At 44.1% G+C, this 72,089-nt stretch overlaps 1 long non-coding RNA gene and 1 pseudogene across 3 annotated transcripts; one reads left to right on the top strand and one right to left on the bottom strand.

Moving 5' to 3' along the window:
• Positions 1–17,752: 17,752 nt before the first annotated feature.
• Positions 17,753–19,290, bottom strand: LOC123397253 (annotated as a pseudogene).
• Positions 19,291–34,347: 15,057 nt separating this feature from the next.
• On the top strand, positions 34,348–36,964 carry LOC123426342. 3 transcript variants are annotated; one of them, XR_006622172.1, is made up of 3 exons: positions 34,348–35,507; positions 35,646–35,763; positions 35,961–36,964. It is a non-coding gene; the product is annotated as an uncharacterized LOC123426342 (long non-coding RNA). The 3 variants fall into 3 exon arrangements; XR_006622171.1 differs by having other exon boundaries at positions 34,348–35,763; positions 35,986–36,964; XR_006622169.1 differs by having other exon boundaries at positions 34,348–35,763.
• The last annotated feature ends 35,125 nt before the right edge of the window (positions 36,965–72,089 follow it).

Genomic DNA, 72,089 nt, shown 5'->3' with positions numbered 1-72,089 from the left:
ATATATCTGAAAGACATGCTATATAATCGAAACTCTTACCACATGCATTTTCTACAAATTTTGCCTTTGTTTAAGGTATGGACTAGTGGCATGTATCGTGCATCCATAAGATTTGGTCAATCCTTTCCAAGTAACACAACCAACATATGTGTGGTTGACCAAAATATGAAAAATATCGACATGAATGTTGACAAAAATGGACATATTGAGTTCCAGAAATTTGATGAAACGGAATTGAATCCACGTTTCGCCTGAACATTGGCAACTCTTTCAACATTCACTGCATAAACAAATGTTGCGAGACAATTCGCAAGAACAAACGATGCAATATATAACACATTTCATCAAGAGGAAGTTTTGTACCGTCCGGATCGTGAGGCGCGAGGGGGTGGGGCGCCCATGAAAACTGCATGATGGTGTGGGGGTGTGGGGCGGACGGGCCGACCGAACAAGCCGACGGAGGGAGAGAGTGGGCAGATAGGACGACTTTGGGAGAGGCTCTTCGATGAGCGGGTGGTCCAGGGAAAGGCTGGGGAGGCGTGGCGCGCGGCATGGCTAGCGCAGGGTGGGGACGCGGATGGGCGGGCAATGGTGGAGAACAGTGTCCAACGGCGGGGGGCGAAGGTGAAAATGAGTTGTTCTCACTACATAGTGTAGCTCAAGTGCTGGTTGGTTGTTAGTGCTGGCGCCAGTCACGTGGTCAATGCCAGCAGTTATTGGTGTTGTGATGTTAGGGCAGCTCCAATTAATAGATGGCATGTGATAGTCATCTTGCCCATGAGGCATGGTTCGCACGTGTCAAGTGAATCAAAGTCAAGTGACTCCAAAAGTCCATCGGAATGGAGTTTCTTCATGCGCTTTACACCAATATGACCTAAGCGGCAGTGCCACAAAAACATGGCGCTATCATTGTTAACTCTAACTCTTTTGGCCTCAATGTTATGTATATGTGTATCATCGCTATCAAGATTCAATATGAACAATCATCTCACATTGGGTGCATGACCATAAAATATATTACTCATAGAAATAGAACAACCATTATTCTCTAACTTAAACGAGTAACTGTCTCGCAATAAACAAGATCTAGATATAATGTTCATGCTTAACGCAGGCACTAAATAACAATTATTTAAGTTCATAACTAATCCTGATGGTAACTGAAGTGAAACTGTGCCGACGGCGATCGCATCAACCTTGGAACCATTTCCCACGCGCATCGTCACTTCATCCTTCGCTTATTCCGCAGTTCACGTTTTGAGTTGCAAATATGAGCAACAGAACCGGTATCGAATACCCAGGCACTACTACGAGAGTTGGTCAAGTACACATCAATAACATGTATATCGAATATACTTGATTTTTCCTTGGCCGCCTTCTTATCAGCCAAATACTTGGGGCAGTTGCGCTTCCTGTGACCTAGTCCCTTGCAATAATAACACTCTGTTTCAGGCTTAGGTCCAGCCTTGGGTTTCTTCGTCGGATTGGCAACAGGTTTTCCGCTCTTCTTGGAGTTACCCTTCTTGCATTTGCCATTTCTCTTGAAACTAGTGGTCTTATTCACCATCAACACTTGATGCTCTTTACGGAGTTCTGACCTTGCGACTTTCAGCATCGTGAATAACTCGCTGGGTGACTTGTTCAATCCTTGCATGTTATAGTTCAACACAAAGCTCTTGTAGCTTAGTGGCAGTGATTGAAGAATTCCGTCAGTGGTAGCCTCTTGCGGGAGTTCAATCCCCAGCTCAGCTAGATGGTTTGAGTACCCACACATTTTGAGCACATGTTCACTGACACATGAATTCTCCTCCATCTTGCAAGCATAGAATTTATGGGCGGTCTCATACCTCTCGATCTGGGCATTCTTCTGAAAGATAAACTTCAACTCCTGGAACATCTCAAATGCTCCATGACGCTCAATGCGACGTTGAAGTCCCGGTTCTAAGCCATACAAGACTGCACATTGAACTACTGAGTAGTCCTCCTTACGTGTTAACCAAGCGTTCTTAACATCTTGGTCAGCCGTAGCGGGTGGTTCATCTCCTAGCGTAGCATTAAGGACATAATCCTTCTTCCCAGCTTGCAGGAGCAACTTAAGATTATGAGCCCTTTCTACAAAGTTTCTTCCATCATCTTTCAACTTACCTTTCTCTAGGAACGTATTAAAATTCAGGGTGACAGTCGCGTGAGCCATTGATCTACAACACAAATATTTCAAAGTGGACTTAGACTATGTTCAAGATAATTATAGTTTAACTAATCAAATTACTTGCTAAACTCCCACTCAAAAAGTACACATCTCTAGTCATTTGAGTGCTACATGATCCAAATTCACTAACTCAAGTCCGATCATCACGTGAGTTGAGAATAGTTTCAGTGGTAAGCATCTCTATGCTAATCATATCAACTATACAATTCATGCTCGACCTTTCGGTCTCATGTGTTCCGAGGCCATGTCTGCACATGCTAGGCTCGTCAAGCTTAACCCGAATGTTCCGTGTCTGCAACTGTTTTGCATCCGTTGTATGTGAACGTTGAGTCTATCACACCCGATCAACACGTGGTGTCTCGAAACGACGAACTGTAGCAACGGTGCACACTCAGGGAGAACACAATTTCATATTGAAATTTTAGTGAGAGATCACCTCATAATGCTACCGTCGTTCTAAGCAAAATAAGGTGCATAAAAGGATTAACATCACATGCAATTCATAAGTGACATGATATGACCATCATCTTGTGCTTCTTGATCTCCATCACCAAAGCACCGACACGATCTCTTGTCACCAGCGCCACACCATGATCTCCATCATCATGATCTCCATCAACGTGTCGCCATCAAGGTTGTCGTGCTACTTATGCTATTACTACTAAAGCTACGTCCTAGCAATATAGTAAACGCATCTGCAAACACAAACGTTAGTTTAAAGACAACCCTATGGCTCCTCCCAGTTGCCGTAGCATCGATGTGCAAGTCGGTATTAACTATTACAACATGATCATCTCATACATCCAATATATCACATCACGTCATTGGCCATATCATATCACAAGCATACCCTGCAAAAACAAGTTAGACGTCCTCTAATTTGTTGTTGCATGTTTTACGTGGCTGTTATGGGTATCTAGTATGATCACATCTTACTTACGCAAAAACCACAACGGAGATGTGAAAATTGCTAATTAACCTCTCCAAGGACCGCCTCGGTCAAAACCAATTCAACTAAAGTTGAAGAAACCGACACCCGCCAGTCATCTTTATGCAACGAGGTTGCATGTCAATCGATGAAACCAGTCTCTCGTAAGCGTACGAGTTATGTCGGTCCGGGCAGCTTCAATCCAACAATACCGCCGAATCGAGAAAAGACTAAGGAGCGCTGCAAATCGAACATCACCATCCACAAAACCTTTTGTGTTCTACTCGAGATTACATCTACGCATGAACCTAGCTCATGATGCCACTGTTGGGAAACGTTGCATGGGAAACAAAAAATTTCCTATGCACACAAAGACCTATCATGGTGATGTCCATCTACGAGAGGAGATTTGGATCTACGTACCCTTGTAGATCGCACAGTAGGAAGCGTTAAGAAACACGGTTGATTTTAGTGGAACGTCTTCACTTCCCTCGAACCGTCCCACGAACCGTCCCTCGATCCGTCCCACGATCCGTTCCGATCTAGTGCTGAACGGACGACACCTCCGCGTTCAGCACACGTACAGCTCGACGATGATCTCGGCCTTCTCGATCCAACAAGCAAGACGGAGAAGTAGATGAGTTCTCTGGCAGCGTGACGGCGCTTCGGTGGTGGTGGTGATCTACTCCTGCAAGGCTCCCCCGAACTTCGCAGAAATCCGATCTAGAGGTAGAACTATGTGGTCTAGGGTTGAGTTGCACGTGACAAAAGTTGTCTCAAATCAGCCCTAAAACACCACTATATATGTAACGACCAAGATGCGGTCCTTTCCGATCTGGGGGTCGAGGCCCCCGAATAGGAAAGAAGCGCATCTAAGCATTTCGCAAGCAAGTAAACATAGCACATAATAATAATTACAGTAGACAATCTGGGATTCAACTGTCTTCTTATTAATAATACAGAGTACAACGCAGATACAAACAGGGTAGTTCCGGTACGGACTACAAAACAAGGAAAATGCTATGCTACCCGCTGCAGGCCCACGATCACGACCACGGCTCGGTCCTCTGGATAGTTCACGTAAAGGCGATCTGTCTCCTCGTCGTACTGCCACGCCAGCTGGGTGCCGTCGGGATCATCTGTCTCTGGGGTACCTGTACCTGCTGGGAGTTTCGGAGGAATCCGTGAGCCACGGGGACTCAGCAATCTAGGACCTTGGTACCAAATCTAGTCACGTTATTTGGGTAAGGAAGGGTTGAAGTGTTTCAGGCTGCTGCAACCTATGATTGAATAAGTGGCTAACTTACGCAAAAGTGAAGTGAAAGTGGTCTACGCTAACGATCGATAATACCTGATCAGAAAGTGATCCTGAACACCTACCTACGGCATTCATAACCCCACCGTGTTCCCAATCGAAGAGAGATCTTCGAAGGGACAGTCACGGTTACGCACACAGTTGGCATTTTTATTAGTTTATGTTTAAGTTCTCTAATACCGGATGTTAACAAAATATTCCAAGTTGCCACATAACCGCGGGCACGGCTTTCCGAAAGATTAAACCCTGCAGGGGTGCTCCAACTAGTCCATCACAAACGAACACAGGCCGCAAAGTCATCCTCTATCACGAATCTCGTGATCTCGTCGGATTCCTTACAGGAAAACCTCAACTCTGAGGAAAACCAAAGCTTCACCGGGATTCCTATACGCAAGATATACCGCTAAGGCAAGACAAGACTAGCAGGACCTCCCGACATGTCGACGACCCCGATAAGAGCCACGTATCTCAGTCTCAGGACACGCCGGATGGAACTAGCTACAGGTACCAAACCTCAAGTTTCCTTGTGGTGGCCCCGCAAGCAGACCAGTTTGGACCAACACTCATGAGGAGCACCGGCCCGGGTTGTTGATTAAGAAACCTCGGGGTAGCTACTCCCTATGCATATTATTATTAAGTGATTAGCAAATTAACACCAAAGTTGGGTCCTGCCGGGAAAGCCTTAACACTACGCGATTTATCAAGGGGGTCCCCATAACAACCCCGAACGTGTTAGGAGCGATCATTATGGAATCAAACACCGGTAACCGGTAACTAAGGCGGCAATAACGGAACAAGACACCCGGAAAAAGGCTAGGCCTCCCGTCATTTGCCAAGTTTATAGATACATTAATTAAATAACAGAATTTAATATAATTATATCAAGCTCATGTCATCACATGAGTTTAAAACACCTGCAACTAATAATGCTAACATTAGTAGCTGAGCAAGCCTACCTAGCCATACAAGTTTGCTAGGAAAGAGGGAGGTGTTTAGGCTCATGGCATATGAAGAGGCAATATAACTTCAATGGTAGGCAGCGAGCAATATGACATGGAATCGAAACTAACATAACAAGTCTAGAGATGGGATCAAGGTCATATCATCTTGCCTGTGATATCCTCAGCTTGGAATGGTTCTGGATCGTCCTGCACGTACTCTCCTGACTCCACGTATTCGTTCTCCGCTCCCGGTGCTACCCAACATAAGAATAACAGCCAATGAACAGCAACACCACAAAATGCAACAATCACATGATGCATGAGATGAAAGTTGAGCATGCACCACTATTTCTATCACTAGCACAAGCAAAATAAACTACAGCAAGTTTCTGGACAGAACTTTGCACTAACTATTTGGACATGCATGGGAATGACATGAACAGATGCAGCTCGTAAAAACGGTGCAAAACCATATAAAGTACATTGCAAACGGAGCTACGGATCAACGGGAATCAACGATACAAGATATGAAGCTCTACGTGAAAGATTCAACACCACACACACAATTGGCACAAATCTGGTATTCCTAGGTTTCCAAGACATATATTAACCCAACATGAATGAAATGGAGCAAGGTAGAACACCACAACAACAATTAAGCACAAACTTTGAGCAAAATGGCAAAACTACATAATCTGCCAGTTTCTGCATCTTAGCTGTTTGGGAGCAACATGCAACATAGCTACAGGTCTTCAAACATGGCAAATAATATATGTGGCTGTTGCCAACCAAGAACACTACAATCTCCAGCAAGAATCACAGCAAAAGGAATTAAACTCTAGAAGCTACAAGGCCACAAACTTTCCCAAAACCATAAGATCTCAGGGACTTAGTGAAAATTCCTGCACCTGAGTTTCTGTTTCTGTTCTGAAGCTTTTTTACAGCAATCAAAACACAATCTACTGGACTCCAAATGACTTGAAAATTTACAGGAAGCTTCACAAACATACCAGGTTCAAAATACTAGCACTGAACTAAGTCCAGTTCTCAACAGAATGACCATCACATCCTCATCTACAGGGGAAGAAAATGTTTCCAGCATTCCAGACTTAGTGAAATTTTCAGAGTTCAAAAATCTGGAATTTTCCAGCCACATGCCCACTTTGTCTAGGCATAGTTTGCACACACATGCCACCAAGAGGTGATTGACACCACTATGGTGTTGAGCACAAACCCCTACTACTAACACACAAAAATCCATGCCCTTGGGCTCCTCCTATTCCATGGTATCAAGGACCAAACTTCCAACAAAACATAAATGCAACTCCATAAGGTATGCTTCTAAGATGTCAATTACATAGGTGAGTTTCATGTGCACAATGACAAAGTTACATGGGGGTTTGAACCCCATGTTTGTGTCATGCACATCAACATCACGAGCACATCTACCAAACTATCCCCACACACAAACTCCATGCCCTCTCACATATAGACATGTGAAGGTGCTTAGTTTTGCAAAGGTGGGGAAGTACCACACACACACATATACTCTACATCATTCACATCAACATCATGCTCTATATCAACACACAAACCTACACATACTAAACATAGCTTGCACCACATGGCAAACATACACACACCATAGGATCTAGCAACTCTATACATACATGCACTCAATAAAAATGCACTTCTAAGCAGGATAAAGCTACAAGATCTCCTACACATGATTTTAGCTGCATATGCACCCCTAGTGCAAACACACACACACACTCTTATGCACATAAACACCCCTTGTGTGTGTGCCACCATGCACACACACCACACTCACATATCTTACCTACACCACTACAACTTCTGGACAGGAAAAGGAAAACAAGATGCACTCCTTTATGCCTATTATTTAGGCACAAGGTGTAACAGCAAATAGCAAAGGAAAATTAAAAGAAAGAAAGGGGGAAAATGACAAAAGGGGGCTGGAAGGGATTCGAACCCTGCACCACCTAGTGCACAACACTGTATTCTACCACTCTACTGCTAGCATAGTTTTGACAGAGAGAGAGGGACAGAACAGGTTAACCCCTCCCTGCTGCTGCTACTGCTATCAACCAAAGAAAAGAAAACCCAAAAAGGAAGGAGGTGCACCACTTGGGATTCGATCCCTGCACCTCTCGGTGAGTCATGGGGTTGTCTACCACTGCGCTACGTATGAGATAATTGACAAAGGAGGGCACGCGAACATGGTATACTACCCCCACCGCAGCTCGACACCAGCACACAAACACACGAGATAACTGACAGAGACGTGCCCGCGATAGGGAAGGGACACCAGCACCTCGCCGTGCTGCTGCTGCTGCTCCACTGAAGGAACCTACCGGTCCGGGACGGCGCTACGAGGGGGGGGAGGGAGCCCCTGCTACCTCTACTCTCCTGCAACCCGCACCTACAGGGAGACGACAAGCACACAAACATACCGAAGCTGCTGCTGCTTCGACAGAGGAGCACAGCGACAGGGAAGAACGCCGGCGTTCTCTGCTGAGCAACCACTACCACGCTACAAAGGAGGAAAAACCCCAGGCTTCGAGGGAGGGTAACCCTACTGCTTCACAACACATGCGCACATACAAAGCTTCAGACTGCACGTACACCTGCTGCTATTGCACGGCAGGGACTTCCTGCAGCCGGCTCGTCGGACCCAACGAGGGATGAGAGGGCCGGCTCACCTCGGGGAAAGAAGGAGGAGCCGCTCGGGAGGAAGTCGCCAGCGGTTCGCTGCTGTCGACGAAGTAGAGGAAGACGACGGGAACTCCGGGGCCGAGGCGATGGCGCGCTCCTGGTGGTCGTTGTGGTCGCCCCTCGTCCTCAACGCCGGTGGGAATGGGTCGCGGGGAGCCTCCCCGAGCCCGTGGACATGGCCACCGGTGCCGGAGACGACGGGAGGACGGCGTAGACGCGACGGAGCTCCTCTGCTTCCTCTGCTACTGTCTACAGGAGACTTACCAGAGACGAAAGAGGAGAAAGGAGGGAGGTGGCGGCGCTAGGGAGAAGGAGAGGGAACCCTAGGGGAGGAGGAGGGTTCCCTCCACCTTATATCACCTCGGGGAAGACGCTGGAGCCACAGGATCAACGTGAGGCGATCGGGAGGTGGAGCTGCGTTCGTACGTGCATGACGTCGGGAGGAAGAAGAGGTGTCTCGCGTGGGCTGCTACACTGCTCGAAGGGGTATGGGCCTAGGAGAGAAACTGGGCCTCTCTGGGTGGGAGGGAGCCCACTAGAGAAGGAAAAAAGGAAACAGCCTTGGCATTATTCCTAATTAGGTAAAAAAACAGAGAAAGAAAAGAAACCCTCAGGACTACTGGTGATAGTAAAAATCAAAACAAAAATGTCCCTCGGCCTAAAAATACCTAAGCTTTTAAAATAAAATGCTAAAGGAATTTTATGGGGCATTTAAATAAATACAAAACAGCAATTAATTATACTGTTTTGTGATTTATATACACCCTCAAGACCAAAATAAAACTCCACATCATCACATCATCATCCCCACAATAACCTCTAAAAACAAGACATTTTAAAACAGCTCTTGTGAAGAGGGAATTTGAACATGAGGAAAAATAGGAGAGGAAAAGGGTTTGAAAGTTGCAATGGGCTTTGAAAATCCCAAGCAACCACTCCTACACTCCACACACCATCATCACATGACATCACACATGAAATCACAAGGTAGCTAACCACAAGATCACCACCTACATTTATTACTAACACCACAAGAAATCATAGTGCAACAATGATATGCTATGCATGCATGCATGAGAAGGAAATAGAAGGAACACACATGAAATCATGGTATCAACTTTAACATCATAACCTCTCACAAGGTGGTCCCACATGAAGTAGGTCCAAAAAGGGTAGGTTCTACACTTGGGGCATTACAATATATAGGAGGGAGGGGGATGGGCTTGCCTTGAGGGACAAGGCCCTCAAGGGTGCGCCAGCGCTAGGAGGAGGAGGACTCCTCCTCCATTTCGGTTCGGGAAGGAGGAGCCCTCCTCTTCCTTCCCACCTCCCTCTTTCCCTTTTTCTTTTTCTTTTCTTTTGGTATTTCTTTATGTGGCGCCATGGGCCCCTTGGGCTGACTCCACCAGCCCACTAAGGACTTGTGGCGCCACCCTAGTGCCTTGGGCTCACTCCCGGGTGGGTGGTCCCCTCCCGGTGAACTCCCGGAACCCTCGTCACTCCCAGTACATTGCCGAAATTGCCCGAAACTTTCCGGTGAACAAATGAAACCATCCTATATATCAATTTTCGTTTCTGGACCATTCCGGAAACCCTAGTAACGCCCGTGATCTCATCCGGGACTCCGAACAACATTCGGTAACCACACATATAACTCAACTATACTAAATCATCATCGAACCTTAAGTGTGCAGACCCTGCGGGTTCAAGAACTATGTAGACATGCCCTGAGGCACTCCTCGGTCAATATCCAATAGCGGGACCTAGATGCCCATATTGGATCCTACATATTCTCCGAAGATCTTATCGGTTGAACCTCAGTGTCAAGGATTCATATAATCCTGTATGTCATTCCCTTTGTCCTTCGGTATGTTACTTGCCTCACATTTGATCGTCGGTATCCACATATCTATTTCAATCTCGTTACCGGCAAGTCTGTTTACTCATTCCGTAATAAAAAATCTCGTGACTTACACTTAGTCACATTGCTTGCAAGGCTTGTGTGTGATGTTGTATTACTGAGTGGGCCCCGAGATACCTCTCCGTCACACGGAGTGACAAATCCTAGTCTTGATCCATACTAACTCAAGGACACCTTCGGAGATACCTATAGAGCACCTTTACAGTCACCCAGTTACGTTGCGACGGTTGATGCACACAAGGTATTCCTCCGGTGTCAGTGAGTTATATGATCTCATCGTCATAGGAATAAATACTTGGCACACAGAAAACAATAGCAATAAAATGACACGATCAATATGCTACGTTAATAGTTTGGGTCTAGTCCATCACATGATTCTCCTAATGATGTGATCCAGTTATCAAGCAACAACACTTGCACATAGTCAGAAAACCTTGATTATCCTTGATCAACTGGCCAGCCAACCAGAGACTTGCTAGGGACATTGTTTTGTCTATGTATCCACACATGTATCTATGTTTTCATTCAATACAATTATGGCATGGATAATAAACGATTATCTTTAAACAGGAAATATAATAATAACTATTTATCATTGCCTCTAGGGCATATTTCCAACAAGAAGCTGGCCAGGCTTTAACTTGCTTGTATTGTCCGTTTGCACGGAATTCCAAAGACCATAGTGTCCAATAGAGGCACTCAGTTCACCTCAAGATTTTGGGACCATCTGCAACAAGTATTGGGAACACAGTTGTTGTTCAGTACAACATAGCACCCCCATTGAGGAGGTCATACCGAGCGGGTAAACCAAGTATTAGAAGACATGCTCAGGGCATGTGTTCTTACTTATGGAACCAGTTGGGAAGATAGCCTACCTTATGACGAGTTTTCATACAACAATAGTTATCAGGCAAGTATGCAAATCTCACCTTTTTAAGCCCTATATGGACGAAGATGTCGTACACCGCTAAATTGGTCAGAGACTGGAGATATCCGTCTCTTCGGCCCACAAATGCTTCAATAGTCCGAAGAAAAAGTGAAACTCATCAGTGACAAACTCAGAACAGCGCAAAGTCGTCAAAAGAGTTATTACGATCAGAAACATCGAGACGTCAGTTTTGAGCCAAATGAATATGTTTACCTCCGAGTATCTCCAATGAGAGGTGTGCAAATATTTGATGTCAAAGGAAAGTTAGCACCCCGATTTATCGAACCCTTCCAAATTATTTCACGGAGAGGCAAGGTATCCTACCAGATAGAGCTACCTGCTGAATTGTCAAACATCTATGACGTCTTTCACATATCACAATTGAGAAAGTGCGCGAGCAACCCGGACCAGCGAGTTCCTCACGAAAACATTGATGTTTAACCAGACCTTACTTACCGTGATCACCCCGTAAAAATCCTGGAAGAGTCTAAAAGGAGGGTACGCCAGGAAGTAACGTGATTCTATAGAGTTCAGTGGAGCAATCACACCGAAGATGAGGCAACATGGGAAAGAGAGGAATTCCTGTGGGAAGAATATCCACAATTGCTTGAAGGACACCTAAAATCTTGGGGACGTGGTTTTTCATAAGGGGGTAGGTGTTGTAACACCCACAAATTTTTATTTTGTTTTTTAAAGTTTTGCTTATGTTTAAGAGAGTTATTGGAATTTTTATGAAACCTCTTTTCAAAACTTTTGGGAAACTTGATTCTTGACAAAATCCTCTTATGAAATTTCTTGAGATGACTTCTGGTTTCACAAATATTTCTATCTCGTTCTTCCATAACAGAAAAATTTATTGTGGGATTTGTTTCTTATTTTCTAGAAAACCACAAAATTGGTTTATGCTTAAATCTTCTTTTACAAAATTCTCTACTCATTTCTTCCCTCACCTACTTTATAAGTTTTCATCCCAATAACCCTCCTTCGTCCCCAAGACATCATCTAAAACAGTTTCTCAAAGATTTGGGCCTGTTTCATATTTTCATTTTATTTAAAATAACTGAAAGCAATTTCTGTTATCACTTTTGACCCCTACAAATTTTTGAAGGAGCTCATAGTTCCCTTTAGCTTTTGACCCCAAATAAGCTATCCTTGGTAGACCTTGCTACCCTCAGCCTATTTCTCCAAAAACATTTTGTTCTCTAGTTCAAATAATTCAAATTTTGTTTGACTAAAATTTGGACCATATTTGATCTTTTTGATGAAAACCAATCTTTTTCAACCCCAAAAATTCTGAATAAATTTAGGCAGCCCCTGGATGCAATGAGAGACCACCCCACCAAGTTTCAGCTCCAACCACATTTTCCTCATGCCAAAATGATTCTGTGGAACACGTGGTGGATACTGATGCACTATTTGGTCAAATGAGTGAACAATCTCGCCAGTGTCGATCCTTGGCGTTTTCTCCTTGTTCCTGGAGCTTATCCTGAGCGTCACACGGTCGGCTTGCCACATCTGACCATCGATGGTGAGCTGGTTCACCGGTGCCAGCCTCACCCGTGACACAGTGGCGCCTGTTGCGGTCGCCATGGGGAATAACAGCTGGCCGACGCCGCCCAATGCCCTTGTGTTCTCCATGTGGCCCCTTTGCATTCTAAAGCTCGTCGCCATTCTCTGCGCGACCGTTGTTGTGGTCTGGATGCCCGAGAGTGCACCGACTGCCGCCATGGCGCCGTGAGGCTATTCTGCAGAAAGGAGCACATGCCCCAATGTTGACGACCAATTAGTGAAGAAATAGACTCCCCTGAACCTGTCAAAGCTTCCCCATCGCCGCAATCTCCTCCTAAGCTCTCTGCCCTGCCATGACCCGTACTGAAATTATCCTGTTGCGGCAACCTCCTCGACCCGGCTATAAATAGACCCCCGAGCCATGTTGCAACCTCTAGCCGCACCCCAGCTACCCCAGAGCCACACCCAACACCGCAGAGGACCTAGGGGAGGTCTTGTTCCCCGTCTCTGGCGGCCGAACCGCTTCGGTTCCCGGATAAATTCGCCCATGGTGGTGGATGCCCTCTGCCCATATCCCATATGTAGTCTCCTGGTGGTTCGTCTCAGCTGATTCGCACATCAATTTGACGGTTGTAGGTCGGTGTGGTGAGATCCATCCTAGCCCAAAGCCGACGATCGCTCGGGAGGAGGCTGTCGGTGTTGTGGTGCTCGCCGTCGAGCAAGTCCACCACCCCTGAACGCGGAATCATCCCCTGAGCATGCATGTGCCCTCCCCATCCCCTACCTCGCTGTCAATCAACGGCGGCAACCGCCGCAAGCCACTGTCGCCAGTGAGTATTTTTAAACCTGACAGGGTTGGCCCACTCGTATGATTTCTTTTCTTTTCGAACCGTTTTGTGAAAGCGTATTTCCGTGGAATACGTTTTCCCTTCTGGGTCAACGTAGTTTCTTTTAAGCGTTTTCTTTTTTCTCAGTCTAACCCTCGAAACTTTTCTGTTTATTACATGTTGGTCCCTCGAAGCAGTTTCTTCTTAACTTTTAAACAAAAAATGGTTTTGAATTGATTCTTTTTTTGACAGTTTCATTGTTTTCTAGTTTTTATGATATTTAACTAAAAATATTTTGGGGCAACTTTTTTTATTCATACGATATTTATGTAGACTAGCACAAATGCCCGTGCGTTGCACCGGGTTAGATTGTCGATATTTGGATCATGAATTTTGTATTTGTAAAGTCCCTCCCTCACCCTCCGTCGACATCTACTTCAGCCCCGCACCGCCATCGAAGTGCTAGTAGAGATGCAAACATATGAACTTTCATTCAAATGGAGTGAAACTTCACACAGATTGGTCATATACTTACCAGAAGACCATCATCAGAACTTTACTTATTTAATCTCTGCAAAGAACATGAAGCAATTGTGTATATCGACCAAAAAACACCATTATGATAATGATGACTGTCCAGTCGGCCTTGAAGAATATTTTTCAGTTCGTCCTATCCTCTGAAGAAACATATATATGGACTGAGTTATCCAGCAAATATTTAATAGCATGAAGCATGTGAACACCTATGTGTAGTAGGGTGTGTCCTAAAACATAGAACAAACCATTGTAGCTACTAATACCTAAAGAAATTCCCAAGCGAAAGAAAATGAAAGATAGTAATAGAAACGCTTTTTTCCTTACAGAAACTTCCCAAGCGGTGTTGCTGCCTAGGTATGCAACTCTTTGGTCTGATCTGGAACTTCATAAGGAAGTAAGTTCTGATAATGAAAGAAGATACAGAGTTTGTCCCCTCGTTCCCCTATCACACAGAAGTACCGAAAGTTTTATTGTTTGGACTATTGGGATTCACATGCTCTGTACTGGCACCCTTGATCTTACCTTTTCTGCTAGTCTACTTCTTCCTGGGTTATGTCATATACCGCAATCAGGTGAGCGAGAAACTATAGATGGTGTTATACTAAGATAAGAAGTCCACAACAGTTGTTATTTTGCATGTTGTTTTCTTAGAACAACTATGTTGCCATTACAGTGATATCTGCACATATCAAATACAATTATGTTGCCATTACAATGCTATTTGCAGATATCCAGTAGGAAAATTTAAGATGTTCTTGTTGACGCTTAACTACTTGATGATACAAAAATATTATTTATTTTGTTTGGCATTTGTATATGTTTTCAGCTGCTCAATGTGTACCACCGCACCTCCCGTCCGTTGGCTACGCCTGCAGCCATGGCCTCGCCTGCCGCCCAGCGCCTCGCCGACCCCGCCGCCTCCAGGAGCTCCGGTCGCCGCCCGCGACCTCCGGCAGGTCGGTGCCCCGCTGCCCCTCCCTCTCCTTCCCTTGCTCTCTCCCCTCTCCTCCTCCTCACCGCCCCATCTCTCTTTCTCTTTTCTTCAGGAGCTGCCCCATGGAGCCATGGCCGCGCCCCACGAGCTCGAGCTCGACGGACCTCAAGCTGCCGCCGAATTCAGCCGGGAAACGGAGGAAACCATCCATCCCTGACCTACGGTTGTCCCTGCCTCGCTGGAACGCCGCCCCATGACGCCACCGCGCCCCAGACCTCCACGGCGAGCCCACGATCGTGTTTGTCTGCTGCCTCTGATGGTGTCAGTCGAAGCCGAACCGCCAGCGCGCCAGAGACCCGCCGCCGACGGATCCGCGCCTCCCTCCTCCTGTGCCACCCCTCATGTCGCCGCCCCTCACCTCGCCGTGGCTGGAGAGGGAGCGCCTGGATAAGATGAAACAAAGGATCGCGATTGAAATTCTTACAAATGTAGGGGGCTTTTTGAAAACAATGAAGCATCTTCTCAGGTCCACTTAAGAAGGGACTGCGGGTTGATTTATCAAAAACAAAAGTTTTTTTTTGCAAAAACGCCATGACGGACGACAGAAGCCATCAGTCTTTTATTATTACTAGTACAAATGCCCATGGGTTGCACCGGCCTAGAAAAAAGTGCAAAACCTACTTGTTTTGTCATTATGCGGCATTAATTTTAATAAATGTCAATCACAATGTTAAATGTAAGACATCTATTTTTGGACGGAAGGAGTTTCTTTTAAAGTTTTAAAATCTCCCCTAATAATAAAATAACCTAATTATGCGGAAAAATCAAAAACAAAACATGTTTACAATATCCGTCTACTCTGAAAAATCAAGCACGTAATTTATCATATTTTTACCCTAGAATAACATACAAAAATTATAGTGCATGCAATGATTTCAAGTCCAATCTCTCCCTAATAATAAAGCAAATACAGCTTCTGATCGTCCGTTGTGGCAGTTTTGCAAAAACGCCCTCTGTTTTTTGGTAATCAACCCACGGTCCTTCATTAAGTGGAAAAACGTTTCTTTTTCCAAAAAAGCCTTTGCATCGGGGCGGGCCAAGGCAGCACGCAGCCACCGACTCCTCCCGAGCACCTGATCTGCTCACCGCGCCGCCGCCCCGCTCCTCCCGCCGGTCGTCGGCCCCGATCCACGTCGGATCCCGCCACCGGCGAGCTGCCTAAGCCGTCGCCCGTAGCCCTGCCTCCTCCGGAGCTCCGCCCAAATCCGGAGCGCCGCCCCCACGAGCAGTCGCGCCGCCCTGCCTCCTGCGCCTCCCTGCATCTCCGGGATGGTCGTGGCCTCCACGCAGATCCATCCACCGTTGACCCCGTATCCTCCCTCCCGATGGGATCCGACCTCCACCACTATGCATACATGCGACGGGACGTCGGATCCATCACTCTTCGGCCACCGCTCGACCTCCACGACAGTGCCTCGAGAATGCTTACTTCCCCACATCCAACCCTTCATCGATATGGACTCGTGCTCCTCGGCTTGGAGTCTCTGTCGGGAGAGCACCCCCCATCGTTGGAATCCCTTTTGCTCGATAAATGCAGAACCTTGGCATCACTGCCGAATGAGCAGCAAGCATACGGGTCTACAAGCATACGGGTCTCTAAAATGGCTTAGAGTTACAAGTTGTCCTATTTTAAAGTAGCTCCCAAGATGCCTGCTGCAGCAACTGGGCAGAATCGACGACAAAGAACTGGATGCCTGTTGTGAAGGTATGCACGTCTTTCTATCTTTGCCACATTTACCCAACAAATGCAGTCATCCATTCCAATCACATGTACAAGTTGGTTTTCCATTATTTGAATGTCATATGGTACTCCCTCCGTTTTTATAATTTTATTTACTCTGCATATTAGGGTTGACTAAAGTCAAACTTATTTTTTTCTTCGACCGACAAGCTCCTCCGGCACCCCGGTCATGCTCCTGCTGCTGCATCGAAGGTCCTGATCCTGCTGCTTTTGATGCTCTGCAAGTTGATGCTCCTCCACCCGGAATGACCTGTGTTGTTGCCTGCTGCCGGTGAGATGTAATGCCTCCCTTTGTAAATCTGCAACTTCAGAATTTGTCGCCTTGTATGAATTCCTGCAGACCAAATCAGTCAGTCGTGTGTTATGTTAATTTGGTAGTTGTGTTAGAAATGAAACAGGGTTGATGGGAGAATCTTGGAAATGAGGACATTGAGGCCGGCATGCTTGTTGTCCCAACCAAACACGTTGATGATGTCCTCTGTCTATAGGATCTGTCATACATAAGCTCTGAAATCTGTTTTTTAGAGAACCCTGCTATCTTGTAATCAGAAGTTCAGAGAAGAAATGCACTAAACCTTAAAGAGTACAGTACTGTATTTCTACTATGCAGTCGATTACGATTAAAGAAGTGCAATAACTCTGAATTGCAAACATGAACCAATGAGCTCAATGCTAGCTTCTGTTTGAAACTCTGAACTCTTATTTTCTAAGTCATGTGGCCCTATAAAATTTGCACATGATTTGGCAAATCAGAAGAGAAGTTTGATGGCCATGAATGTTGTCTAGGTTTCTTCAAGTTTGATACTGTTAGTAAACAATATAAATAAAGTCGGATCCGCCATGGCGCTGTACCGTTTGCTGCTCCGGCGACTGACCGGCCGGCCAAGAAGCCCACCGCCTACCCCTCAAGCCGGATCCGCCATGGCGTTGTACCGCCGCGCGGCCTCCGTGATCCGGCCGCGTGGGGCCCCGCCCATGCTCCCGGCGCGGGCCATGGCATCGCTCCTCGGCCACGTTGAGCCGACGCCCAAGGACCCCATCCTCGGCGTCACCGAGGCCTTCCTCGCCAACCCCATGGCCGGGAGAGACCCACCTCGATGCGTCCGACCGAAGGTGGAGGAGGTGGCTGGTGGCGATGTGGTGGTCGGCGGGGCTGTGGCCAGGTGCTAGGAGGAGCCGGTCGGTGGAGAGGAGGGGCACGGGGGGCAGAGGAGGCCGGGGGAGGCGCGGGGGTGGCTGGCGCGGGGCGGCCCTGGCAGCGGTGGGGCGGATCCGATCCGGGGGTGAGGGGCTTTCTTGCAAATCTGAAATGTTTTTCCACTCAATCACGGACTGCGGGTTGAATGCTCAAAAACGGAGGGAATGTAAAGGCCAGGCTTTCATATACATGTACTCAATGAAAGGACACAACACATTTTCTATTGCTAGCATTATTTGTTAAACGAATTGTAAGTTTAAGATTCAAGGTTGTAGCACATGAAGAGAAACTCAAACAAACACATCCAAAAACAATGTAAGATTTACTTCACGTCCGCGGAAATTCCAGCATCCACAGTACCACAACAACTACCTTACAATGCTTTCTGAATACTTGAAAGACATGCTTGTCACCAACAACAACCTTTGCGTGCTTTCTGATTAACATTACCCACTGAAATGAGATGGCAGATGGATTCAGAGTTAAGCTCTTAAACAAGTATGAAAAATCTACAACAAAAAGAAAGCCATGAAATCACAAGAACCTGTGATCCTTTCCTCCGTTTATCCTTTCTAATGACGGGAGACATGTTTGGATTATAGCGCTTCTCTGTCTTGTCAGTGAAACTGAAAACAAAAAAACTCATTTTAGAAACTTCAGGCTTAAACGCTGCAAACCCACATATTTCCTTGTCTGTGTCTCTGTCTTGTCATGATTATGACGGCGACCCGGTCCTGCGGGAACTTCGCGTACCACGCCTCCTGGTACACGTTCGCCAGCAGGCCGGACCACCAGTAGTTTCCCACCAGCGCGAGAATGGCCACGTCGGAGAGCCTGCGCTTGTCGATTTCATCCATGGCACGCGATGCAATATGGGTAAGAAAGACTGTCAACAGGTTGAGATGGGGGAAGAAGATGAGATTCCACCACTTATTGCCTGTGCGGGATGTACTTGAGGCAGCTCCACATGATCGCCCATGGAGAAGCCCATGAGGTGGAACCTGGGCCCCAGCTGCAGGTTGTCGGCGAGCTCGGCGATGTCGACGGCGATGCTCTCCTCCGTCCGTGTCGGGATGCGCGTCGCTTTCGCAGTACCCCGGCCGATCAAAGGACAGCAGGTAGATGCCAAGCTCTTGTAGCAGCCCCTGGAAACAGAGCCCAACTCACGCTATTCATCGCTCTGGTTGGTCTGCGTATGATGGATTGATTCTGAAATCCAAATCATCCGTGTACCTGGGAGACGTTGAGCACGTCGTGCCTGCAGCAGAAGAAGCCATGGACGAATATGATCTTGTACCTGGCCCGCTCCATTGGGACGCCGGATTCCAGGTAGGCGGCTCAGCCTGTGATTCCGCGAGACAAGGAAGAGATTTTGAGGGGGAGAGGATGGGTCGGGGGCGCTTACTGCCAGTAGGTGTCGAGGCTGTCGTCGCGGAGGGAGGCGACGCCGTTGCCGGGCTTGCAGAAGGTGACGCTCCAGGCGGCCGTCTTGGCCATCTCCCGCATGTCGCCCTCCACCGTCAGTTCCGGGCAGCCCTTCAGCCTCCCCGCCGCCGGCGCCGCCGCGGCCGTCCCCGGCGTCGGCGTCGCCACCGCCTCCTCCTCGTCGTCAGACTCCATCGATTCGGTGCTGAGTTGTCGGGCGGCGCGAGAGGTGTTGGGTGCGCCCAACGCCAGGCCTGCGGCGGCGGCGGCGGTGCGCTCGTGCGTGGGGAAGGGGATCTGGCGTGATGTGTTTGTTTAATGGACTGCAGGTTGAATTTCGAAAACTATAGGGACATTTCTATAAAAACGAAACATTTTTCTGTTTGCATGACTTAAAAACGTACCACGGGTTGAATATCGAAAAATCAAGGGGTGTTTTTGCAAAAATGCCACGACGGACAACAGAAACGCTACGCGCTTTATTATCTATACCTAATAATAAAGCGGCTATTGCTTCCATCGGAAAACCCACCACGGCATTTTTGTAATAAAGCCCCTGTAATTTTTGTTATTCAACCCGCGCTTCATCATTTACTGCAACGCAAAAGGAAAAAACGATTCGCTGCAAAAATTATACCCGTACGCATCGCCTCCTCCAGTCGACCCTCGGCCACCCTGGCCTGTGTCCAGGCCGCCGCAACACCACTCACCGCTCTGGCCGACCTCAACCACCACCGCTGCCGATCTCAACCCACCCGCCTCCGCGGTTGTACCTCTCCACGCTCACTGCCCCCGTTGCGGCGCTCGAGCGCATCGCGTCGACCCTGGTCCACCCCGGCCTGTGCCCAGACCGCTGCCACACCACTCGCCGCCGCGGCCGACCTCAACCACCACTGTTGTCGATCTCAACCCACCCACCTCCACGGTCGTACCTCTGCCCGCTTGTTGCCCCTGTTTCGGCGCTCGAGCACAACTTCTGGATCAAATCAACGCGACAGCTACATCGACTTGGGATGATGCGTCTGCTCGATGCAGAACGGCGTCGGCGCGCGGATAAGGCGCGGCAGAGCGAAGTACTTGCAGGTGGAGGCGGGCCTCCATGGCTCACACGGGGAACTCCGAGGTTATGGCGCGGCAACGACGACTCCTTATGGCCACATAGAGGCGCCTAACCCCTTGCTCCCCTCATCGTATCCCCTCCTCCGGTAGGAACTCATCATCTGGTGAGATGCCCTCCCCATGCCTCCAACCGTGTGCCAAGCACCGGCAAGAAATTTTGTTTTGTGGGAATTTGTTTTGTTGATGAATGAATGTATTGAATGTAAGATTGCATTGTTGTAGAGAGAGAGAATGGAACACCACCTTCAGTTTGTCATCTGATCCCACATTCTCTATCCCATGAGTGAAATAAGATAACAGTCCATTAATCAATTCAGGTAGCCTCTTTGTTTTGCTTTGCTTGTCCCGCTCAATTTCTCATCATGGTGGAATTAACAATGGACAGGTTGATTTCTCAACAAAATAGGATAGGACTGACTCGGAAATTGCTTTTGGTGGCCGAGCTCCATGGAGGCCTTTAAATTTGAAATTCATATTTTTACATTTCAAAAAATTCTGAAAAAAATACACGTATAAGTAAAGGCGTAACACACATGTGTGTAAATTTTCAGAAAAAAATACATTGAAATGAGGGCTGCGTAAAAAAGACAAATCTGAGGCTTTTTTTACACATGACACTATTCATCATTTCAGGTCATGAATTTGTCTTTTTTGTGCAGATCGTATTTCAAGGTATCTCATCCTAAATTTTTGCACACATATACATAACACCCTTCTTTACTTCCATATTTTTTTCAGATTTTTCTGAAACCGAAAAGTTTGAATTTTGAATTATTCAAAAATTTCGGCCTTCATGGAGGCCGAGCTCCAAACGTCCGCACCGAGGACTGACTACATTAGTTAGTTAGCTTATTATTTTAATAAATCAACATTATTATAAAAAGATTAAAAGCGTGTGGTATTTTTTTCTCCCGTTGCAACGCACGAGCCCTTTTGCTAGCAAAAGGGCTCATGCGTTGCAACGGGAGAAAGAAATTCCACACGACACACGCTCTTAATTTATAAAAAAGTCTATAATTTGAGAATTTATAGTTACGATACAAATAAAGATGGTCTTATCCTACAAAAATGCAGTTCAAAATTTCACGGGTCTTCTATTTTAACACGGCTTGCATGTAGATTTAATATGTACAAAGAATCAGTCAAGTGACCTTCAGTTTCATCTCTAATCCTGATTTTGTTGACGTGTTCATCCCCAACCCGGATGAGTACCGGTATGAAAGAAAGGCGAAACTTATTTATTAAGATTGCACCCTAGATAATATTTTTATTAAACGTTTAACAGATAAAATAATATCATATTTAAATTCTACATATTTTTCTAATCAAATTCCATGTATAATATGTTAATTTTGGAGTTACGGTTTAAAAGATATGAGTATTTAAAAAAATATTTAATATATACTACGAGTTTAATGTCATAAACGGTAAGGTTTTTTTTTTATAAAATCACCTCGGTGGATTTCTCGACGGAAGCGATAGCCTCTTTATTATTAGGTAAAGATTAAAGGAGAGGGAAGATTATTATTATTACTGTTATTATTATTATTATTACTCTTTTTGTTATTGTTATTGTTATTGTTATTCTTCTTCTTCTTTTTATTTTTATTACTTTTATTATTATTATTATTATTATTAGGGAGATATATGGTTATTCGTGTGACTTAGACACCGAAAGAGAACACGCCATCGTCCACCTTACCGAGCCTACTTCCGACTTCGGCCCTGTTTGGATCCTAGGGTTAGAGTTAGAGTTGGTTAGATTGAACTCATCTAACTCTCAAAAATTCAAACAGGGTGGGTTAGATGCATCTAATCCATCCCAAAAATCTAACCCACCCAAGAGGTGCTTTTTTGGGTTAGAGTTAGGTGAGGCCTAGAAAAAGTTACTTTTCTCTCTCCATCCACCACACAAAATCCTAGATAAAGAAGCCAAATGATTGAAAAAAGTGCATTTATTGGCAATCTAACCCTTCCATCCAAACACCTTTTTGTTTAGAGTTAGTTTAGGGTTAGTCTAGAGTTAGAATCTAACTCTAACCTCTAACCGAGTTAGAGTATCCAAACAGGGCCTTCGTCGACCTAGGCAAGCCTGTTTGAACCTTTGATAAGGGTCGCTCTCGCCTTCCTCCCCATCGCCTCCAGTGCTCCCTCCGCCACCGCCATCGCCGTCGCACAGCACTGACTGGAAAACACGCTCGCAGCTGGGCGCCAGCACTGCCGCCGCTTCCAGGTTCGGAGCGCCCCTTACCAGTCGCCGGCCTCCATTGCCCCGGTCAGGTCGCAGGTTAGTAAAAGATCTAAGTCTGCCTACAGTTCGGCGGGCACCACTTCTGCTATGTTGTTGCTATTCTGCTTTAGTTAACACTAGAATGTAGCAAATTGATATTCTGCCTGCAGACGCTCCTCCAATCAGAACCCTGAGATGTCTAGTTTGGTCAAAGCTGACATGTCAAATTGGGGAAAATATCATATGAAAACTGACATGTCATATTCTGTGTGAACTCCTGTTGTTTTTTATTACGAGCTAGCTAGTGTAAATTCTGTTTTCCTGTATGGTTTCCTACTCTAATTTCTTATACCGCACTGTATGATGCGCACTGAGGGACATATCAGTTGACCAATAGTTTGGTTGCACTGTATGATACATTCACCTTTTCCACCAACATCCTAAATTATGTAGGTTTAGATACTTTCACCTTTTGTTACCTGGTGTCTACAGCAGAATGATTCTCGAGCAACAGGTGTTTAATGAAGTTTGCCTTAGTGAAGAAAAAACAATTCTGTAAAATCTTGAGGGGAAGGGAAACATGCATGGTTATTTGCTCATGGTCAACCATGTCGCCTCTTGTTATAATGGAAAAAAATTTACAATGTCATCAGAGAGATTAGCTCATTTAGACGTTTATGATAGAAAATGTGTTAAATCCAAAGATGCTAGTTGCAAACCTGCAATGCAGATTTCAACCAAATTTTCTAAACTGCTTCTTTCCTTCAATTTTATGTAGGTGTAGCTCCAAGAACAGGTGTTTTGTGGCGTGTGTGTGAAGAGGGAGTTTGAGTTTGATTGTCACCTCCCGACCTCCAACTGGATCGTTGTCCGCATCGATTGCAGTCATTTCCACTGGTACTGTTTATCTCTTCCTTCAAAAAGGAAAAAAAAGGTGGTTAAGCAACTGCATCGACCATTTGGCCATGTCAAGTTCTTAATCTAATGCATGTACCAATGTCTTTTGCTTGATTGATTATAAATTGGCTTATCTTTGTTGTTTTGTCCAGTGTCCACTAATTTCACTCCTCTTTTTGTTGGATTTTTGAAGATACACGCCTTTGAGAAACCAAATGATCAGAGTGCCTTAAGATTGATGAATGCCTGTGCTAGTTCTATGCTTGAGGAATTCCTGACATAGTGTTTTCTTATGGTGTTAGCGATGAGTACAGCTATAACCCGTATAGCATCTTCTCATGATCGTTAAATTATAAAATGCATGCAAATTTTACGTTAAAAAAATCATATGCAAATACTGTTGTGAATGGAGACACTTCTGAATTATAAGTTAATGGTGTCAAGCATACAAAAGGAAATCATTACTAATGTTCCTACTCATTCCCGGTAACATATTTTTCATGTTTGTGTCACAAAATATCATTTCCATGATTTATACAAATGACTATCATAGCTTTGTGCAGAGATCAATCTAGCATTTCTGAATTCGCAGCTGATATCCAGATAGTTAAATGTAAAAAGTCTTGCTAAACTTTAGTTTTGAGTGATAATTTGAACTCCTTATTTGGCATTTCACGCCATTTCCTTGTCTGATATTGGTCGAATGTTATAATTTTTCTAATCAGTTGTGCAGATTACATAATGAATTTCTTTTGTGGGTCTGATTGTTGAATAATGTTATTTTGTGGGACATGTTTTTCTCAACTTTTAGTTAAGGTCAATTAACCCGGTAAGGTGCTCTTTTGAATACCGCTGAGGTGTTGTTGTACATATTGTTGCAGGTAGAAACAATGATGAAAATCGATGACTATGGGAATCCCATTAAAAGAACCCGGCTGGCAATTACAGTGTCAAATTTTGATATCATAGGACCAGAGTTTTGGGGAAAACATGAAAACATTCTCCGAGAAGGTTAGTTGAATCATTATAGTTTTTTTTTTGGGGGGGAAGGAAAGGGAGCTCTTTCATTCATTCATAGACAGTTCACAGTCATTCTCAATTCCATGAAAGATATTCGGTGGCGCATTTTGCAGTATATAAAAATCTCCATGATCTCTAGCATGAGCTGCTATCTCATGTGCAGCCACTATAGCGTAGTATTAGGTAAAGATTAGAGGCTTAGCGTAGTTTATCAGATTGGTTAGCGTTAGGGAGATTATATATACTCATTTAAGGACTCAGTTTTGATTAAGCAGAAGCAATCATATTTGCTCGGCTCCCAAGAGGAGCCGGCGCCCTAAACCCTAGCCGCCTCGAGTCCCTCTCTCGCGCGCGATCACGGCGCCCTGCCGCGCGCCTCGCCCCGCCAACCTCTCTTCCACCCATATAACCTAAGACCTGGACCTGGTAGGGATCCTATTCCTATCAACTTGGTATCAGCTAGCTCCGGTTCGATCATGTCCTCGCCTCCGCCCACCCCCAGCCTCCCGCTGCCTACCACCACCACGCCGCTGGCCAACACGGCAGCCGCGCCGACCTTGACCGGGCCGCCTCCCGTACCCACCTGCCCTCCACCACCCTCATCTTCACCCCGGCGGAGATGACGAGTGCGCTGCTGGAGCTAGGGCAGGCCGTTGCGGGCATCTGCTCGTTCCTCGCGGGGCCCTATGTGCCGCCGCAGCCGGCCGCCGCCTTCTTCCCCAATGTGGTGCCACCACCGCCCCTCTCGGTTGCGCCGCACCAGGGGGCGACCTCGATGTAGAGCGGGCCGCCGCGGACTTCGGGGGCGCCCATCCAGGAGGTGCGGTTCCCCCCTCGGTCTACACGGCAGGCCCGGGTCAGCCATCCTTCCCGCCACCATCCGTGGCGCACCCGGCCAGGCCGCTCGCCGGACCCTCCGGGACTGCGGGTCCCTACGCCAGTGTGGACGGGCCCTTGTTCCACGGCGGTAACCTGCAGCCCGCCTTCCCGGCTCCGTCGTCTTCGCTGCTCCACGCACATGAGTCACCGACGGCCGTGGGCTACGGCCATCCACCGTCGCGCTTCTCCAAGATAGAGTTCGCAACCTTCGACGGCGCCGAGGACCCCTTGAATTGGCTCAATCAACGTGACCAATTTTTCAGGGGGCAGCGCACCCTCGCGTCCGACCGCATCTGGATCGCTTCATACCATCTTCGCGGCGCCGCGCAGACGTGGTACTACGCCCTCGAGCAGGACGAGGGCGGGATGCCCTCATGGGAACGATTCCGCGATCTGTACCTCTTGCGCTTTGGCCCCCCATATGCGGGAGCCGACTCGTGGAGCTTGGGCACCTCCCGTTCCTGTCGACGGTGCAAGACTTTGCCGATCGCTTCCAGGCGCTGGCATGCCATGCTCCCAGCATCTCCGCCCGCCAGCGGGCCGAGCTCTTCGTAAGGGGCCTACCGGACCACATCCGCGTGGACGTGGAGATGCGCGGGCCACAGGACCTCCAGACAGCCATGTATTATGCCCGCGCGTTCGAGCGCCGTGCCCTGGCCATGCAGCAGGCGCCGACATCCCGGGCCCCTCGGCTGCCCCCTTGGGCAACAGCCTCAACACCGGGCCGGCCTCCCCAGGCTCACCCCGGCCAAGCAACTTGAGCGCCGTCGCCAAGGGCTATGCTATAACTACGATGAGCCCTACGTGTCGGGTCACGTTTGCCCGCGCCTATTCTACTTGGAAGCTACGGACTACATCGAGGAGGATCTTGCCGTAGCTAGGGTTGGCGACCTGCCTGACCCTGTCGATGCGGCGGTCGTGCCGGCACCTGCTCCTGCCATCGCCCTCGTGGTTTCCGTCCATGCTCTCGCGGGTATACGGGCGGAAAAGACTATGCTGCTGCCGGTGACGATCAACGGGGAGTGGCTCCTAGCGCTCCTGGATGCAGGCTCCACTCGTAACTTCCTGCCCGAGTCGACCATGCGTCGGTTCGCGCTTCAGCCGATAGGCAGGGAGCAGCTTCGGGTTACCATGGCAAATGGTGATTGCCTCCACTGCCACGGGATTGCGCGACAGGTCCCCATCGTCATCGGCGACGAGCACTTCGCCATCACGTGCGTCGACTTCTTGCGGACCCTAGGTCCCATCCTTTGGGACTTCGACGCCCCGTCGATGACTTTCTGGCGCCTAGGTCGCCGCGTTCAGTGGAAGGGCGAGGGGGCGCTGCACCGGCGGCACCCCAACCACAGCTGACGGCGGCCATCGCTGAGCCTGAGCCGCCCCTGCTGGCTCATCTCTTGTAGCAGCGGAGCAACCTCTTCGATGAGTCGCAGGGCCTGCCGCCCGCCCGAGCCTACGACCACCACATTCATCTTCTCCCGGGCACAGCTCTAGTCGCCGTGCGGCCGTACCGCTATCCACAGCTTCAGAAGGATGAACTGGAGCGGCAGTATGCGCTCATGCTTGCGTTGGGGATCATATGGATTTCGACCTCCCCGTTCTGGGCGCCAGTGCTCCTTGTTCGCAAGCCGTACGGCACGTGGCGTTTCTGCATTGACTATCGTGCTCTTAACGCCAAGACATCCAAGGACAAATTTCCTATACCTGTGGACGATGAACTCCTGGACGAGCTACGTGGGGCCCGCTTCTTCACTAAGCTCGACCTTCGTTTCGTCTACCACCAGGTTCGGATGCACCTGGACGACGTCGCGAAGACGACCTTTCCTACCCATCACGGCCACTTCGAGTTCTTGGTGATGCCTTTCGGCCTCTCCAATGCCCCGGCGACATTTCAGGCCTTGATGAACGACGTCCTCCGCCCTTACTTGCGGCGGTTTGTGCTTGTGTTCTTCGACGACATCCTCATCTACAGCTCCTCATGGGCAGAGCACGTGCAGCACGTTGCCATCATCTTCAACGAGCTTCGGGCGCACCGGCTTCTGTGTTGTAATTGGATTGTTTTTCGTATCAGCGCCTGCTAAATCGATAAGTGAGGACCCGTAGTTTCCTATTTATGAAACGTATACTCCAATGCCATTCTCATAGTTGTATTGTCTTATCATTCAAACTTTTCTTCAGATTCTCACTGATCCATTCATTTGATAAGCCGTACGATGAGAATGCTCTAAGATTGATGAAGGCATCTGCTTCTCTGATGATGGAGCGATTCCCTGATATTATCTTTGGATATTGCTTTAGCCAGTGGCGGAGGTACACTATCAAAGTTGGGCGGGGCAGTACAAAGGAAATTCACTATTTTTTCTTTCACAGCTCAGTCTACTCTGAATCCTCCACTACATTTGCTACTGGCTGGGTGGGCTGTGGCCTACTTTTTGTACATGTAGCTCCGCCAGTGGGTTTAGCAATGAGTACAGATTGGATATTCCCTGGTATTATTTTTGACTGTGAGGTTAGTAATGAGAATATTGTGAAAAGGACAGGAAAAAAATGTGGTTCTGCATGGCACAAAATGCCCTCTTCTCATCATACGAAGTTATTTGAATTGAATATATTGGAAAGTAAGGTATCCTGTATCTTGTTAGTGCAAATGTGAGTGCAATGCACTTAGCATAAGCAGGTATTTTTACATTTGTTGGATGGCAAGCCTGGACATTTGATGCAAATGCTCATTTTTACTGTTTGTTAGTGTTGCAGCTTTGTGTTCCAGGATCTCACAGGATTATATCAGAGAGATGAGAGGTACTCATTTAATTTTGTGGATTTTGTACAGTACATGTTTTGAACCGGCGAAGTTTAAGTGGTAAGATATGCGGCCTCTTTGGCACACTAATTACTTCTTCATGTTCATCATCTTTCACTTCTTTTTACATGATGAAGTGGAAAGAATATTTTCCCAACAAAGAAATAGTGCAGCCACCACACTTCGACGCAGAAGTTCTCTGTTACCCAAAGCCAAAGATTGTTTCAGATTATTTGTCATGGAGACAAGCAGAATGTGAGTTATTCCTCTTAAAAGCGCACATCTTTAACTTACGAAAAATATTTATGAACTTGTCAACAGTAGTACAATATGCAACATCTAAATTTTATTTGTTCATCTACACCAGTATGTATGCATTAAAAATAGTTCTTGTTCAGTGTTTTGCTGTGATGAATACTTATCAATGTCCTTGTCCCTTCTTTTTTTAATAGTATCCTGATGCAACGGCTTGTGCAGACTTACATGCAAGGAACTACAGAGGAAGAGCAAGTACAATAGAGCTGAGTCAGCTGGCTATAAGGAATAAACTAATATATTTTTATTTAGTTAGAGAAACTATTGTACATGTTGGCTATATTATTGTACTTGCTCTAAGGAGTTTTCAAGCAAGACTCCTCCCAAATACAGTAGTGGATAACAGCATCTTGGGTTAGGTATTAGATATGGTTTGGCTACAGCAGCCACCAGACTGTATTCTGCAAGTTTTGTTGGACGAGATCCCTTCTGGGGTAGTTTAAATAAAGTACTTCCTCTATAAATTAATATAAAAATATTTAGATAACTAAAATAATGATCTAATCGTTTTTATATTAATTTAGTACGAGTTTTGATTCTCAAAAAAGAAATAAAAAATGTCGATCGGTGAAATCTCTGGTGGGCCGGATACAGCGTCAGCGCGCGTGCGTGCCGACTCGGCCCATGCGGACGAGCGTACGGGTTTTATACTCTAATAATTGTCCCACCTCGCCTGCTGTGGCACGCTGCGACCAGTTTATATACTGGTGGCCTCTAATCCTATTGCCTCCACGGGGACAACCAGCCGAGAAAGAGGCCTCAGAGCCCAAGAAAAGAGTAAAGAGGCCTCAGAGCCCACAGAAAAAAGAAAAGAGGCCATAGAGCCCACAAAAAAAATGAAAAGAGGCCTCAGCGCCCATGAAAAGAGGCCAGAGCCGAAAAAAAGGACCTAGGCCCGTGCCCAAAGAAAAAATAAAGGCTAAGTGCCCGTGGACGCTGTGCTAGACATTAGCACATGGCATTTTGATTTTTAAACCTTCTTTTAATTACTAATTTTTTTCTGATATGAGAAACTACATAACATCAACAATAATAATTCATTTTAACTACTATTTTTCTCTCATATGACAAACAACATAACATCAAGAATAATAATTTATTTTAACTACTATTTTTTCCTGATATGAGAAACTACATAACATCAAGAATAATAATTTATTTTAACTACTATTTGTTCCTAAAAAAAATAAAAAAGGCAACTGCCCGTAGACGCTGTGCTAGACATTAGCACATGGATTTTTGATTTTTAAACCTTTTTTTAACTACTATTTTGTTCCTGATATGAGAAACTATCAGGAATAATAATTTATTTTAGCTACTAATTTTTTGCTGATATGAGAAACAACATAACATCAAGAATAATAATTTATTTTAACTACTATTTTTCTCTCATATGACAAACAACATAACATCAAGAATAATAATTTATTTTAACTACTATTTTTTCCTGATATGAGAAACTACATAACATCAGGAATAATAATTTATTTTAACTAGTATTTATTCCTAAAGAAAAATAAAAAAGGCAAAGTGCCCGTAGACGCTGTGCTAGACATTAGCACATGGATTTTTGATTTTTAAACCTTTTTTTAACTACTATTTTGTTCCTGATATGAGAAACTACACAACATCAAGAATAATAATTTATTTTAGCTACTAATTTTTTGCTGATATGAGAAACAACATAACATCAAGAATAATAATTTATTTTAACTACTATTTTTCTCTCATATGACAAACAACATAACATCAAGAATAATAATTTATTTTAACTACTATTTTTTCCTGATATGAGAAACTACATAACATCAGGAATAATAATTTATTTTAACTAGTATTTATTCCTAAAGAAAAATAAAAAAGGCAAAGTGCCCGTAGATGCTGTGCTAGACATTAGCACATGGCATTTTGATTTTTAAACCTTCTTTAAATTACTAATTTTTTTCTGATATGAGAAACTACATAACATCAACAATAATAATTCATTTTAACTACTATTTTTCTCTCATATGACAAACAACATAACATCAAGAATAATAATTTATTTTAACTACTATTTTTTCCTGATATGAGAAACTACATAACATCAAGAATAATAATTTATTTTAACTACTATTTGTTCCTAAAAAAAATAAAAAAGGCAACTGCCCGTAGACGCTGTGCTAGACATTAGCACATGGATTTTTGATTTTTAAACCTTTTTTTAACTACTATTTTGTTCCTGATATGAGAAACTACACAACATCAAGAATAATAATTTATTTTAGCTACTAATTTTTTGCTGATATGAGAAACAACATAACATCAAGAATAATAATTTATTTTAACTACTATTTTTCGCTCATATGACAAACAACATAACATCAAGAATAATAATTTATTTTAACTACTATTTTTTCCTGATATGAGAAACTACATAACATCAGGAATAATAATTTATTTTAACTAGTATTTATTCCTAAAGAAAAATAAAAAAGGCAAAGTGCCCGTAGACGCTGTGCTAGACATTAGCACATGGATTTTTGATTTTTAAACCTTTTTTTAACTACTATTTTGTTCCTGATATGAGAAACTACACAACATCAAGAATAATAATTTATTTTAGCTACTAATTTTTTTGCTGATATGAGAAACAACATAACATCAAGAATAATAATTTATTTTAACTACTATTTTTCTCTCATATGACAAACAACATAACATCAAGAATAATAATTTATTTTAACTACTATTTTTTCCTGATATGAGAAACTACATAACATCAGGAATAATAATTTATTTTAACTAGTATTTATTCCTAAAGAAAAATAAAAAAGGCAAAGTGCCCGTAGATGCTGTGCTAGACATTAGCACATGGATTTTTGATTTTTAAACCTTTTTTTAACTACTATTTTGTTCCTGATATGAGAAACTACACAACATCAAGAATAATAATTTATTTTAGCTACTAATTTTTTGCTGATATGAGAAACAACATAACATCAAGAATAATAATTTATTTTAACTACTATTTTTCTCTCATATGACAAACAACATAACATCAAGAATAATAATTTATTTTAACTACTATTTTTTCCTGATATGAGAAACTACATAACATCAGGAATAATAATTTATTTTAACTAGTATTTATTCCTAAAGAAAAATAAAAAAGGCAAAGTGCCCGTAGATGCTGTGCTAGACATTAGCACATGGATTTTTGATTTTTAAACCTTTTTTTAACTACTATTTTGTTCCTGATATGAGAAACTACACAACATCAAGAATAATAATTTAGTTTAGCTACTAATTTTTTGCTGATATGAGAAACTACATAACATCAAGAATAATAATTTATTTTAACTACTAATTCTTTGCGGATATGAGAAACTACATAACATCACGAATAATAATTTATTTTAATTACTATTTTTTCCTGATATGAGAAACTACATAACATCAAGAATAATAATTTATTTTAACTACTATTTTTTTCCGGATATGAGAAACTACATAACATCAACAATAATAATTCATTTTAACTACTATTTTTCTCTCATATGACAAACAACATAACATCAAGAATAATAATTTATTTTAACTACTATTTTTTCCTGATATGAGAAACTACATAACATCAGGAATAATAATTTATTTTAACTACTATTTGTTCCTAAAAAAAAATAAAAAAGGCAACTGCCCGTAGACGCTGTGCTAGACATTAGCACATGGATTTTTGATTTTTAAACCTTTTTTTAACTACTATTTTGTTCCTGATATGAGAAACTACACAACATCAAGAATAATAATTTATTTTAGCTACTAATTTTTTGCTGATATGAGAAACAACATAACATCAAGAATAATAATTTATTTTAACTACTATTTTTCTCTCATATGACAAACAACATAACATCAAGAATAATAATTTATTTTAACTACTATTTTTTCCTGATATGAGAAACTACATAACATCAGGAATAATAATTTATTTTAACTAGTATTTATTCCTAAAGAAAAATAAAAAAGGCAAAGTGCCCGTAGATGCTGTGCTAGACATTAGCACATGGATTTTTGATTTTTAAACCTTTTTTTAACTACTATTTTGTTCCTGATATGAGAAACTACACAACATCAAGAATAATAATTTATTTTAGCTACTAATTTTTTGCTGATATGAGAAACTACATAACATCAAGAATAATAATTTATTTTAACTACTAATTCTTTGCGGATATGAGAAACTACATAACATCACGAATAATAATTTATTTTAATTACTATTTTTTCCTGATATGAGAAACTACATAACATCAAGAATAATAATTTATTTTAACTACTATTTTTTTCCGGATATGGGAAACTACATAACATCAAGAATAATAATTTATTTTAACTGCTATTTTTTCCTGATATGAGAAACTACATAACATCAGGAATAATAATTTATTTTAACTACTAATTATTCCCAAAGAAAAATAAAAAAGGAAAAGTGCCCGTGGACGCTGTGCTAGACATTAGCACATGATTTTTGATTTTTAAACTTTTTTTAACTACTATTTTTTTCCTGATATGAGAAACTACACAACATCAAGAATAAAAAAAAGGCAAAGTGCCCGTGGACGCTGTGCTAGACATTAACACATGGCATTCTGATTTTTAAACCTTTTTTAATTACTATTTTTTTCTCATATGAGAAACTACATAACATCAAGAATAATAATTTATTTTAACTACTATTTTTTCCTGATATGAGAAACTACATAACATCAGGAATAATAATTTATTTTAACTACTATTTATTCCTAAAGAAAAATAAAAAAGGCAAAGTGCCCGTAGACGCTGTGCTAGACATTAGCACATGGATTTTTGATTTTGAAACCTTTTTTTAACTACTATTTTGTTCCTGATATGAGAAACTACACAACATCAAGAATAATAATTGATTTTAGCTACTAATTTTTTGCTGATATGAGAAACTACATAACATCAAGAATAATAACTCTCTCTCGCGCGCGATCACGGCGCCCTGCCGCGCGCCTCGCCCCGCCAACCTCTCTTCCACCCATATAACCTAAGACCTGGACCTGGTAGGGATCCTATTCCTATCAACTTGGTATCAGCTAGCTCTGGTTCGATCATGTCCTCGCCTCCGCCCACACCCAGCCTCCCGCTGCCTACCACCACCACGCCGCTGGCCAACACGGCAGCCACGTCGACCTTGCTCTCGCGGGTATACGGGCGGAAAAGACTATGCTGCTGCCGGTGACGATCAACGGGGAGCGGCTCCTAGCACTCCTGGATGCAGGCTCCACTCATAACTTCCTGCCCGAGTCGACCATGCGTCGGTTGGCGCTTCAGCCGATAGGCGGGGAGCAGCTTCGGGTTACCATGGCAAATGGTGATTGCCTCCACTGCCACGGGATTGCGTGACAGGTCCCCATCGTCATCGGCGACGAGCACTTCGCCATCACGTGCGTCGACTTCTTGCGGACCCTGGGTCCCATCCTTTGGGACTTCGACGCCCTGTCGATGACTTTCTAGCGCCTAGGTCGCCGCGTTCAGTGGAAGGGCGAGGGGGCGCTGCACCGGCGGCACCCCAACCACAGCTGACGGCGGCCATCGCTGAGCCTGAGCCGCCCCTGCTGGCTCATCTCTTGTAGCAGCACAGCAACCTCTTCGATGAGTCACAGGGCCTGTCGCCCGCCCGAGCCTACGACCACCGCATTCATCTTCTCCCGGGCACAGCTCTAGTCGCCGTGCGGCCGTACCGCTATCCACAGCTTCAGAAGGATGAGCTGGAGCGGCAGTGCGCGCTCATGCTTGCGTTGGGGATCATATGGATTTCGACCTCCCCGTTCTGGGCGCCAGTGCTCCTTGTTCGCAAGCCGGACGGCACGTGGCGTTTCTGCATTGACTATCGTGCTCTTAACGCCAAGACATCCAAGGACAAATTTCCTATACCTGTGGACGATGAACTCCTGGACGAGCTACGTGGGGCCCGCTTCTTCACTAAGCTCGACCTTCGTTTCGTCTACCACCAGGTTCGGATGCACCTGGACGACGTCGCGAAGACGACCTTTCCTACCCATCACGGCCACTTCGAGTTCTTGGTGATGCCTTTCGGCCTCTCCAATGCCCCGGCGACATTTCAGGCCTTGATGAACGACGTCCTCCGCCCTTACTTGCGGCGGTTTGTGCTTGTGTTCTTCGACGACATCCTCATCTACAGCTCCTCATGGGCAGAGCACGTGCAGCACGTTGCCATCATCTTCAACGAGCTTCGGGCGCACCGGCTTCTGTGTTGTAATTGGATTGTTTTTCGTATCAGCGCCTGCTAAATCGATAAGTGAGGACCCGTAGTTTCCTATTTATGAAACGTATACTCCAATGCCATTCTCATAGTTGTATTGTCTTATCATTCAAACTTTTCTTCAGATTCTCACTGATCCATTCATTTGATAAGCCGTACGATGAGAATGCTCTAAGATTGATGAAGGCATCTGCTTCTCTGATGATGGAGCGATTCCCTGATATTATCTTTGGATATTGCTTTAGCCAGTGGCGGAGGTACACTATCAAAGTTGGGCGGGGCAGTACAAAGGAAATTCACTATTTTTTCTTTCACAGCTCAGTCTACTCTGAATCCTCCACTACATTTGCTACTGGCTGGGTGGGCTGTGGCCTACTTTTTGTACATGTAGCTCCGCCAGTGGGTTTAGCAATGAGTACAGATTGGATATTCCCTGGTATTATTTTTGACTGTGAGGTTAGTAATGAGAATATTGTGAAAAGGACAGGAAAAAAATGTGGTTCTGCATGGCACAAAATGCCCTCTTCTCATCATACGAAGTTATTTGAATTGAATATATTGGAAAGTAAGGTATCCTGTATCTTGTTAGTGCAAATGTGAGTGCAATGCACTTAGCATAAGCAGGTATTTTTACATTTGTTGGATGGCAAGCCTGGACATTTGATGCAAATGCTCATTTTTACTGTTTGTTAGTGTTGCAGCTTTGTGTTCCAGGATCTCACAGGATTATATCAGAGAGATGAGAGGTACTCATTTAATTTTGTGGATTTTGTACAGTACATGTTTTGAACCGGCGAAGTTTAAGTGGTAAGATATGCGGCCTCTTTGGCACACTAATTACTTCTTCATGTTCATCATCTTTCACTTCTTTTTACATGATGAAGTGGAAAGAATATTTTCCCAACAAAGAAATAGTGCAGCCACCACACTTCGACGCAGAAGTTCTCTGTTACCCAAAGCCAAAGATTGTTTCAGATTATTTGTCATGGAGACAAGCAGAATGTGAGTTATTCCTCTTAAAAGCGCACATCTTTAACTTACGAAAAATATTTATGAACTTGTCAACAGTAGTACAATATGCAACATCTAAATTTTATTTGTTCATCTACACCAGTATGTATGCATTAAAAATAGTTCTTGTTCAGTGTTTTGCTGTGATGAATACTTATCAATGTCCTTGTCCCTTCTTTTTTTAATAGTATCCTGATGCAACGGCTTGTGCAGACTTACATGCAAGGAACTACAGAGGAAGAGCAAGTACAATAGAGCTGAGTCAGCTGGCTATAAGGAATAAACTAATATATTTTTATTTAGTTAGAGAAACTATTGTACATGTTGGCTATATTATTGTACTTGCTCTAAGGAGTTTTCAAGCAAGACTCCTCCCAAATACAGTAGTGGATAACAGCATCTTGGGTTAGGTATTAGATATGGTTTGGCTACAGCAGCCACCAGACTGTATTCTGCAAGTTTTGTTGGACGAGATCCCTTCTGGGGTAGTTTAAATAAAGTACTTCCTCTATAAATTAATATAAAAATATTTAGATAACTAAAATAATGATCTAATCGTTTTTATATTAATTTAGTACGAGTTTTGATTCTCAAAAAAGAAATAAAAAATGTCGATCGGTGAAATCTCTGGTGGGCCGGATACAGCGTCAGCGCGCGTGCGTGCCGACTCGGCCCATGCGGACGAGCGTACGGGTTTTATACTCTAATAATTGTCCCACCTCGCCTGCTGTGGCACGCTGCGACCAGTTTATATACTGGTGGCCTCTAATCCTATTGCCTCCACGGGGACAACCAGCCGAGAAAGAGGCCTCAGAGCCCAAGAAAAGAGTAAAGAGGCCTCAGAGCCCACAGAAAAAAGAAAAGAGGCCATAGAGCCCACAAAAAAAATGAAAAGAGGCCTCAGCGCCCATGAAAAGAGGCCAGAGCCGAAAAAAAGGACCTAGGCCCGTGCCCAAAGAAAAAATAAAGGCTAAGTGCCCGTGGACGCTGTGCTAGACATTAGCACATGGCATTTTGATTTTTAAACCTTCTTTTAATTACTAATTTTTTTCTGATACAAAAAATGAAAAGAGGCCTCAGCGCCCATGAAAAGAGGCCAGAGCCGAATAAAAGGACCTAGGCCCGTGCCCAAAGAAAAAATAAAGGCTAAGTGCCCGTGGACGCTGTGCTAGACATTAGCACATGGCATTTTGATTTTTAAACCTTCTTTTAATTACTAATTTTTTTCTGATATGAGAAACTACATAACATCAACAATAATAATTCATTTTAACTACTATTTTTCTCTCATATGACAAACAACATAACATCAAGAATAATAATTTATTTTAACTACTATTTTTTCCTGATATGAGAAACTACATAACATCAGGAATAATAATTTATTTTAACTACTATTTGTTCCTAAAAAAAATAAAAAAGGCAACTGCCCGTAGACGCTGTGCTAGACATTAGCACATGGATTTTTGATTTTTAAACCTTTTTTTAACTACTATTTTGTTCCTGATATGAGAAACTACACAACATCAAGAATAATAATTTATTTTAGCTACTAATTTTTTGCTGATATGAGAAACAACATAACATCAAGAATAATAATTTATTTTAACTACTATTTTTCTCTCATATGACAAACAACATAACATCAAGAATAATAATTTATTTTAACTACTATTTTTTCCTGATATGAGAAACTACATAACATCAAGAATAATAATTTATTTTAACTAGTATTTATTCCTAAAGAAAAATAAAAAAGGCAAAGTGCCCGTAGATGCTGTGCTAGACATTAGCACATGGATTTTTGATTTTCAAACCTTTTTTTAACTACTATTTTGTTCCTGATATGAGAAACTACACAACATCAAGAATAATAATTTATTTTAGCTACTAATTTTTTGCTGATATGAGAAACTACATAACATCAAGAATAATAATTTATTTTAACTACTAATTCTTTGCGGATATGAGAAACTACATAACACACGAATAATAATTTATTTTAATTACTATTTTTTCCTGATATGAGAAACTACATAACATCAAAAATAATAATTTATTTTAACTACTATTTTTTTCCGGATATGGGAAACTACATAACATCAAGAATAATAATTTATTTTAACTGCTATTTTTTCCTGATATGAGAAACTACATAACATCAGGAATAATAATTTATTTTAACTACTAATTATTCCCAAAGAAAAATAAAAAAGGAAAAGTGCCCGTGGACGCTGTGCTAGACATTAGCACATGATTTTTGATTTTTAAACTTTTTTTAACTACTATTTTTTTCCTGATATGAGAAACTACACAACATCAAGAATAAAAAAAAGGCAAAGTGCCCGTGGACGCTGTGCTAGACATTAGCACATGCCTTTTTGATTTATAAACCTTTTTTAACTACTAACTTTTTCCTGATATGAGAAACTATGTAATATCAAGAATAATAATTTATTTTAACTACCAAGTTTACCCTGATATGAGAAACTACATAACATAAGGAATAATAATTTATTTTAACTACTACTTTTTCCTGACATGAGAAACTACATAATATCAAGAATAATAATTTAGTTTAACTACTAAGTTTTTCCTGATATGGGAAACATCATAACATCAAGAATAATAATTTATTTTAACTACTATTTTTTTCCTTATATGAGAAACTACATAACATCAAGAATAATAATTTATTTAGGGCGGTCACTTTTATTGGCCATCACGTGAACCAAGAGTATGAACATGTACAAAAAAACTACATGTAGCATGCTAAGCTCAAATATCACACCCCCGTTACGAAGCGTACCTTTTTACCGCCTAACAACATTTCATTTATCCATGGTATTTTCAATGCTCAAGTCTTCATAAGTCAAAATGCATTTTTAGGGTGCAAAGGTAAAATGTGTTTGATGTTGACAAAGACAAGAATAACACTGACATTAACCACTACCTCATCTCTAGAATGATAAGCATGAAACAACAACATCGACATCTGACGGAAGCACAAACTAAGGAGACGCTAATTCGTATGGGTAGATGACCCGATCTTTCATGATGGTGTTTGATGAGTAGTTTGTTCCATCGAGTTCCTCGCAACCTTCAAAAAAATAATCTTCACCCGTGTATGAAAATATACGAACAAAAATAATGACCCCTCATCAGCATGTAGGTGTCGATGTAAAGATCAACCCTCCATCACAAGTAGATTACCGCGATAAAAAAAATCACAGATAATAAACAAGGTGTTGACGTCCCTAACTCGAACGTTTTCTATATATTTTCATAACTCGAATAAAACTAATCTATACATGGCCAAAGCCTCGGCCGTTTTATATGTCGCACTGGAACCTGGACTCCTGGACTCCTACTAATAAAAGAAATAGATATCTTTAATCCATCATATGATTATGCAAAAAAGCCTATGTTTTTCGAGAGTCAAACCCGCAATTCAAAAAAGGTTCATGTTTCTTTCTCGCCCATCGCGCATGCGTGCAAGAGCTGGCCGGCCCACCAGCCCACCACTCGCCCAAAATTTAAAACTTAAAATTAAAGGTAGTGGTTGTAATTCAAACTCACGACCAGGGCATCTCATTCCATCTATGCTGAACGCACTAGCCACCGAACCAAAGAAGTTCTTGTGTTTTATAAAAGAGTTTCTCCTTAGCTATCTAATTGACTCCTTTATTAATTTGATTTCTTCATTTGTGTTTCGTGTATGTGATGGGAAACTCGACCAAGCGCGACTTCCAACTCTTCTATATAGATGATAATAGAAGAAGCGGAATGCGTGAGCTTAATGTTCGTCCGAGTAACTTGTCAATTCGATAGAGGCTGGAGGCTCGATACAAAAAAACCTAGAATAATTGATGGCGTTGTTTTTGGTTTGTTTTCATTTTTGTTTCCTCTCGATTTGAGCTCATAATCTCCGCACGCACCTGAGGAGCTTTTTATTGAAACCCGTTGTAAACTAGCAGCAGAAGGGAGCAGCTGGAGCCGTCGTTCAAGCGGGCTCGATGAGGGGCACAACACGAATGACATCTCAACGCTCACCACATAACCTACGACGCCACCCTGGGCTGCAGAACTCACGTCAACGCGTCTAGCTTTTGAACTGGAGAAGCTCATAGACAATAATGGTCCCGATGGTTTCACTCGCGCGCGGGGGTTGTATTGCCGGTCACTACATCGTAGGTGTGCTCCTCTCCCCGTTGCGGTTGTTAGAATAAATCCGAGGTACGCGGTCGATCCATCGAGGAACAAGCAATCATAGCACGATGACGACACCGAGATTTGTTAACGAGGTTTGGCGAACTCGCCTACTCCACAGGGCAATGACTACGGGCGCTCCTCCCCGAGATACCGCAACACCGGCCACCCGGGCGCCGGCACAAGCCGCCGGTTCCCCCTTGCGAGCCTGTCGCTATCTAGTCGTCTTAGGTTACAACGTGGGGTGCCTCCTCATATATAAGAGGTCAATGATACAACGTGTCCGACTACGACACTCTATGTATCCTACCCAAACTACAACACCAAGTCCATATGTAACCCAACTCGTACATCAATATTTGACACAACTCTAACAAACTCCACCTTGACGAATATTTTCCACCACTTTGAATTTGTCCGTGCATCAAACTTCCATGTACTCCGGACTTGTATTGTCTTCTTCGTAGCTTACCGAGAGCTACCCGACGAGTCTGCCCTAGACCCGCCGCCTCCGTGGGAACCTGCTGCTACTCCTGCAACTCCAGTCTCCGTGACTCCACCTGCAATAGTGCTTCCTTGCAACTTGTAAAGATGCGAAGCCGTCCTCGCTCCAATCATCACGGTCACCTCATCTTCCATGATTTCCATGGTCTTCTTATCCCGATCACAACGGAATACCATATCACCATCATGAAGAACTCCAAGCGAAATTAGATTTCTCCTTAGCCCCGGTACCCGGAATAAATCTCGGTGTCGTCATCGTGTTGTGATTGCTTGTTCCTCGGTGGATCGAGCGCGTACCTCAGATTTATTCTAACAAGTGGTATCAGAGCCCAGATGCCCGGAATAAATCTTGGTGAACTCACGAGTGATCGGTCATGGTAGGTGGGCCGGAACGCTGTTGTTAGCGGACCCATGGGTGACCGATGTGTGAGGGGAAGATTGTTGGGTTTAGTCCCACATCGATTGTGGGAGGAGAAGTAACACGACTTATAAGGACGAGGGTGTCCCCTCCTAACAGGCTAGTCTTTTGGGGGGAGAGGGCCCAAGGCCTGTCACTAGTCGGTGTTATTCTCCGGTTGGGTCTGTTGACACATGTGGTTCGGAAACGCTGGTGTTAGCGGACCCGGGAATGGTGCCCATGCATCACCGTTGCTACCTGCCATTGCGGTTCCACCATGACCGGCCAATACACTTTGACTCATGTGGCGGCTTGGCTGGATCGGTTGCTACTAAGTTTAACACATCGTGCTCCCCTGCAATTCCCAGTCCTACTTTCTTCTTTACAATTCCCAGTCCTAATCAGTACGTGCCTATCCTTTTAACAAGGAATTTGTGTTGCACTAAGACATATGGGATGTGCGTCTCATGATTAACGACGATGCGAAGGAAGTCATGATCAAGTGCCAGACATCAACCTCCTCCTGTTATCGTCAACACCGGCCCCGATCTTTAGAGTCGGAATAATAGCATGATCTAGGAGGTGTCTACATCTACATATATCATAGACGAAAGGTTTGATATTATTCCGGATGTGTATAGTTTTGGCCATTTGGGCGCATCCATCGCACCAATTTTCTCATTAATTAGTATACTACTTCTGCATGATGCATGCAACTATATTTCAACTTTGCAAGTATGGGAGTTGCGATACACAGGAATCTCGGACTGGTCGGCCCATGCAGTAGGAACAGCCTATACTACGCTCGGCGCATTAACAGAAGACACCGCACATCTGTTTGCACTGGCCCATGTACATGCGGTCTATTTTTTCAATTTCGTTTTTTTATTGTTATTGTTTTTTTCTACTTTAAATACTTTAGGAATTGAAAACAGTTTAGAAAATGAAAAAATGAGAATTTTTAAGTAAAATGTTTAATAATTCATAAATGTTTGTGGATTCAGAAAATGTTTATGATTTTTAAAAAATGTTCTAATATTAAAACAATGTTCACAAATTTTAATCAATATATTAGGAAAATAAAATACATTCATGATTGTTCTTAAAGTTCAAGTATTAGAAGAATATTATTGAAATTGAACCAACTTTCGCCAATTCAAAAATGTTCATGAGTTAAACAAATTCATAAAAATTCAGAAACTGTTCGTGAATTAAAAAATAGTTTATTGATTCATAAAATGTTTGCAGATTCAAATAAGATAATGCATTTGAAAAAAAATCATCAATTCCTAAAATTATTCCACCAATTTCCACAAATTATTTTGTTGACTCTAGACATGTTTGCCAATTCAAGAAAAATGTTTAAAAAATATTCACATTTAAAAAAAACTTTGCAAATATTATAAAATGTTCATGATTTCAAAATATGTTCACGATTTTAGAAAATGTTTTTGAATTTAGAAAATATTCACATTTTCAAATATGTTCATGAGTTTACAAATATTTTATGATTATTAGAAATTGTTCATGGTTTCGCGAAAATGAGAGTGATAGAGCATCTCAGTGTTGCAGCAAAATATGATCATGATCTCTCGTTGCAACACACGGACCCTTTTACCTAGTAACTAATAAAAGAACCCTAACTAGAAAAACAAAACGGCTCAGGTACGATGCTACTCCCTCCGTTCCTAAATATAAGTCTTTTTAGAGATTGAACTAGTGGACTATATACGGATGTATATAGACATATTTTAGTATATAGATTCACTCATTTTGCTCCGTATGTAGACCACTAGTGAAATCTCTTAAAAGACTTATATTTAGGAACTGATGGAGTAGTTGTTATAGCTAGCTAACCAAAGTAGCGACTTCTAACAAATAAGTACTCCCTCCGTCTCAAAATAAATGATGTTTCTCTGATATAAAATTTATATTAAATTAATATTAAATTCATGATACTTATTTTAAAACGAAAGGAATAGTAATCATTAGATTTCTGCCAAGTTGAAATGGAGGCGTACGAAAATTCGGCCCTAGTGAAGCCAGCGTTGGTTCCTTGATCTCAAGTAGTCTCTTGTAACCCGGCTGATGCAATTTCCCTTTCCTTTTGTTTTAGAAACTATCTTGATTTTGAGAGCGGCGATATAGCTCGGCATATAGTCATATTAGAGTATGGTTAATAATATAGCCAACTGCTGACTGTAAGACGTTGTCATGTCATCTATAGCCAACACATAGATCCACTCATACAATAAGGTTATCTATAAGGTAGACAACCATAAATAGAACTGTTATGCATCTACCCCCCCCCCCCCCCCCCGCATCGCCCTCCTCTGACGACACGGGGGAAACCCTATCCGCTGCCGCCTCCCTCCCTCCCTTCCCCTGTCCTCGCCGTCACCTGAGGGGCCGCCGGCGAAGCCCGCACCGGCTTTGAGGAAGGCGGTGGCGGACAATTTGTTCCTTGTAGGGCCACGTCCTGGCCGGTTGGGGGCTGTGACGGGTGGAGTCTTCTCCGGTGGCGTCGGTTTGCGCGACGCGGATGCTCCCTTGCGCGGCGCGTGCGGTGTAGGCAGCGCGTGATGGTCAGTGGCTGATGAATCCTGGGTGGTGGGCTCCAGATTTGGCGCGGCAGGGGCATAGGTTGCGGGCGGCGGCGCGGTGTCCTCGCTGCTGCTTGTGTCTGGGCCTGGCGATGGAGGGTGCAAGGCTGGTGCTGTATTGGTCTAGGTCACGAACACCGGCGTCTCCTTTTTTGTCGGCAGCATGAAGCGGCTCTCCTCCTCATAGAGGATGCTAAGCCGACGACTTGCTTCTCCCTCTCCGGATGGCGATATTCCGACGGTCACCTTGGGGTGCGGGCTGGATCGTGGAGAAATCCCTGCACCGCAACAGTCGGTGCAGACGATGACGATGCCTGCGGGTGCCGTCTCCTTCATGGAGACATCGTCTTGCCATGTCCGTCCCTGCTCGGGCACCATGAAAAACCCTTGGCTGGCTCGCTGGCCCGACAACAGCGGCGTCGCGTCCTCCTTGAAGGTGCTGCTGTGGTGCCATGGAGTCCACCGGAGTTGTCGCTGGAGGTGGTGTCCTTGCCAAAGCTTCGGTGAGGTTTGGAGCAATGTGTGTTGGTGGTGGTAGCTGTTATGGGCATGGGTTCTTGGGGTGCAATGTACGCCGCTGCCGGCTTTCCTTGGATATCGCCTTCTTTGGCCCCGGCTGGTTCCCTTTGTTCACTTGCCGATTCCTAGGCGCGAAGGGTGAAGAGTTCGTTGATCGAGCCTGAGATGTAGTTGGTGTTGTGCTTCTGGGTTTCCGGTGTTGGTCGAGACGTGGTCCTTGACCTGTGAGTCTTGCCCTTTCGCCAATTGTGGCTTGAGGTTCGACTAGGCGAGCTCTTTTGTGTATGTTGTAGTCGTGGAGTATGTATTGTATGCCGAAAGATGTTGTATCAGCCGCTTGGCTCTTCTTCTATGCTATTGATGCACCTATCCATAGTGTATCCTTGAAAAAAAAGGTTAGCTATAAGGTTGGCTATAAGATTAGTATTTTTTCTAATCTTCTCTCTATCTTTTTTTACATTTATTATATCTGTCTAAGAATCCACATAGAGCTAGGCTCTTGCATAAGAACATAGTTAAAAATGTAGCCGGTTGCCGGCTACAAACAGATGCCATGTCATCTACTACCTTTAGAAAAGTTCATTCATATAATAAGTTGGCTGTAAATTAACTATAGAATCTAATGCATGCATGTGGAAGGAAACATGTGATTGGGAGGGAGGAGCTAGCGGCAGGCTGAATGTAAAGCTTTTTCTCAGTTGTGCTGCTGTAGCTAGGCTGCAGATGTAGCGCCCGCTGCCCTCTCTCTCCTTCTTTCTTTTTCTTCTATCTAGGATTTTACTAACATGACATGTGCTATAGTCTGCTGACTAAACTTTATTAGACTTTCTCTAAGAGCAAGTACAATAGAGGTGAGTGAGCTGGCTATAAGGAATAAAGTAGTATATTTTTGCTTAGTTGGAGGAGAAAGAAGGTAAGCGGGCTCTTAGTTAAGAGCCAACTCTAGCACGTGCTCCTAGGCACTTTGTGAGAATAAAAGGTGGTCCGTATAATAAATAAGTAGTACACTCTTCTAAGAGCAAGTACAATAAGGTACAGTCAGCACGCTGTAAGTGTTAAAATGCTATATTTTTGCTGAGTTGGATGAGAGAGAAGAGGAGAGAGAAGGGAAGCGGGATCTTCGTGAAGAGCCAGCTGTAGCACGTGCTCCTAGGTGCTTTGTGAGAATGAAAGGTGGACCATCTCTACTATTAAAGGGGGATCTGCCGTGTGTCGTGATGGTTCGACCACGATAGATCCCCCTCGCTAGCACTACCATCACTAGCAGTCCCACCGATTTTTTCCATCCCTCCAAAAACCAATAGATTAGATATAGAAAAAAACCCGGTTCAAAAAGAAAACCCTCTACCGTTCGACCACCTCTCGATTCCCATCCCCACCCCCTCGATCGCACAGAGTAAAAAAACCCGCTCGATCTCGCTCGCACTCCCGAAAACCAGCCCACACGTACCACACCCACCTCTCCCCTCTCCCCCACCCCTCGCTCCTGATCTCATCTTTCCCCTGCAAAATATCGTCGCCGCCAGAGTGAGGAAGGACCGCAGCAGAGGGACCAAGGAGGAGGGGGTCCCCTCGCTCGCTTCTGCCGATGACGATCATGCGCACCGCCACAACCACCGCCGTCGCCGCCGCAGCGATCCCGAAGGCTTGGGACACCGGGCGCAGCCACCCCCACCTCCGTCGCCGCTGCAGGGATATGAAGAGAAGGGCAGCGAGAGTCGGTGAGCTCTCCGAGGAGAGCACCCTCCCTGAATCCGACCCCCGCCCTCAGGCCGCCGACCCGCATGACGTCCTTACAACATCTCGGCGGTGGCTACATCGAGGGTGCGTGCGACTGAGTGGACCAAGTAGAAGGATGAGAGGAGCGCCAACAACCCGTACTTCAGGACATTATGTCAAAGGTTCGTCAATCTTGATCCCCTCCTTTGTTTTTGTGATTTTCCTACCCGTGAGAAATTTTGATAAGTGTGTCTTTCGTATCTTCTTCAGCAACACAATTCTCTTAAATGCTTACTAGGATCATCCTTGCCTTATCTTTGACACATCCATGATTGATTGGGCGTTTTGACTACATAATTGTGTCGTAGGATTTGATGCAGATTGCAGTTTCAGTGGACGAATGATTTTTAGATCAAGTGGAGAATAAATGATTCTTTAGCATTTGTTTGTTCACAAATAAATGCCATGGGTCTAATGGCAGATTGACTAAACCATTGTAATCAGACACAATGAGATTCCCTGGATCAATAATTATTTCCTGCAAATTGAGAAAAAAATCATTAATAGTTATGAAACTGGAAGGCTTACTCCTCTTTCAATAATTTTAATTTATCAAGTTCTTGGACAAAATGTTCAGGAACATGTTGGTGTTACCTGAAATATACTAAGTTGTGAAGTGATACCTACATGTAATAAGTGGATCATTTCAGAAAGGTATGATGTTACAAAACCATGTTAATTGAGTTGGCATGATATTTTGTTTGTTTCAAAATGCTCCCTGATATCTTGGTTTTCTTCTACCGAATTCGACTATTGTGGAATTCTTTTGCCATGCATATGCTGTCAGTTTTCATGGTAGTTGCTGTCAGTGCTGGCAGTTGCTGCGGGTGAGTTTTGAGGCTTTGGTAGTGATGTTATGTGTTCTTTGCAGGAATTCATTAACTTCAATCTTCATTACATTGCGGATTTGGATATCCCAATTAAAAGGTCAGTGCAGAGTCATGTTCGAGAATTCCCTCTAGCCCTTTACTAACCGAGTAAATGTTTGCTCAGGGGCACATTCATAGAATTCAGGAGTGGAATGATCAATGTGTCGCCTATAGGGAGGAACTGTAGTCAAGAAGAACGTGATGATTTTGAAAAGTATGATAAGGTTCAGATTGTCTTATAAGAACAAGTAGTTGGTTATAATCAAAAAGGGGAAATAACTATTAAAAACATGAAACTGAATCGGCTTGTTTTGTTTAGGTACATAATGTTCGGCCTAAAATGGTGTCGGTGCTTCGTAAAAAGTTCGCACACCTGAACCTGCCTTTTTCTATTGGGGGGGGGGGCAGATCAGTTTTGATGTGAGTGTTCTAAACTCTTAAATATCCACTAGAAATAATCAGTTTGATATTTACCACTGCATCACTGAATTCATGTATTCCCACAAGGATGGGACAAAACCTACTGCTTGAGATATCTCGAAGAATTCAAAGAAATTCATTTCTTTGGGGACAAAACCTACAAGGTAAGAGATGTATACTTTTGTTGTGCTGTGCTTCCAAGTAAAGAAATCTCATGTTATTAGGGGGTATTCCAATGGACATGACGCCTGCGGGTGGCAGTCAGCGTGAGGTGGTGCGGTACCATCACGAACATTGGGACGGGTAGACGGGGTGGCAGGGTGGAGACCAGGGTGGCATCTGGCAAAAATAGGATGGGTGCGGCGGTGGCGTTGTACCGTGAAACAACCGTGTTTGTGGCCGTTTTGTAGTGGTGACTCGTAGCTATTAGAGCAGGGCCATCGACATATTAGCAACCAATGGTTCTTGAGCAGCACACAATTAAGCAATGGTGATTGAGGTTGCGGTGCCAGGCAGGTATACACTGAGTGGTATGCATATCATTTTTGTCGTCGGGTTCTAAACGATCCCTCGAGTTTGCAGCTATTTGTATTTACGTTACAAAATCATATATTCATGGTTTATGCCCCTTTTAATTGTCTTGCGCAAGTAAAGAGCAAACCATCATGTAACCAATTTTGAAAGTTAAGTTTGAGTTTGAACGAAGAAATTTTTACCAAAGAAGACATCAAAGGACCTTACATTTGGGGAGATATTGAAGTACCACCCTCAGATACTCAAGGATTACATGAACGGCTATGAAGAATGAGATTTCCATATGCTAGGTTTCTGTGACATGATTGTAAACTTTTTTCTCTATTATTTTGTTTATGCGGCAACATTCACAACTTCTGCCATTGGCTCTTGATTTTTTAGTTGCAGCGACGTTGACAATTTCTGGAGTCAATTCACTTACTAAGAAGATGGTACTGAAAAGAGCGGGCAGTCAACATGAAGCATGCTTATCAGTTATCTCACGAGGTAACTTGAATTATCACATCTCTCCTGATTGTGACCAGTTACATCTATATATCAGTTTTGCAATGTCATATTGGAGATTGGCATGCTATCCTCGGACTGTGACATTCCACCATCCAGCAGCATGGCCACGACGGGTGGATGACATGGTTGTTGTGGCTACAAGGATGTACTATGACAAGGCTCGGGAAAGCTTGCAGTCTCGAGCATGAGAAGGGAGCCCAAAAACGACTATAGTTCATGTTCCTCACAGAGATTCAGGGTGCAGGGGCACAAGATAAAATTTATCACTTTTTAAGATTTTTTTTATAGTAGATATGAAACAACGGCTCTCTTGCACATATGGCAACAATTCATTTTCTCTGTTATGCAATCTGAAGCTGCTAATCTTCCTGCTTACGTTAGTACTAGATAGTTTTGTTAGAGTGGACATAGTAGTACCTACGTTTGAGATAAAGTTGTAGGTTGTAGAGATTCCTTGTGTGGATTCTGCAATGTATTGTTTTTTAGTTGTAGCCAATGGCATGTAATCTTTTGATTCCCTTTTTATAATGTTGAAATAAAGACATATTTTTTGTCAGATAAATAATTTGCGTATCAGTAACTGATTTTGTTGAGTAATCTTTGTGTCATAGTATCGCTAAGCTTAATCTCCATTAGACAATCTTATTAAACTAATAAATGACTATGTTGTACTTTCTTCTATTTGATGTGAATGATACAAAGAAATACTTTTAAAAGGTAAATAATGGAGTATTTTTATTAAGCTCGAAAGGAATGCAAAAGGAAATAAAATATTCATGGTTTGAATAATGATAACGGGAAGAACCCGAACACGGTTTCCATCTTTCATTTAGCTTGACCACAACTGCCAAACAGGCAGTAACGATGCTTAACACTTCATTGTCCATGTTAAAATGAGGTGCTTAGTATATGACCATCCCATGAAATCGATTGGAGTTGTGGTCACACTTTTGTTACGAGTGCCATACATCGGTATTGGTTCCACTGAAAACAATATGACAAATTGAATGTTTCATCATATGCAACTCTTAATGCCGAGAACCATGATCGAGATGGACGAGGCTCCCCTGACGTACTGCAGGGTATAGTTGGGCCACTGACATGTGGGTCTGGAAGAGGGTTGGCCCACCTGTGAGTGACCCAACCGCACCCTGCACTACGTTAGGGGAGCTGAGTCCGATGGAGATTTGGCAGAGTTTAAGAGGAGGCGACACACCCTCTCGATGGCAGAGGGTAAAAAAACTACTCGATCCCGCTCGCACTCCCTAAAACCAGCCCACGTTCCCACCCATCGTCGCTCAAAAAACAAAGAGAGATTAAATTGCCGACACATACACGTACCACACCCACCTCCCCCCACCCCTCACTCCCGATCTTGTCTCTCCGTGCCAAATATCATCGCCACCAGAGAGAGGAAGGAGCGCAGCGGAGGGACCAAGGAGGAGGGGGTCCCCTCGCTCACTTCTGTCGATGACGATCATGCCCACCGCCACCCCCACCGTCGTCGCCGCCATGGCGATCCCCAAGTCGCGGGACACCGGGCGCAGCTACCCCCACCTCCCCCGCCGCTGCAGGGATAGGAAGAGAAGGGCCGCGGGAGCCGGTGAGTTCTCCGAGGAGAGCGCCCGTCCTGAATCCGACCCCCGCTCTCAGGCGAGCTCCGGTTCCGCTGCCACGTAATCCGCTCGAGCGACGCCTAACGCCATGGTGTATTGCAGGTGGAGGTGGAGTACGTGCCGGAGAAGCCCAGCCTCGGCGCAGACGACCCTCTCCTCCACGCCATCTTCGCGTCCGTCTTGGAGAAATTTAACCTCACGGACCACACCGCCGTGGCGCCAGTCAAGGTTTCTGGGCCCTCTATTTTCTTCTAATATTCGGTTGTGCAGATTGGTATTTTATATGCCCACAATGTATTTGTTAAAAATTCAAAGATGTCGTGGATGAAAAATTCAAACCGTTATTTGATTATTCTCATATGATCAAGTTATGAATCTGACGGGCCCTTGAATTCCATGGACAGCGGTTGTGCAGCGGCGGACCATGTCTTCAGCAACAACCTCGAATGGGAGGGACGAGCCACCGCTCCTGACATAGGGGATTAGTGTCTGTGTGTAGATGACACCAAGGGTTAACAACGGCAGCCGCTGACGTCGGTGACGGACGCATGAGACTGATCAGGGACAAGTGCTCTAATGAGCTCATCACCATATATTGTTTTGCTTATTGTCTTTATATATTGTTCTACTCCGTGGCAACGCACGGGCATCCGACTAGTATATAATAAAAGTAGTATTTTTTTATAGCTAACTATTGTACAAACTAGCTATAAGATGGGCTATAAGACTGCTTATAGCCAGCAGTTGGCTATACTATTAACCATGCTCTAACCAACTATTGTACATGTTAACTATAAGATGAACAATAGGTGACATGACATGAGCTTACAGTCGGCAGCCAACTCTACTATTGTCCTTGCTTTAAGAGCTCACTCTCCTTACTTTTTCATGTCTCTCTCCTCCACGTAAGCAAAAAATTATCATGTAGATAGGTTTATAGCATATACTATTGTACTTGCTGTTATGTGGACCATCCAAAGCTGTAGATCGGCAGGCTGAGATCCAGATGAAACAGGAGACGGAGGTGCAAAGCTGCTGACAGACTTCAGTACATCGGTATACTTGAGTGTGGTGTTTTGACTCCTAGGTTTAAATACACCTATTATGAAATATATGTAAAATCACATTTCAAAATGTTAAAAAATTCTAAACAAAGATTTCACGTGTACATCCGGATGTTTTATGTTTGCATACAAAATCTCGTAAAGGAAAAACATTTCTTATGGCATGTATAAAAAGATAAAAAAATGTCTTGTGAATACTTATAATCAAGCATCAAAATTTGTTTTTTATACAAAAGCCACAAAAAAAATCATTTTTCATCGAAACTTTATGCATGAACATATAATGTTTAGATGTACATGTGATTTTTTTTTAACTTTTTAAAATATGTATTTAGACAATAGATGCATCTATACCTATGAGCCAAAGTGAATTTTTTGATATACGTGTCAATCACGAGGAGAAGACAAATAAATGAACTGAGACTACATTACTCCCTCCGTTTCAGTTTATAAGTCCGGTACGTGTATCTAGGTTGTTAATTTGACCAACTTAATAAGAATCATATATTATAAAAAATATATCATTAAAAACTTTAGATGTTTTATTTTCTAGTGATATAATTTTTATGTTAAATAATATATTTTATATAAATCAAACTGACAATATAGATACACGTGCTTGCCTTATAAACTGTGATGGAGGAGAAGATAAATAAATAAACCGGAAAAGGAGTGATCGGATTCAACATCTTACGCTAGACAAGATGCACTTGCAGTAGCGATTGTCCGGCCTTTTGCCACCACTAAATATGTCGCAAAGACTTGACGACCGCACAGAGGACATGGGATTATTGGGAGCAGATCCATGTCCACTGCTACGGGACAGGAGATGAAAAAGATGATGCCGCCATTGCTGTGGTGCAGTGAATTGGAAACAGTATGGGGAGAAAGGGAAAGAGGGTGCCGGTCCATGAAGATGAGCAAACATCAAGGAACGAAAGGATGCTGCCGGTTCATGAAGATGAGCAAACGTCAAGACAGTAGAAGATCATATGGGTTCCAGCAATAATGCGTACCTGAAAAACGCAGTGGCACTGTTCAATAATGTTGCTCCCAACCGGAATATTCAAGGATATACAACAGTGTGCGCGGATCTTTATCTAAACCAAGGCTTCACATAATGAGACCACTATTTCCTAGCAAGTAAAGAACAAACAAATCACACCTAAACATGAATTTCTATTGCAACCAAAATTATCAGGGACTAGACTAAACATCTAAGAGCAACTCTCTAGTTGACAACTTAATCATATCAAACACAGAATAAATCCCACAAAATAAACAAAAGAGCAACATGGCAAAATATCACGCGAACTAACTTGATCAAAAACTAAAACTAAATACACAATTAAATCTTATGGATTTTTCTACCCCAAAAACATATATAACATGTGGGTTGCAACATAAAAACAACGCCATACGTATATGCGGGAATATGTCCAAGACACGGTATAATAAACTAGCTACAGAATCCTACATGCAAAAAATTCAACAATCACTCTAAAATACATGACAAAAGGGTTCTTAAAACATGAACATTTTATCTACGAAGTTCGAGCAATTCGGACACACACGGAAAATAAATACGAGCAATTATCCTATTGAGACAGCACGCAAAACTAGGCATTCGGAGGGTCAAACTACCTCAAACATGCATGCAAGTTACAAATTGATATTCTATGCGAAATTCTACACGAGGTACATATCTAAATCATCGCGATCCGACATACGGATTAAAAGTTACGGCGTTTTTAATATCTAGCAAATTTCTCAAATTAAAATAGAATACGAAAACCTAAAAATCACTAACGGGCCAAACTAACTAGGCGCGGCATGGCTATCATTCGCCTGGGGCGAGGAATAGTGGCTCGGGGGGGGGGGATCTCTCACCTTGCGGGCCAAGGCCCAGGAGAGGAGGCGGAGATGCTGGCCGAAGGGGGCCTCGGGGAAGCTGGGCCGGGGAGACCGACTGGGCCGGCGTCGGCTTGCTGGAGCTGGGCCGGCTCGGGCAGTGCGGCTCAGGAGCGGTCACGGGGCGCTGCCCTCGTCTCTCCTGAGCTCGAGCACGAGGACGAGGCCATGGCGGCTGGCCGGCGGGAGACCGCAGGGCGGCGGGGCGCGACACGACGAGGAGGACCTCTCCCGGACCGGCGGGAGGCGAGGCTCGGCGCGGGAGCAGGGCGCACGGGGCCGGAGCTGCGGGTGGTTGCGGCGGCACAATGCAGGAGGGGTCCCGGCGATCCTTCGGTGGGCTCGGGGAAACTCCGGCCGGCTGCTGGCGACAGAGGACGGCGGCGCACGACTGCTGGCCGGCCTGGGCGGAGACGCACAAGGGGCGGCACGCTCGAGAGCAGCGGGCTCTCGGGAGGAGGAGAGCTGCAGGGCGGCGGCTGGCTCGGGCTAGGGCGAGCAGGCGGCGGCGCGGATTCGGGCCCGGTGGGCGTCGGATGGGCTCGGGCGGGCCTGGCGGCTCGGAGGGAGACAGGAGAGAGAGGAGTTGCAGCTGGGTTGGTGGGGCGCGGAAAACGAGGTAGATGGCTAGGGTTTGCGGTCTCAAATGCGTGGGGATGCCTATTTATAGACAAAGGGGGGCTAGGTTTAGCGGAATTTCGTTCCGGATCCAACCTTGCGATCGGAATCGGACGATTCCGCACGCGGGAACGGATAAGTGGCTGTGTAGAGTGGTTAACCTGAGACGAGAGGGAAAACGGGCGACCCGGCAACGAGATTTAAAATACCGAAAGACGTCCGACGATAGACCGAATACGGTGCACCTACGGTCGACCGTTCGGGTACCAGACGGACTTCGATTGCGGCGAAATTCGAGAGGCGGCCTAGCTATATTAAGATAAGACCGCACGTCAAATTCCAACCTAATGAGAGAAAGTTTAACACACACTTTTAAAACAAGGTTTCGACGATGCCGCGGGCGCGTGCGAGTGCGGTCGGGCTCAGAACGGTCAACGACGAGAACCAGCAACTAACAACAGACACAATTTTTGAAAACTGGCGGCAACGGGATGCCGATGCAATGCTGATGATGCGCATGATGCGATGATGATGCGACAAATAAAATAAATCACACGACGAAAACCGAATAAAAAGGGGAATCTTCTGGGACGTCGGTCTCGGGATGTCACAACTCTCCTACACTAAAAGAGGATCTCGACCCGAGATCCAAGAATGAAACGGGAAGAGGAAGAGAAAGCAAGAGGTAAAACTTAATTGCTTCTTTGACAAACGAGTGAAACCAACGATCCTTGAAGGTTGCAAAGAGATGAGGAATGATATGAGAAACAAGCAAGAATTCACGGAAAATGTTGGCAGCACTTCGGTAGGAAAAGGGGACAAAAAATTCGATAAGATGGGAGAATTAGACAAGATTCATAACAAACAACTAAATAGAACAAGTTAACAACATGATCTTGATAGAACAACAAGATTGACCCAAAAGAGCAACATCACAATGCCTCCGGACAAGAAGAATTGACGTAGTTGTTGGAAAAACAACAACGAAAAGAACAAGCTTGTAGTGAACTTGAGAAAATCATCTCAACATTTATGAGGTGACAACCAACCACTAAAAGAAATAAGGATAGTTAAAAGCAAAGATATCAAAACTCCTTACACCAAGAGGGTGCATCGAGAACTTGGATTAATGACAAGCACCATAGTTGCGACAATCCTTAGGAAAGGCTTTAGGTGAAAACTAAACCAAGATACTCAACCCAGAAATTATGAGTTGAAAAATATCTCATGATCACAGAATTGGTGGATTTAATTATCTCATTCTTGAAAGGAAAACTCTTCGAGGCTCCTACACTAACAAGAATGCTATAATACCACCTCAAAGGATAAAGGAAGAACAAATGCACTGGAAATGCAAGTGAAAGAATACTCGAGGTTCTCCAACAGGAATCTTGAAGAACACTTTGAGAAAAATCACATCCTTGAAGAACCACCATGACGAGCGTCCGTATCAAAAGGATGATGCAAGATATGAAGGATGAAAGAATAAGATTGAAGCCTTGCAAAGTCTTCGATGAAGCTTCACGAAGAGATACTTCAGAAAACTTGGAACTCTGAAAAAGAAAAGATAAGAACACTTGAGAAAAAGGAATTGATATCGTGAGCCACTCCAGAAGAAGAATTCAAAATACTACAAACAAGAATAAGAATTATGTTAAGCTTATCCTTCATCAAGTTTAATTGATGACAAGCAACGGATTTAGCATACCACTTATTCTTCTTGAAAGAAACTTGAAGAGATAGATAGATATGCACCACATGAAGCATAATTGAAGGAAGCATCGGTGAGAATTCACAATTGAATGGGAATACCAAGAGTTAATGAAGATACACAAGAATGAAGAGATCATAAGCCACCTGAGAGAAAAACTTGAACAAGACACCAGAATAATTGAGAGACGAACGAAGAGGCAACAATGTAGAAGAATTTAAGAATGAAAGCTGCAAGCTGAGAACAAACAAAATCTTCTGGATGATGGCCTTCGGAGGATCGAGAATGAAAACGACTCAGAAAAGCACCGGGTAGATATGGAAGGAATACTCATGATTAACAACAATTGAAAGGATGGCACGAAGCTGAGATGGCAATCTTCAAAAGAATGGACAAGACTTGAGAGAAACACTCCTTCGGCCTTCCAAGCTAAAAATGATGAGGAGAACACCACCAAAAATAACTGAGACCCTCCGGAATAATGAAGAATGAAAGGTTGAGCCAAATATGAGAATAAATTTGAATAGATATTGGAGAAGGAATATGATTGATGAAATTCATACATACGTCATAGTTGAAAGAATTAGAGATCTCCAGGAAAGATTACAAGAGCCATATAAGATCCTGGGAAAGAACCTGTGGGTTATGGGCCCACTCAAAAGAAAACTCCGTTGAAAAGATTGCTCAAAAAGAGAGATATTGCACCGGTATAAATGAAAACTAGATGAGGTGAGGCCCTCGAAATAATTGAAAAATTGAAAACAAGAAACTTCTAAGATACTTTAACGCTCCAACTAGAATAGAGACAAATGAATAATCAAGATAGGATGATAAGAATTTCCAACACAGGAAATAATTACAAGGATGAAAAGGATATGATGAACACGGACAACTGAATTGAATTCACCAGAAAAAGATAACCAGATTGAAGGAATGATGAACTAGAGATCCTGAGAATCTTCACAATGAATCACCGGCTACGAAAGGAAGAAGAGATAGCGGAAGCAACAATGAAAGGAAAAAAACTCTTGAATGAAAATTAAATCACTGAAGAAAAGGGTGGGAGGGCGGGAAAAAACAAAGACAACTGGGACAGATGAGATGAAGTCCGGAAAGAAAAGAGAGATTGATCTTGCAAAATTGGAGAGGATAGAATTACTTGAAGAGAAACACACCGGTTTAAAAGAATTGACACGATGACTCCTGTTGAAAAAGAATTGATATGACAATTGATTAAGCAAAAGGATTAGCATTCTCACATAAAAATATGAGAACGCCTCTTGGAAGGAGGTGAATTCACCACTTGACATCGAAGCAACTCGAATTACCATATTCCAACAAAACAAAAGACGAGGCTTGCAAATTAGCCAGAACAAACTCATGAGAGAGATTTCGTCCGCGTGGATAGGATCGCACGGGCTCGATCCTTATAGTAGCCATCATATACAAGGCAGTGCACACGACATACGAAGCGTCCCCGAGTCGTAGCAAGCTATAAGGACTCTTTAAGACACAACGAGAACCGCTGTAAGACGACCGTAAACAAACGAATCCACTAGATTTCGAACCCCAACCTAACATCATGCATTTGTTGGAAGATTGTCCTATAAGCAACTACTTGAATTCCCACCTAAGAACTCCCGAAATTTCTGGTTATGCAATCTGGTCCACGGATACAAAGGAGTAATATATCACTCAACTCCTATACTAACCCGTCCAGTGTATCACATCCGTCAACACATAACTAGAATCTCAGAACTTCATCTACTATAGACCCTCGTGATCACAACGATACAAAGTATGACAGTACTCCCGAACAATCTGCACCAGTACTGGGGACATCAGGGTAATCTCGCCACTACTAGTATTGAAGCAATTACGAACATCCTTTGTTCTGAGATACAAAGAAATCTGAATGATAACGGTGTGCTCAAGAATCCCCTGGAGCTCAACTCCCTGGAAAAAATCAAGTCAGACAGGAGGCACCAAGATAGAACTCCGTCACATCGACATCATATAGATTCCAAAAATATCCGCGTGATCCTAAATTTTTTTTTGAGTGAGAAGAGGAGTAGAATTAAATTATTACGTCAAGATTCCTCATCAGAGCATAGAAGAGGAGAAAAAAGAATCCTACTCTCCGATATATAACTAGACTCAAAGCAGTTTTCACTATACTCGACTCGGCCAAGTTTGATCAATCAAGGGGGCTCCTAGGTCGGTACTACTCTGATACCAACTTGTAACGCCCAAGATGCGATCCTATCCTCAATTTGGCACGAGGGCCTCGTCAGGGATAGAAGCGCATCTCGTCGTTTTGCAAGAATGGATATCGTTACAAGTACATGTACTCAAAAGAAGAGATATAAAGAATTGGCTTACACTCGCCACAAGCTACATCAGAGTCACATCAGTACAATACATAATCATCATGAAGAAGAGCAGGGTCCAACTACGGACGAAAACAAACGAGAAAAGAAGAACGACGTCCATCATTGCTATCCCAGGCTGCCGGCCTGGAACCCATCCTAGATCGATGATGAAGAAGAAGAAGAATCAACTCCAAATGAACAATCAACGCGCTTGCGTCAAGTAACCTTTACGTGTACCTGCAACTAGTGTTGTAGTAATCTGTGAGCCACAGGGGACTCAGCAATCTCATTTCCAAAGGTATCAAGACTAGCAAAGCTTAATAGGTGAGATAGGTTAAGTGGTGAGGCTGCAGCAAGCGACTAAGCATTATATGAGGTGGCTAACTTACGAGTACAAGAATAAAGAGGGGGAAGATCTACGCATAACGGACGTGAACTACTGATGATCAAATGAATGATCCTGAACACCTACTTACGTCAGTCATAACCCCACCGTGTCCTCGATCGGAGAAGGAGCTCACGAAAGAGACAGTCACGGTTACGCACTCATTTGGCATATTTTAATTAAGTTAGCTTCAAGTTATCTAGAACCAGTGTTAAACAAAGTTTCCACGTTGCCACATAACCGCGGGCACGGCTTTCTGAAAGATTTAACCCTGCAGGGGTGCTCCAACTAATCCATCACAAATTACCACAAGCCGCATAGAAATCCTCGATCACGAAACTCGCGATCTCGTCGGACTCCTTAGTGGAAAACCTCAACTCTGAGATTACCCAAAGCATCACCGGAATCCCGATGCACAAGATATTTCGTCAAAGGTAAAACTAATCCAGCAAGGCTGCCCGGCGTGTCGACCATCCCGATAGGAGCAACGTATCTCGTTCCCAGGACACGACGGATGAGCGATGCGTACGGTGGCCTGATAGAAATCTCCCAAGTTGCCATGGGTTGGCCCGGACAGTGCTCTGTTTTGGACCAGCACCATCAACACTGGCCCTCCCTGTATTATGTAAATTACTCCTCGGGTTCATGACGCCCTATGCTTTTAGTATTAACAAAATTATTATGTTGGGCAAATGTAGAACCAATGTTGGGCCTTGCCAGACCAGCTTTAATCTAAAATGAATTATCAAGGGGTCCCCATAACAACCCCGACCGTGTTAGGAGCGCTCAATTATGGAACATAACACCGGTAGCCGAAACTAAGGGGGCAAAGGTGGAACAAAACACCAGGCTAGAAAGGTCGAGCCTTCCACCTTTTACCAAGTATATAGGTGCATTAAATTAAATAGCATAATATGGTGATATAACAAGGAACCCATGTTATCACATGGAAGCAATTGCACCTGCAACTAGCAATGCTAACACATGGTTAAGCAAGCGGTAACATAGCCAATCAGTGCTTTGCTAGGTTGTGAACATGTTGAAGGTTTTCATGGCAATGATGAGAGGTTGATATTTAACAGGTGGTAGGCAACGAGGCATAATCGACAGAAGCGTTAAAACTAGCATGGCAATGATAGTAATGGTATCTGGGAAAATGGTCATCTTGCCTGATATCCCGCTTGGAAGAAGAATGACTCCGTGAAGCAAACGGACTGATGTAGTCGAACGGCTCCTCACAATCCGGCACGCTTGCGGAACTCTATCGAGACGAAGAAAGCTGGAAACAAGCATCAACACAGATATTCACCACGGCATATGCACGACAAGATGCAACCCACGTATGATGCATGAACAACTGAATGTATGCAAGACATGGCACGACAATTCACAACAATCAAACACTACACATTAAGTGAAGTCCAATATGCAACGAGTTGCATATTGACCAAACTCCACATACGAGTTATTTAGTTCTATCCCAATTATTTACTCGATAATATTAAATGTGATTAAACATGGCAAGAGGTGAAGCACAATTAAACTATCTATCTAGGCATTTTAAATGAGGTCGGAAATGACATATAGCACCTCCGAGGCGACCTCACATGTTAATTTATAATTCTGTCCATATCTGAACTAACACGTTTAAATGTTTGTTAAACAGCAAAACAAATAGGTTCACATGATTCTACGCGTCGCTACAAGCAATTTACACATAGAGAACATCTCTAACGGAGCTACGGTTCAAAAGATACAAGCCCGCAAGATATGATGACATGAATGCAATATGTGTGCAACAACAGTCACGAGCACTTCAAAACATACAACCAGCAAGATAATATGAAACTACACGAGATTCTAATAAAGTTTTATATAGGACACGAACAAAACGGAGCAACGGTTCAACAACTACGAGCTAAACAAGAAATCACTACAATCTGCCAAAATCTGCCACATAGCATTTTCTACACCCTACAACTACGAGCTACACAACACTAATATACTCAACCAAGGCATGAGACGATAGGACTACGGGTCGAGAGATATTTGGGTTTCTTTTATCCCTAGGAAAAAGGAAGTAAGTTTAATGATCAGAGAATTAAACTTGATAGTTGAGTGGTTACGCCATCCTATTTTGGGGTTGTCTCAAAATTGTTTTTGAGCATTTACAGTCGTTATGCTGCCCAATTTTGCATTCAGAGCTCTAGTGCTTTTGCATTACTCTCTATTTTTAGATGCCTGGCCGTCCTTCTCGTCAGGTAGTTCGTCTGACCAGGTGCATTGATGTGCCGGGTCATACGGCCATGCTGGTCAGGGTGATGTTGGTGTGCGGTTACCGTTGGTACCCAGAGTACACAGTGGAGGAACAGTACCGAGACTTCAACCAGAGCCAGTATATCTGCACTGTTAGGGTATTTCCAGACTACCCTGGAGCTGAGGAGCCAATCCATTGGTCCTATGGATTGGGGGTCACTGTTGACATGGCAGTACAAGATGCTGCCTATTCAATGCTGACCATTATGAGGGCGAGACATGCACTGCTGCAGAACTCAGAGTTCTGCTATGTTCCTGCCTCTCAGCCAGGTGAAGAGGGATACCTCAGCGGGGTCTATTTTGATTCCTCTATGGAGGATCCGCTACTGCAGTCCACTGCTGAGATGCTAGAGAACAGAGACAGGGATGCTCGTGCTCTCCGCATGGAGCTTTATGCTACACGTGCCCGTCTGTGGACGGCTTTGACGCAGCTGACACCGGTAGTTCATACAGGGTATGGAGATATGGAGATGCTGAACCCTGTTAGAACCCATCTTCCGGCCCATGTTGACTGGCCCGCTATAGGAGGAGTCACCCCTCTTCGGGGACCCCTACTACCACCAGTCAGGGGACCAAGGCCACATCCGTGTCCTTATGGATCCCAGGGAACTCAGGCTAGAGTATTTACGGATCCGCAGGTTGAGCTTCCAGGCCATGGAGGCAATCTTTATGAGATGTTCTATGCGGATGCCTGAGCTGTGAGTAGAAGGATAGTATGGTAGTAGCTGTACGTTCACAGTCCTGTGTAACTTGTGAAGTATGCTTGTGATGTGAAATGAATTCCGGAGGCCTAGATAAATAATGTATAGGAAGCTTGTAAGCCTCTGATGAGTAGTTTCATAATTTCAGTAGTTTGCTCTTCGGTTAAGGTTGTACTGAACTATGTAAGGGTGTGTATGAACCATGGTGTATATATAGCAGTTGCTTGTTACCATGTTGTTCGGATATTCATTTCCGCATTCCATGTGTTCAGTGCATTCTTAATCCATAGCTAGCATTGATGATGATATTGGTCTAAGCTGTGAGTTTGTTTGTTAGAATGGTGTTCACCAGGTTGAACCGTACCCCTGCTCATGAGCAAGGCGAGGGTAGTCAAGCGTCGCAGGAAGACCTGCCTCACCCGCCCTCTCTGGCGGAAGTTATGCTTGAGGCAGAGAGAAACAAAAGGGAGACCAACTGACTGTTAGAGCGTATTGAGCAGAATACGACCCGTTAGCCTAGGAATGTTGCAGTGTCCCTCGATGACTTTGTGAAGCTTAATCCTCCAAAGTTCCATCACTCTGTCGATCCCCTCGACTCTGATGATTGGTTGTGTAGTATTTCACGTAAGATTCGCTCTGCAAATGTTTCTGAGGCCGACAAGGTGACCTTTGCGGCGTATTTTCTGGAAGGACCCGCCAATCTATGGTGGGAGAACTTTGAAGCTATGCGTCCTGCTGAACCAGCAGCCACATGGGCAGACTTCAGTGCAGCCTTCCGTCTGCACCATATTCCAGAGGGCCTGATGGACAGAAAGAGAGAGGAGTTCTGTGCATTCACCCAGGGAAAGTTGACCGTGGATGCCTATAGCCGCGAGTTCGGTAACCTCGCCCGCTATGCAACAGAGGAGGTGTCTACTGATGCCAAGAAGCAAGCAAGATTCCGTAAGGGTCTGAGCCCTGAGCTTCGCCATGATTTGCGCCTCCACGAGTGTACAAGCTTCCAAGCCCTGGTCAACAAGGCGATCAGTGCCGAGACTGGTCATACCGACTTCGAAGCCACAAAGAAGCACTCCCATGACTTTGGCTCGTCATCTGGTTCCGCGTTTCCAAAACGCGGGCTATGGGTTCCAAACAGTTCTCTGCCGCCAAGATACATTCCGAGGCCATCCTACGTGGCGCCTCAGACGAATCAGACCAACCCTCCAGCAAAAACGTATGGTGGTCCAGCTAGCAATGCTGCACCACGTGCCAACCAAGTGATATGCTACAAGTGTGGAGAACCCGGGCACTATTCCCGAGAGTGTCCTCAGAATGTGGGTGCCAAGCAACCCGGAAAGTCCGTCAGGCAAGGCAAGTCGGGCAAGGCTTACTATGTGAAGCCAACTCCTGCACGTGGCCGTGTGAACTATGTCTCAGCAGAGGAAGCTGCAGAGGATCCCGACGTCATACTGGGTACGCTTCTTGTTAATCATCACCCAACATCTGTTCTTTTTGACACTGGGTCTTCTCATTCCTTCATTTCAGAAAGTTATGCACATTTGCATAACATGTCTTTTTGTGATATGCCAATTCCATTGGTTGTCCAAACCCCTGGTAGCAAGTGGCAAACCTCTAGGATAACCTATGACAATGAAATTCTAGTAGACATGCTAGTTTTTCTAGCCTCATCGATAGCCTTGAAATCTTCGGATATTAATATCATCTTGGGTATGGACTGGATGTCAGCTCACTATGCCAAGATTGATACCCATTCTAGAAATGTTCACCTTACCCATCCCTCGGGTGAGATAGTCAATGTCTTTACTCGAGTTGCCAAATGCCAACTCTATTTCCTCAATGCCAACCCTCTTCCGGAACTTGAAGACATTCCGGTAGTCCGTGACTTCCCGGATGTTTTTCCAGAGGAACTGCCAGGAATTCCACCTGACAGAGATGTAGAGTTCGTGATAGATCTTGTTCCGGGAACTGTTCCAATAGCCAGAAGACCATATAAGATGGCACCCTTGGAGCTAGCCGAACTTAAGAAGCAACTAGATGAGGCCTTGAATAAAGGTTTCATTCGTCCTAGCTCTTCTCCTTGGGCTTGCCCCGTCCTCTTCGTCAAGAAGAAGGATGGAACGGATCGGATGGTTGTAGATTACCGACCAGTTAATCTGGTCACCATAAAGAACAAGTATCCGCTCCCCAGGATCAACGACCTGTATGATCAGCTCGCTGGATCCTCAGTCTTCTCCAAAATGGATTTGAGGTTGGGATACCATCAAATCAAGATCAATAACGGGGACATTCCAAAGACGGCTTTTGTTACTCGTTATGGCCAATACGAGTACACCGTCATGTCCTTCGGTTTAACCAATGCTCCAGCCACCTTATCTTGCCTAATGAATTCAATCTTCATGGAGTATTTGGATAAATTCGTCGTGGTATACCTCGATGATATTCTCATCTACTCGAAGAACGAACAAGAACATGCCGAGCATCTAAGGCTGGTATTGATGAAACTTCGAGAGCATCGCCTTTATGCCAAGTTTTCAAAATGTGAATTTTGGTTACCAGAAGTGACCTATCTAGGTCACGTAATCTCTGGTAAGGGTATTGCTGTCAATCCCGAGAGAGTTCAAGCCGTCCTTGATTGGACTCAACCTGAATCGGTTAAGCAAGTTAGGAGTTTTCTTGGTCTAGCGAGCTATTGTCGCCGCTTTGTCGAGAATTTCTCCAAGGTTGCAAAGCCTCTAACTGAACTCCTCAAGAAGGATAAAAAGTTCGAGTGGACACCACAGTGTGAGCATAGTTTTCAGGAACTGAAAAGACGCCTGACTTCCGCACCTGTGTTGCTACCACCAGATTTTTCTAAGGACTTTGTTATCTATTGCGACGCCTCGCGACAAGGATTAGGTTGCATTCTCATGCAAGATCGTCATGTGATTGCATACACATCTCGACAGTTGCGTCCACATGAGGATAATTATCCCACACATGATCTTGAGCTTGCAGATGTAGTCCATGCACTAAAAACCTGGCGACATTACCTTCTGGGTAATCGTTGCGAAATATTCACTGATCACCAAAGTCTAAAATATATCTTCACCCAGCCGGATTTGAATCTCAGGCAAAGATGGTGGGTTGAGTTAATCTTGGATTACGACTTAGGGATAACTTACACCCCGGGGAAGGCCAATGTTATGGCTGATGCACTAAGTCGTAAATCTTATTGTAACAATTTGATGCTACAACAAGGTCAACCACATCTCTATTAGGAATTTCGGAAGTTAAATCTCCATATCGTTCCTCAAGGATTCCTTTCTATCCTGGTGGCGAAGCCTACTCTTAGGGATCAAATCATAGCCGTGCAGGCTTATGATAAGGGTATATCCCGAATCAAGGAGAATATTGCTAGCGGTAACGCTAGGGATTTCTCCATCAATGAGAAAGGTGTTGTGTTCTTTCAGAACCGTTTAGTGGTTCTTAAGAGCAAACGTCTGCGGCAATTGATCCTTAAGGAGGTTCATGATTCTCCTCTCACCATTCATCCCGGTAGTACTAAGATGTATCAGGACCTACGCCAGAGGTTCTGGTGGACTAGGATGAAGAGAGAAATTGCTGAGTTCGTTGCCAACTGCGACGTTTGTCGTCGAGTTAAGGCAGAACATCAAAGTCCTGCTGGCACCCTTCAACCTTTAGCTATTCCTGAATGTAAATGGGATAAAGTCAGTATGGATTTCATTACCGGATTTCCCAAGACCAAGAAAGGAAATAATGCTATCTTTGTGGTCATTGACCGTCTCTCCAAAGTAGCTCATTTTCTTCCAGTTCGTGAGAGTATAACAGCTAGCCAGCTAGCAGAGTTATATATCTCTCGAATAGTGTCTCTTCATGGTGTTCCCCTGGATATTAACTCAGACCTTGGGAGTATCTTTACTTCTCGCTTCTAGGAAAGTTTTCAGAATGCCATGGGGACTCACTTATCTTTTAGCACTGCTTTCCATCCTCAGTCAAGTGGTCAAGTAGAAAGAGTGAATCAAATCCTTGAAGATATGCTCCGAGCTTGTGTTATATCGTTCGGTATGAATTGGGAGAAGTGCCTTCCATTCGCCGAATTTGCTTATAACAATAGTTATCAATCAAGCTTGGGCAAAGCTCCTTTTGAAGTTCCCTATGGACGAAGATGTCGAACACCTCTTAATTGGTCAGAAACCGGAGAGAGGCAACTCTTTGGACCGGATATGATCCAGGATGCAGAAGAGCAGGTTCGCATTATTCATGAAAAGTTGAAAACAGCCCAGTCTCGTCAAAAGAGCCAATATGATCGTCATCATAAGGCTGTGACCTTTGAAGTTGACGAGAAGGCTTACCTTCGGGTTACACCTTTGAAGGGTACCCATCGATTCGGTATCAAGGGCAAGTTGGCTCCTCGTTACATTGGTCCTTTTTGCATTCTTGCCAAACGAGGAGAAGTAGCCTACCAGTTGGAACTTCCTCCGCATCTTTCCAAGGTTCATGATGTCTTCCACGTCTCGCAACTCAGGCGTTGCTTTTCAGATCCTATCCGTGAAGTGGACCACGAAACGCTTGATCTCCAAGATAACCTTTCGTACCGAGAATACCCTGTGCGTATTCTTGATCAAGCTGAGTGTACCACTCGACGTCGAAACCTCAAGTTTCTTAAAGTTCAATGGTCAAATCATTCTGAAAAGGAGGCAACTTGGGAAAGAGAGGATCGTCTCCAACTTGAGTATCCTGCGTTATTCCCGACGACTTCTAAATCTCGGGACGAGATTCTTTTGAGTGGGGGTGAGTTGTCACATCCCTGGAACCCTAGTCAAGTATAGCATTGTGCTCATATCTTCTTTGCATTGCATCCAAGAAAATTGCAACAGTATCAAAGCAAGTGGTGAAGCAAAACTTAACAACCCTAGCCACTTCTCAAATTCAAAGAAATTCTAAACTTGTTCAAATCAATGAACCCAAAATGGCCCCAAGAAAAGTTCAACATTTCTGATAATTCATGAAAGCAAATAAGCAGTGAAGAAAACTATTTTCATAACACATTTGGCATTTTAAATAAATGCAAAAGGCTACTGGTTTCAAGTTTAAAATTTGAATTCAAAAACTTTAAGTTTTCAAAAATGTTGAAAACTTCAGGAATGGTTGGATATATTCCAACAAATATTCTCGTGTGCTCAAAATATTTTTGGTAAAATATTTTGGAGCTGAAATAAATAGCAAACCAAAACTATTAGTAAAACAGAAAACAAAACAAGAAATAAAGGAAGAAACACTTACCTGATGCTCACCTGGCCCAGGCCCAGTCCCTGTGTCGTCTTCCTCCTCGCCAGTAGGAGCAGGAGGTGGCCGCCGCGACGCCGCGCGCCTCCACGCAGCTCCCTTCCTGCCTCGTCGCCGCTTCGCGCTGGCGCACGCGGGGATAACCTCCCCGAGCTCTGGCCTATCCATTCCCGTGCACCATTCCCCCTCTCCTCTCAGTTCTTTCCTTCCCCCTTCTGCCGCCATTGCCAGGAGCTCGAGCTCGAGCTGCCCGTGCCTCTGACCACTAGTTCTCTCCCCCGAGTGCCTCATTCGCTCCGCCTCGACGAGCTGGTCCTACCTGCAGTAGCCGAAGGTCCCCCGAGCCCTACAACGCCCACGACACCGTCGTCATCAAGCTTCGGCCGCCGGCGAGCTCCGATCGATTCGACGCCTACAGCGCCTCCCCGAGCAAGCTAGCGCCACCACTGCACTCCTCGTGAGCTTGCGCAGCTTCCTCCAAGTTTTCCCCGTCGATCTCTTCCTCTAGGCCTAGTTCCACCAGAGCCCGACGAGGACCGCCGCTGCAGCTTGTCGTCGGTAGCCCTCCGGTGAACGGTTGGTCCATCTGAGGCCACCAGCAGCTTCAGGCCGTCGCGTAGATGCTTTAGGAGCCCATCCCCCAGCGTTTTGACCCTGTTTCCGATGACCTCGACGATGGTCGAACTTGGTTGCCATTGCAGCTCGTCGCCGGCGTTGATTCCGGCCACCCCAACCCGTGGGGTTTGCCCCATCGTGCGCGCCGTCGAGTGGCCGATCTCCCTGTGGTTTCTGTCGTGCGTTTGGTCGTGGGAGGTGAGTTTCCGATGCCCTCCGCCGTTCTGGTGGTCGCCGGAGGCTCCCCGCCGGCGAGGACGACTTCGCCGCCGGTGGATCTCAGCTGGCCTGAGCCACTGACGCATGGGGCCAGCCTCCGGATATTTTGGATTAATAAAAATAAAGTTAATTAATCTAATAAGTCACTGGCATGTGGGTCCAGTACTATTAATTAGTTAATTAAGTTTAAAACTAATCTAAAACTGACTAGTGGGTCCCAGTGGTCAGGTTTGAATTTCAACGGCCAGTTGGACCTGCTGAAGTCATGCTGATGCAGTAAAGATTTTCTGATTTAAAAGAATTCCAGAAAAATGCCAAAACTTCTAAAAATCATAGAAATTAATCTGTAACTCCAATGAAAATAATTTATATATGAAAAAGTATCAAAAAAATCCAAGGAATCTGAATATGTAATTTTCAAACATGTTTGAAAATGTTACTGGACCAAACATATAGAATAATGAATAAGTTAAATTTTATAAATGCTTTGGAGATGGAATTTGAAAATCAATTGAATTCCACTTCAAATGCTATGATCAAACATTGTTCAATCACAACCAGCAACTTAACATATCATTTCCATGCATGTTAAAAACAAGTTGATCTGAGCATCATGTCGAATCAATTAAAATGGTATTCGAGAATACCTCGTTTGAAGTGATATTTGAATCTGATTCAAATCAACTTCAAACCTAATAAATGTTAACTATATTAGCATACCACCTTGCATCCTCATACCATGCTCATGCATCATCTTGTTGCATATGATTGTTATTGATTGTTGTCATTTCTTTCGGTAGGCTCCGCTCCTCCGGATTCCACCGAATATCCGACTGACGGATATTGTCCCTCCTCTGAGCAACAAGGCAAGCAACCATTTTGATCATCCCGTTAAATCCCATGTTCTTGCTCCTGCACTTACTTATTGCATTAGGATCAAATGCTTCAAATGCTTTTGCCACGTTAGTTGAACCCACTTCCTCTGCATGACCTGTCTTTGTCACAGTAAATAATTGAACCTTGCAACCTAGCATACCTGGTAGATGCTTGAGCCATGAAGTGCCTTATCCTGCTATGCATGCTATGCTTAGAGTTGTGTATGGTCTGTCATCTGGGAGATGAACAGAATTGTGAGAATGTATTCAGTAAGTAAAGGTGGTTTGTTGAACCTGATTTGGTAAAGGTACCGGTGAAAGGCTATGTAGGAGAACATGGCGGGTTGTTTCATTGGAACCGTCCTTAGAAACTGAGTTCCGTGTATGTAATCCAAGACTAGATACTACCACACGTTGGGATACTTAATTGACCCTCTCGACTTATTAATCGCTTAGTACTCGGTCCAAGAGTTCCAAGTAGTTTCTGGTGTTTATAGTCATGCTGGAGGCCATGCATAGCACTGACCTGAGAGGTGGGCTGTGATGCGGTAGGCAGTGGCACGGTGTACCAAGTGGCACCCGGATGGTGGGCTTGGGAACCTTGCGCACATCGCTTTAGGCCGTGGCGGAAACCTCGGCCGGACTTCCGTGCGGGTTACCCTCAGATAGGCGATAGACCTGGACCAAGTATTAGCGTGGTTAACGGTCGTGGCTGACTCCCTCGCTGGGCTTCCGCTTGAAGGTTGCCGAGGTGCATGACGTGCACATGGCGATAAGTGGCAAGAGCGTGTGTGACGAAGTACACCCCTACAGGGTTATGATCTATTCGAATAGCCGCGTCCGCGGATATGGACTACTTGGGGACATATGTTGTTCATAGATAAGTTCAATGACTACTCATAAAATTGTCAAGTTAAGCGTGAGTGTCGTGGACGGCATTTCCGCATGGAGACGGAATGATTCCACGATAGAGTATTGTTGTGGTGTTAGTGGACTCGTGTGCGAGAAATCAAGTTGTAAAAAATTATTGAAAAATGCAAGTTGTCTAGCCATGAGTCAAATGTTGGCTTTCCGCATGAAACCCCACATTTCCTTATTGATACATTGCATGAGTAGATAGTTATCCTAAAGTCTTGCTGAGTACCTCCGTACTCATGTTTGCTTAATATTTGTTGCAGAGGTTGTTAATGACCCTAATGGAGGGTTCTTCCTAGACATCGACGACGACGAGTAGCTGGTATCCCAGCTACGATCTGGCCCTAGGGTGAGTTTGTAGTATAGTCAGGCCATGTGCCTTCTAGTTTCATCTGTCTGTACTCAGACAGCTTATCTACTTCCGCTGGCTTGTAACTTGAATGACTGTTATGATGGCTCGTTAGACCCCTACTGTGTAATATTATGTGTGTGGCTCTTCCGAGCCTTTTAAATAAAGCTTGTATGTTTATGGTTATGTTGTGATGCCATCGATGTATCTATACATATCGGTATGCCATGCGTACGTGTGTCGTACTTGATATGTATGGGATTTGATTACCTAGCCGTAGACTTTAGTAGCATTCTTTACAGGGAAATGCCCCTTTGTGATCCAACGAGCCATGGTAGCTCACTACTGCTCCGGACACATTGGTTGACCGGCGTGTGTCCTTCTTAGCTGATGTGTCTGTCCCCTTTGGGGAAATGTCACGCGATGTAATGGAGTCCTTGTAGCCTGCTACGACCCGTCTACATTCGCTGGTGACCGACACCTGCTTTGCTGGGTCATGTATGCCTGTCCCTGTGCGGAACTGCCACTTTGGTTTATGACTAGACATGTCGATCCGGGTTCTTTGTCATTGGATTGCTAGCGACACAATTGCATACGCGAGCCAAAAGGCGCAAACGGTCCCGGCTAAGGTAAGGCTGCAGCCGTGGGGTTAACCGTGCGTGAGACCGCAAAGAGATGCGATGTGTTACAGGTTGGATTCCTATAACTTAGGATCGGGGTCCCGACACATATGTCATGTTAGTAGAGTTGTGCTTTGATCATATGTGTTGTTTAACTTGTTATAGTAGTCGACATATGTTTGGTTTGTCATATTGGAGATATATGGTTTAGTATGGTTAGGGCTAGACCTAGATCATTTCAATTCATGTTATTGAATGATGTTTGATTGCTTAACTAGCATAGTTTATAATGTTGATTTGGTTGTCATATAGATTACTTTCTTTTGAATGATTATATAGGTAATGCAAATGTTAGGATGCTTTAACAATCATAAATTGTATTTATTTGAGTTCAACTTTTACATTATCATGTCATGTTCTGATTGTGTAGTTAAATGCATAGGATGGTTCCATTCCATGTGTGTTTGTTATCGTTGTGTTTGTCATGCGGTAGTTTACTATAGAGTTGGCCGAGGTGTAGTGGGCACTGCTAGTGTTAGTAGTATAATTCGTATCAAAACGTTGGTCTTGATCACCAAACCTTCTTTAGCAGTGTCAACCTAACCGTATCACTTCATTAAATCCTATCTCCCACCTTCGCCATCATGATACCTTATTTTGGAACCTTCATCCGATCACTATCTTGCTATCCATCCAGTCTTATTGTTGTTTTGGATGTTATTTGGAATTTATTGCTTTGGTATTTATTTGTCTGTCTCTTACGTACTATCGGTACGACGAGTAGGGAGTGACAATGTTGGACATGGAGATACATAGGTTATTGAAGAAGGACTCAACAACGAAGGCATGCCTCCTTCTTTGATCATACTTATCCTATGTTTTATAAATTGCATTGAGTTTTATGGTTATAACATGCATGTTTTTAATATTGTAGCTAGCTTGTCGATTGACACATTACCTTGATCCGCTTGTCGCCTATCCATTTGACACCTGAGTAGAAGTATATAGTAATCCGATAGAGTAGACATGCTTAGCCATGCTTATTACCCTATAGGTGCTTGCTAAATGACCTTTGAGTCATTGACACTTGAAACTTATAGTTAAGCTGGCCAGTTGGCCTTGTTGACCTTCTCTATCCTCTTCTACTCTGGGTGAAAATTACCATCTGAATACTGGCGCGGGCGACAGCTGAATCAAGGACTGAAGGAGCAATTGGCTGCCCAAGGTGAAGGGAGCAATCAATCGTCCGTGCCGCATGAGGACTAATAAGTCTTGGATTTGAAGATTGTGTAAATAGTACAACCACATGCTATATGGGCACTGGCTTGGTCAAGTAAACTAGTCAGCCTTAGGCGTCGATGTCATCGTACCGCAGATGGGATAGCTGCCTTGCGAGGAGTGTCCTCGGCACAGATGGGGGGACCGGTTTGAGGACGTACTCTCAGTTCCGTGCGCCAGACCCGGTGGGCATGTCACATCTTTGGGGGATCTAGTCCAAAGACCTCGTCACAATCTCCCTGCCGGTATACCAAATGGTGTACTAGACCAGCGGCCACTGGTGGCATCAAGACGAGATTGTGTCGTGTGGGTAAAGTGTATAGCCTCTGTATAGTGTAAAACTATTCGAATAGCCGTGTCCGCGGTCATGGACGACACATGAATCTTTCTTGACATACGGGACCTGTCTTGCTTATTCCCTCTTTGCCCCAAGTATTGGAACCTATGATGAGTGTGAGTTGACTGGGGATCCTCACTTTGATGAAAGTTACTCTAGATATACACATGTTTTCATCAAGAACTGCTTTTAAGCAAATGCTATTGTTTTCAAATAAAATTAGCTTTTATGCAAATGAGCAATACAACCTTCCTTTGAAGCCACATGTAGTTGTTAGGACCTTCTCCGAAGGAGGTATGTTGAGTACGTAATGTACTCATGGCAATACTATTGTTGACAATAGAGTTACATGAAGATGGAGGTGATGCTTACGACTACTATGGCGATTCGTAGGAGTGAGGCCACGTGGACTACATCGACTGCCTGTGGCTGAGATGGAGTCGCTACGCATTGTATTTTCCGCTGTTTTCTGGTTGTAATAAATGTCATGAGACATTTGTCAATGTATGCCTTGGGGCAATATGTAATAAAATAATTTTACGTATCGTGCAATGATACCATTTCACTATGTTGTCAACAATGATCCTGGGGTTGACAAATATACACAGGAGGGTCTGGAAGTAAATTCCAAGTTCTCACATTTTATGTGCTCATTAATTTCATCATCTTCAGCAGAACTATTGCTCTCTGCAGGAGGCACAACATAGTCACTGTCACTGTCATTGTCACTCTCTGAGTCACCTGAAACCCGCACCTCCTCGACTGCAACACCTTTTCCTCTTTCAGAT

The sequence above is a fragment of the Hordeum vulgare genome, chromosome 1H, assembly GCF_904849725.1.
Source record: "Hordeum vulgare subsp. vulgare chromosome 1H, MorexV3_pseudomolecules_assembly, whole genome shotgun sequence".
NCBI classification, from domain to species: domain Eukaryota; kingdom Viridiplantae; phylum Streptophyta; class Magnoliopsida; order Poales; family Poaceae; genus Hordeum; species Hordeum vulgare.
Note: the sequence above shows the minus strand (reverse complement) of the source record. Positions and strands in the feature narration are given on the sequence as shown.